The 72089-nt window shown below is 45.4% G+C and overlaps 2 protein-coding genes and 1 pseudogene across 4 annotated transcripts in view; 2 read left to right on the top strand and 1 right to left on the bottom strand.

Moving 5' to 3' along the window:
* The first annotated feature begins 36153 nt into the window (after positions 1-36153).
* Positions 36154-36986, top strand: LOC101597154 (annotated as a pseudogene).
* A 9192-nt stretch (positions 36987-46178) lies between these two features.
* Positions 46179-56946, top strand: S1pr3 (sphingosine-1-phosphate receptor 3). 2 transcript variants are annotated; one of them, XM_045131781.1, is made up of 2 exons: positions 46179-46197; positions 55159-56946. In XM_045131781.1, exon 2 carries the CDS (start codon positions 55291-55293, stop codon positions 56422-56424), a length of 1134 nt encoding a protein of 377 aa, XP_044987716.1. In that variant the 5' UTR covers positions 46179-46197; positions 55159-55290; the 3' UTR covers positions 56425-56946. The 2 variants fall into 2 exon arrangements, with proteins under 2 accessions (XP_044987716.1, XP_004668421.1); XM_004668364.2 differs by lacking the exon at positions 46179-46197 and adding an exon at positions 46651-46744.
* Positions 56947-65994: 9048 nt separating this feature from the next.
* Shc3 (SHC adaptor protein 3) overlaps positions 65995-72089 on the bottom strand; it is a 144408-nt gene continuing 138313 nt past the window's right edge. For both annotated transcript variants that reach the window (XM_045131780.1, XM_004668365.2), the window contains exon 12: positions 65995-67056. In XM_045131780.1, the coding sequence (XP_044987715.1) occupies positions 66928-67056 (129 nt within the window). In that variant the 3' untranslated portion in view covers positions 65995-66927. The remainder of the gene's footprint in view (positions 67057-72089) is intronic.

The raw sequence follows: 72089 nt of genomic DNA, 5'->3' as shown, positions 1-72089 counted from the left end.
CACCTTAACAATCCTACTTACTTGGGGGGCAGCTGTGCCCCAGGGCAGGGGAGTCTGACATTGCTCTCCACAGTGACGTCACACTGTCCAAGTTCACCATCCGGTGCACACAATCGCTCTAAGCATGACAACAAAAATCTGTGGTAGGCTGATCTTTGATTTTGATATTTTGATGTTTATTTCCTATAAAAGCATAGAAACTAAACTAAATCTGTTTGATAACAGATTGTGAACATAAATAGAAGCTCCCATGGCCAAATAAAAGCTGCTAATAAACAATAATATGTTCCCCCCCCCAAACACTTGTTATTACCCTTCCATCACTTGCATAAAAATATTACTCACCATGATCTTCAGCAAGGCTGGTGCTTAATAAAGGGGATGGAATGAAAGTATGGTGGTTTAAATGTAAAATGTCCCCCAAGCCTCAAGTGTTTGTGATTAAACCTCCTACTTTGACCCCAGCTGGGGGAGCCTTCAGGAGGTGGATCCTGGCTGGAGGAAGTGTGTCACCAGGGACCTTGAAGTTTATTAGTCCAGTTCGCTGGGTGTTTAGCTCGTTCAGATTACTTCCTTTCTGCTGCAGTGACAAGATGTGATACTCTGGCTGTCTGCTCTGCCATGATTTTCCTGTTATAGTGAAGCTTCCCTTTGAAACTGTAAGCCAGAAATAAATACTCTCCTTCCATAAGATGCTTCTGTCAAGTATGTTGTCTCAGCAACAAGAAGATGGCTTCTATACCCACCATAATAGACTCAAAACTACAAACTGAAATAAACTGCTTCTGGTAGCTATTTTTGTCCCTGCAGTGAGAACGTAACTGCTGGACAAAATTGGTACCAGCAGTGCCTTCCTCAATCCCTCTCCACCTTATTTTGAAAACAGGGTCTTCTCACTCTGAACCTAGCACTCACCCATTGGGCTAGACTAGCTAACCAGGGATCTTCCTGTCTCTGTCTCCTGAGAATATAGATATATGCCACCACATCCAGCATGTTTTACATGGGTATTGAGGATCTGAACTTGAGTTCTCAGACATGTGTGGCAGTCACTTTACTCACTGAACCATCTCCTCAGTCCCTCAGCTTGTTTTGTGTGTGTGTGTGTGTGTGTGTGTGTGTGTGTGTGTGTGTGTGTGTTTCAAGGTAGTGTCTCACTCTAGTTCAGGCTGACCTGGAATTCACTATCTAGTCTCAGGGTGGCCTCGAACTCACAGTGATTCTCCTACCTCTGCCTCCTGAGTGCTAGGATTAAAGGTGCGTGCCACCATGCCCGCCTTTTTTTGTTTTTTCAAAAATACTTTATTTATTTATTTGAGAGACAGAGAAAGAGGCAGGGAGGGGAGAGAAAGAGAGAGAGAATGGGCATGCCAGGGCCTCCACCACTGCAAACAGACTCCAGATGCAATGTGCCACTTTGTGCATCAGGCTTACGTGGGTTCTGGGGAATTGAACTTGGATCCTTAAGCTGCACAGGCAAATGCTTTAACTGCTAAGCAAGCTCTCCAGTTCCTCAGTTTGGTTTTTAATAAAAGCTCCCTGGGTGTATAGGGGCAAGCCCAGGTGTGTCTGCAGCTCCCAAAATCCCCAAACTCCTTCAGATCTTTCCCACATGTTCTGGGAAGTTGATTGGAAAATGACATCATTCCAAGATTCATGGACTCTGTTCTGGGCTTGGAATTTGGGGATTTTTAACAAAGGATTAAAGCCTTATTTCCTTTGAAATGAAATGTGCAACTAATTCAGGCATTGGTCAGCAGAGGTTAGTGAAGGGGTGGGAGGTCAAGAGTGAATGTTTCTCCTTACTGTGAAATCCTTCTGGAGAAGAGGCCACAAAGCCCACTCCAGAGGTCCAAAGAGGATGGTGAATGTTTCCATGATATATATGGGGTGTGTGTACCCGCATGTATGTGTGTGCATGACTGTGGGAGAACGTTTCCATGGTACGTATGAGGGTGCGTGTACCTACCTGCATGTGAGCGCATGTGTATGACTATGTTCATCAGTATGCCCATGTGCATATAGTCCCATGATGGACTGGGGGCAGATAAGAGGAGTCCACACACTTTCCTGTCAAGATTTTTTCTTCTCTTTGTCTGCAGGAATTATTCTATTCTTCCAATGTCTAAGCTATAGAAGTATGTTAATTGATTTCTGACTTTGACAAATGTCAATCTTAATTTGCCAAAAATGATGCTTGAGGTTTCAAGTGGCTGAGGAGATGGTTCAGTGGGTAAAGTGCAGGGTTTGCAAATGTGAGGACCTGAGTGCAGATCCCCAGCACCCACATGAAAGCCAGGCACGGTGACATGTGCCGGCGACCCCAGTGCCAGGGAGGTGGAGGCTGGAGAGTCTTTGGCACTTGCTGGCTAAATAGTCCAGCTGAATTGGTGAGTTCTAGATTCAGTGAGAGATTCTTTCTCCAAAACTAAGTTAAAGATGTCAACCTCTGGCCTTCGCATTCTCCCACACAAATGTGTCTACACACACATGACATGCATACATACTCACACATACCACACACACATACACAAGCCAATTTTTAATTAAAAAACAAATCAAGCTGGGCATGGTGGCACATGCTTTTAATCCCAGCACTTGAGAGGCAGAGGAAGGAGGATTGCCATGAATTCAAGGCCAGCCTGAGACTACATTGTGAGTTCCAGGTCAGCCTGAGCGACAGTGAGACCCTACCCCAAAAAAAAAAAAAAAAAAAAAATCAAGAAGGTGTTCGTGCTCCGAAAGCAGTTGATACAGGACAACCTCTGAGGCTACCTCTCATGAGGCAGGGTTTGGGCACAGGAAGATAGACGCCCACAGAAAATACTAGCATCTCGATGCCAGTGAAGCTTCCTTGGTTTATGGAGAAGACTTTATGTGATACTGACACCTCCAGTGCTGTTCTTAGACTGTGCTGGAACCAGGCACAGAACGCTCGCCATCTGGGAGATGAGAGATGTCATTTCTGTCAACAGGACAGTCAGTCACCAGGACAACCAGGACATTCAAAAGAACTCTTGGGGGTTACTGCTCAGCATCTGGGATTTGACCCTGGAGACCCAGGCACAGTTTACTTTGAGACTTGGTTAATTAACTATACATGCTAAGGAAAGTTCAAAGGTGGGAGAGACTGGTCCTGTAACCATGATCCTGTGCTGGAGCCCTGGCTAGAAAGAAGCTCTCACAGAAAGAGACATGAGCTCCTTCCCTCAGCCATTGGACAGTCACCTGTTCTTATTGTAAAATCGGCATGTTTAACAGTCTTGCAAGAGTCAGAGCTGAAGCTGACCTCCAAAGATGTGAAAGGGTTTGCCATCAAAGGAGTGGACCTAGAGACAATGAACTCGATAGACCAAAGTGTGTAGGAATGTTACATTCTCACAAAACCTGAGTCTTCTCACTTTCAAAATAAGGGATTCCCGGGCACAGTGGCACATGTCCATACTTCTAACAACTCAGGAGGCAGAGGTGAGAGGATTGCTTGAGTCCAGGAGTTATGGGCTATAGTGCGCTATGCTGATGGTGTGTGCACACTAAGTTTGGCATCGATATGAGGACCTCCTAGGAGCAGGGACCACAGGTTGCCTATCGCTAAGCCTCCATTTTCTTTGGCCCGGTTGTATTATATAATGCTTACTCCTCACTGTCTTAGAGCTTTGTAAAAACATCTGGAACAACAGTAAACACAGCACCTAAGGTGTTTGATTTCAAGTACCTGTGTGAATGGGAAAGGTACTTCCAGAAGCCAAAAGGTGTCGGATGAAAATCCCAGCATGAAGGCTGGCATGACTCCCTATGGCTTGTGAGCTAAGGAGGACCCAAACTCACTCAAACATAAAACCTGTTGCCACTGCTGTTGAGAGCATGCCAGGACTGGATGGAAAATTCTTATTGCTAAAGACTCTGTACACTTTGGATGCAGGACATGAAAAAATCAGGCTGAAACTGTCTTGAAAGCTTCCTCCCTGTTGGCTGACTTTGGTAGTACAGGAAAGGTGCTATACAGATTCTGGGGTAAAAATTGTCACTGATAGTCCCACCGTTATGGACCCTGAGTCTACACTTCCAACATGTCAGGAAACATGTGCACAACTACTATGGGTGTAGCCAACTACCTTGTGGTTGTGTTATAAAGCCTGTGCCACAAAATGGAACTCATGTTTAGACCATTGTTGTTTTGTTAAACAGAAATGATGTGCCTATAAAATTGCCTTCTAAACATTTGTGTTTATGCCCCTAGGTTATTGATGCTGTCTTGAAGGAAAACTTGCTTTTTTGAAGTGGGTGGTAATTACAATTGGCAAAATTGCTGAGAGTAAGTAAACTGTTACTATGGCATAGTGGCCCAAGGCTCACCATAAATGGAAAAAAGTTAAGAAAATAATTGTCATCCTGGTGTCTCTGGCGGCCCACTGCTGGCGATGATCGTGCCCTGTGGGACGTGGAGCGCATTTCAGAGCATGCAGCCATAGTTTTCCAAAATGACAAACACAAAGGGCAAGAGGAGAGGCACCCAGTACATGTTCTCTAGGCCTTTCAGAAACATGGAGTTGTGCCATTGGCCACATATATGCGAATCTACAAGAAGGGTGATATTGTAGACATCAAGGAATGGGTACTGTCCAAAAAGGAATGCTTCATAAATGTCACCATGGAAAGACTGGAAGGGTCTAGTGTCACTCAGCACACTGTTGGCATTGTTGTGAACAAGCAAGTCAAGGGCAAGATTCTTGCCAAGAGAATTAATGTGCATGTCGAACACATTAAACACTCTAAGAGCCGAGACAGCTTCCTGAAATGAGTGAAGGAAAATGATCAGAAGAGGAAGGAAGCCAAAGAGAAGGGAACCTGCGTGCAGCTGAAGCGGCAGCCCACTCCAGCTTTGTGAGGACTAATGGAAAAGAGCCAGAGCTGCTGGAGCCTATCCCCTATGAATTCATGGCTTAATAGATGTCCTAAATAAATCAGACCTAGATTGTAAAAACAAAGAAAGAAAGGAAGAAAGAAAGAAAGAGAGAGAGAGAGAGAGAGAGAGAGAGAGAGAGAGAGAGAGAGAAGGAAATAATTGACATCCCTATCGCCCCCTAGAGGAGGAGGGAGGAGAAGAAGATTCAGGAAGCTCAAGAAACTCAGGAAAGTCATGAAACCTAAGAGACTGGTAAGGACCCTCCTAAAGTTACATAAGTTACAAAATCTAGGGAATTCTAGGGACTCGGTTTTCACGAGTCACCACCTGTGCTGAGATGGGCTTTGGTGACATAGCTGTCTTTGAGTCACTCGTGCTCTTGTAAGTAACCACGATAAGCTCCTTCATCCACTAAGCCGGACTAAGCCTGGGTGGAACCATTTCTTTGATCTGTCAGCCATGCCCTATCTGGGGTCAATAGACATCTATTTATGTCTCCCCAGGAAATTTCACACAACAAGGAGTTTGCTGTGCTCTGGGCATTTTATATAATGTGGAAAAAAATTGTGGTAAATAAGTCAAACCTGGGATTCAGTTCAATATTTTCACCATGAAGACAATGATACTGCTCAGGCTTCATGGCTACCAGAGGTCCAATCAAGCACTCATGAAGATAATAGGTTTTAGGGTGATTAACATAAATCAGTGATCCAGGTGGTGTGCATGCCTGTAATCCCAACACTCAAGAAACAGAGGAAAGAAGATCAGGTGTTCAAGATCATCCTTGGCTGATCTTTCCAAGTTTGAAGCCAGCCTGAGCTACCTGAGACTACAAAGCTACTAGAAAAAAATAGAGAAAGTGATTCTTGACTTTTATCTGGGCAGTTAGTTGGGTGGGTCTTATCTAATCAAGTAGAAGGATTTAGGGGTTTGCCTCTGGGTGTCCTGCTCGATCCATTGGTCTCTGTGGCTTTTTATATCAACACCATGTACCTTGATTACTGTAGTGTAGGAAGAGAAACGTTGGCTCAGTGGATAAAGCGTTTGCCACATAAGCATGAGGGCTTGAGTTCAGATCCCAACACCCATGTAAGTACTGGGTGGGCATGACACCCCTCTGTGATCTCAGATATCAGGACATGGATACAAAGGATCCTTGGGCTAGCTAGGCTAGCTGAATTGGTGTACTCCGGTTCAAAATGGTTCTGTCTCAATCAATAAAGTGGAGAGTGCTCGAGGAGGAAATCCAACATCAACCTCTGGTCTCCACACACAGGCACACATACAGACACATGCACATATGTATACAACCATGCTTTCATGCAGATATACATACCATACTCATTTACATACAACTCAGCACTTCTATACAGCAAAGGAAATAGCAGAATCAGGACACTGCCTTCACAATGGGAGAAGATATTTGTGAATCAGACACCTGATTTAAGGGTCATACCCAGATACTTCAGAAACCAAAACAACTCAAAGGCAAGAATACAAATGCCCCAGCTTAAAAAAAAAAAGAGTATCTGTTTCTTAAGAAAGGCTTAGGAATGGCACAGAGGTCTATAAAAAAGGTGATAATAACACTTGTCCTCAGGGATATGCAAATCAAAGGTACCATGAGAAAGCACCCTGGCTGAGCTAGGGTTTCTATTATCAGAAAGTCAAATTCGCATATGAAGAAAGCAGAAGCCCAGCACTGCACACAGGATGTGAATGTAAATGAGCACAGCCACTGTGGGAAACAGCGGGCGTGTTCTTGGAAAGCTTCACAGGACCCAGACGTGAGCACAGATCCATAGGAAACAACAGCAGCACTCAAGGAGTCATGGACCCCCATGTTCATCATGGCTTTACTTCATACAGCCATGCTCCAACATGTGGAAGCAACTTGAGTGTCCCTTAACAGATGGTTGAACAAGGGAAACATGGACTTTATATAGATTGGAATACTAGCTGGCCTTTAAAAAGAATGAAATTCTGTCCTTTGCATAAACATGTCTGAACCAGGAGGATGTGAGGTTAAGTAAAATAAGGCAGGGGGAAAGGACAAGTATTGCATGAGTTCACTGATACGTGTGACCTCAAAAGGCTGACTCACTAGAGCTGAGAGGTAGGCACTTAGAATGGAGGTAGCCAGGGCAGGGCCTGGGGGTTGGGGGCAGGGAGAGGGAGAGAGAATAAGTACGAGGATTACATTAAATATCAATTTTATTATTAGCAGTAGTAATAGTAGTAGTTATTTATTTGAGAGAGAGAAAAAGGGACGAACGGACAGAAAGAATGGGTGTGCCAGGGCCTCCAGCCACAGCAAACGAACTCCAGATGCATGTACCACCTTGTGCAGCGGGCTTACGTGGGTCCTGGGGAATCAAACCTGGGTCCTTTGGCTTTGCAGGCAAATGCCTTAACCACTAAGCCATCCCTCCAGCCCTAAATATTAACTTTTTAATGAAATCTCTGCCAAGAATCACCAATGACCTTGGTCTGAGAATCCTTTCTTTTGGCATGTGGTATGTGTGTGCCTGTGTGTGTGTCCAGAGGTTGATGTTGGATGCTTTCCTCATTATTCTCCACAGTATTCTTTTAGAAAAGATCTCTCACTGAAACAAGGGCTAACTAATTCAGCTTGACTAATCTAGCCAGTGAGCCCTGGGGATTCCCTGTCTCCACTTCCTCAGGACTTGGATCACAAGGACTTGAATTCACATGGAATCTGGGAATCCAAATTCAGATCCTCTTGCTTGGGTCTGAAGGATGGTCCCCTCCTAAGCCATCCTTCCAACCTTCTGGGGATCATTCTTGAGAAGGAGCCAGACTAAGACCTGCCCAGGCTTCATGATGTAACATACTCTTCACTGACAGTTTCTTCTGATTTCATCCTTCTGATGTCAAAGTGCTCAAAACCTAAGCTTTAAAAGCCATTAGCCAAGCATGATGGTGTATGCCTTTAATTCTAACACTTGGGAGGCAGAGGTAGGAGAGTGCTGTGAGTTTGAGGCCACCCTGGAACTACATGGTAAATTACAGGTCAGCCTGGGCTAGAACAAGACCCTACCTTTAAAAAAAGCAAAAATGAAAGAGGAGGAGAAGAAGGAAGGGAAGGAGGAGGAGAAGGAACCATCAGAGAACAGTCTGACTTCATTATAATGTATGACATTAATAAGGCATTGTCCTAATGGGACAGAGGACAGACAGACTCTCACCCTCCTTATGGTTTCCATTCAGAGTCCATCTGTCCCTGGGGTCAACATGGGCCTTGCCCACCCTTAGCCCTGCATGCCTGGGCCTTCTTGGCAGAGAGCATGACCAGCTGACCTTATCACTATGGCTGACCACATTCTGCCTTGTCAGACCTTCTTCTGTAAAGTCTTTCATCTCAGCTCAGCATTCTGTCCCTCTGTCCCCATACAGATACACTTTCCTGGGAGCCACTCTGGATCCCGTCATCAAATCCCACCTGGCCAGGAAATCCCATGGCAGACTCCCCACCTATCTCTTGCCTTGTGGTTCAGTATTCCATCCTCCTAAAGCCCACGTCATCTTCTACTGTGGGCACTCTGCCCCTCACCCTGCAGCCAGATGGCCCTCCATTGTCTCATACCATCGTCCCTTTTCCCTGTGACTGGCAGGCCCTGCAGCAAGTCTATGTCTGCCATTTGTCCTTTGTGAATTGCAGCACCCAGGGAAGGGGTGCTCAGAAATCTGCAAGGAGGAGCTTCCTCAGGGGGCCTTCTGGCCAACAGCTGTCACTTTGAAGCCATCATTAGGACCTCGCAGAGGGAAATCTTCCTTAGATATTTGTGGTATAGATGTATCTGCAGTAGGAAATGTTCCTCTGGTTCCGAACGCTTTAGAGCCCCCAGCAGCTCCATCTCCCAGAGTGCAGCGAGCAGGCTGTCCACCCTCCCCCATTCCTTGTGGCCCTACGGCAGCACCCTGAGCTGTGCAGCTGGCTTCCTCCCGGCTGTTCCCCAGTGACCAGCCCTGCCCTGCAGTGACTATTCAAGCTCCCCTTTCACTCTTGCTGTATTTTGAAGGGCAAAAACACTTTCCAAATGTGCATCTGTGTTGTCTATCTTGCACCTTCCCTATGATCTGTGTCTCCAGCCTGGCGAGGTAAGAACCTCAACACAGAAAGTGAGGAAAGTCTGCTTTGAGAATAATCACCATCATTCCATGGGGCTGCAAAGAACCAAAGCAGGAAAAAAAAAAAAGGTTGCAAAGACAGTTGAATTAAAAAAAAAAACAAAAAACAAAAAACCCTTTACCTATAAACCATCTCCCCAGCCATTATATGTTGGTCAGAGAGGACTGCAAGCTGAATTTATATGTATTCATGGGTAGTTGTATTATGCATGAATGTTGAATGCATGTAGTGTATGTGTGTAGTCATCTGCTCGTTTCAGGGCTTCTGGTGGAAATGCAGACTCTGGGAAAGGGTGAACCTAGAGGGTCTCCATATGACACACAGAAATTTAAGACAGAGATGGGGTGGAGGAAGAAAGAAGCTAAGGCTCAGCCCTTGGGGCTGTAAGGTTTGATGACCCAGTGGTGGGGAGAGTCTAGCTAACAGGTCTTGAAGTTGCAGCAGTGGGGCTAGGGGACATGAGGGGATGCTGCCCCAAGTCCAGGAGGAGAACATGCTCACGGAAGGACAGTGGTGGGCTGGAGAGATGGCTTAGCAATTAAGCGCTTGCCTGTGAAGCCTAAGGACCCTGGTTCGAGGCTCGGTTCCCCAGGTCCCACGTTAGCCAGATGCACAAGGGGGCGCACGCGTCTGGAGTTCGTTTGCAGAGGCTGGAAGCCCTGGGGCGCCCATTCTCTCTCTCCCTCTATCTGTCTTTCTCTCTATCTGTCGCTCTCAAATAAATAAATAAATAAAAAAGAAGGACAGTGGTCTGCAGAATAGAACACTCTGATAGAATGCTGGAGTTCAAGACATGACCTTGGTAAGTCCCACAAAGAGTGTGAGGGGACATGATGGGGAAGTTGTCTTTTGGCTCCTGGTTTCAGAAGTTCCAGCTAACCATGAGTCTGTGATGACGCAACACATTGTGTTGGGGACATGGACTGGAGCAAAGCTGCTCACTTCATGGCCACGAAGTTAAAGACAGGAAGATGAAGAAGGATCTGAGACCCTACCTTTGAGGGTGCACCCCTGGTGACCTGAAGACCTCTTGCCTCCTGAAGCTTCCATAACCAAGTTGTGGACCAAGCCTTTAACATGAAACTTTGGGGATACTGCAAACAAAAAAGTGACAAGAATGTAGGCATATGGACAGGCATGGGTGGCAACTGTTCACCCTTAGGGGACCATAACACAAGCCCATTTACTACTGCATTTTCCAGAGACATGGGAAATGCTTTGTTTTACTGTGGTGCAGATCATGACAGTTAGTGGGAAAGAAAGAGTTCCCATCTTAAATTTCCTTCAGATATAGTAGAAAAAAAAGATGTTGACCATTTGAGAAACCAGCATGGAAAGAAGCATAAATGTTTAAAAAAAAAAATCACTGTGTCAGACACAACTGCTTGGCAAGGAGCCCCAGGGGAGATGGTCAAAGTCAGCATGGCCCAGCTGCAGAGAACTGTCACGTCGTTTTGAGAGGCCTGCTCCACAGATGCACACTCACAGCATGCACACACACAGGTACACAGAAAATAAGTGTGCATGTGCACATACAAAGAACACATGCACATAAGCATGCGCGCACACACATGAATACTCACACATTCACCCACATGGCATATGTATACATATACCCAAGCATGCATACCTCTGTGCACACTCACATGAAACACACATGTACTCACTGCTTTCTTCTCAGGGTCCTGTTGATTAAGGACCACAGAATTTCAGAATGTGCTGTGTGTGTGCGCGCATGCACGTGTGTGCGTGCATATGCTTGTGGGTACACATATATGGTGTATGCATGCCACAGGACAATTTTAGGTGTCATTCCTTAGGAGCCATCCAATGTTTTTGAGACAGGATCTGTCCCTAGCCTGGAGTTCATCAATTAAACTAGGCTCTCTGGCCAATGAGCCCATGGGTCCACCTGGCTCCACCTCGCCAGTGCTGGCATTATGCTGCCACCATGCATAGCATTTTTACATGGCTTCTGGGGATTGAACTTGGGTCCTCACGCTTGTGTAGCAAGTACCTTGCCAGCTCAGTTATCTTACTGGCATCCAGAAAGTGTCTTTTCCCTAGTCCAGGTTTTGGCACTGTAGCAGTTACCTTCAGGTTTCTGGGTCAAAACACCCATCAGAAGCAGCTCATGGAATTAAAGGGCTTCTTTCAGCTTACAACGTTAAGAGGGAAATTTCATCATGGCAGGGGAAGCATGGCAGGCCCGAGCAGGAAGCCTGGCTCACATCTCCACAGAAGCAGGAGTCTATGTTCCAGGCTTGGAGCTGGACTATATTAATCCTGAAGCCTACCCCTAGTGACACACCTTCTTCCAAAGGCCCCACATTTTCCCCTAGTTGCCACCAGCTGAGGACCTCATATTCAAAACACATGAGCCTATAGAGACATGTCATTCAAACCACTACAGGCATCCACTTAGCTCCGTGGATTTCTCAGTCCTGGCCCCCAGCATAGACCACCCTCTTACTCCATTTTACTGAGTGATCAGTCATCAACGGTTAAACAGTTGAACTTGGTAAATGAGAATGTCAACCGTGAAAGGCTAAAAATGAAGCAAGTTCCTTCTTCTGGCTCTACATCTGGTCACCTTGGAGCTCTGCACCCCAAGTCATCCAAGCTGATCCTTCAGGCCCAGCTGTGGCATGGGGACTTCCCAGGTAATTCCTCCAGGCTCCTGAGCACCAGGCTCCAGTATGAGGGTGAGGCCTTTGGTGGACCCAAAGTAGTCTCCATACTGTAAATGTTAGCTGCCACTCTTGTGAATTTTAACTCCGAGTTTGTAAATATAAACACCATTTCAAGTAAATAATTGGAAAACGCACACATTTTCACACTTGCTCTGAGTGTCCCCCAAAGACCAGGAGTACATCATTGCCACTTGGGCCTGGGAAGTGAATATGACTTATGTTCCACTCTCTGGGAGTCCAGGAACACTTTATGACCCATGCTGGGACTACCAAGAAACTTTAGGGCACCTTGTTCAAGGGCAACAGACTCAAGCCCCCTCAGCGATGGGACTCAGAGTCTCCAGACAGATGCAAAACCCTGCATTGATCTCTGTGATCAGCAGAGAGCATATGGAGCAAACTAGAGATATCAGGGAAGGCTTCCTATAGGAAGTTCATCTAGAAGCACATATGGAATGAAATGAAATGAAGAGGAAGGCCAGACAGGTGAGGTTGCATGTGCTTGTGTTCCCAGTACTAGGGCAGGGGAGGCAGGAGGATCAGGAATTGATGGTCATTCTTGGCTACATAGTGAAGCTGAGGCCAAACTGGGCCACATGAGACCTTTTCTCTAAACAGGGCTGTAGAGATGGCTCAGTGGTTAAGGTGCTTGCCTGCAAAGCCTAATGACCCAGGTTTGATTCCCTAATACCCACATAAAGTCAGATGCACAAAGTGTCACATGTGTCTGGAGTTTACTTTCAGTGGCTAAAGACCCTGGCATGCCCATATCCATATCCCCTCTCTCTCTCTCTCTCTCTCTCTCTCTCTCTCTCTCTCTCTCTCTCTCTTTATCTCTCCCTCCCTCCCTCTCTCCCTCCCTTCTTCTTTATAGTTTCAAATAAATAAATACAAACATTTTTAAGAAACAAGATAACACAACAACAACAACAAAAAGAGGTAATCCAATACTTATGGTGACAGCAAATAGCATGTGCAAATGCCCTGTGGCAGGAGACCACATGGTCAGGTTTCCAAAGGTGCAGAAAACAGCCAACAGAGTATGGGGATGTGCCAAGGCAAGAGATAGGCTGGACTTGAGTACAGTAACCATGAAGGGCATGAAAGAGTACAGACTTTTTCCCACTGCAGGAAACTACAAGATTTTTTTTGCCTGCATTGTGAAGCAAGAAATAGTAGGAGCTGAATTATATATCAGACAGACCATTATAGAGATTAAACAATCCATCATGGGCCACAGGAAAATCCAGAGTCACTTACAAAGCAAAGTGTGGGAGCTGAGGACATGAGGAAAGACATGAGGTGGCCAAGGAAGGAACAGCCACCATGAATGCGTGGCCACAGAGGCACTACTGACAGAGAGCCACATTGAAAGCTAGGGCCAGGGGCTGGCCGCATGAGGCTGGTGTGCACACTGGGTGACATAACCACAAGGAAGGGGAGGGAAGTGAGGGGTGCAGGCAGAGGCTGTGGGCCAGTGTCAGGCCAGGGTTTGTGCCATCTCGATGCTGGCAATAAGAACATCTCCTCTGTGGGGAAAGCCCTGTGAACTCTCTGGCTGAATGTACCACGCTAACCGCTTATCTTCTTTCCACCCCCCAAAGCCACTAGAATGTCAATAAACTGACAGAGATATAAGACCAAAATGGACAAAAAATTTTAAAAGGGTAATGAAATGACATCAGGGAAAGATATAACTCAGTTCACATTAAGGAGAACAGTGGGTAGAGGGCTGGGATGACCTTGACCATGCAGAGAAGGTGCTGAAAATGAGATTACTGGCTAGTCCTGGGCCCACAGAGCCTCAGAGCTCTGGAATTGGGACAGGAGATTATCCTGGAGGACCAAACAGGGCAGGGAGCCAGTGGCCCCTTCCATCCTCCCAAATCACAGCCAGGCTGATGCCTCAGAGTAAGAACATTGGAATATTCCATTGCCAAAGAGCATGGTTGGATGATCAAACTAAAGTCTGCAACCACTGATACAGTAGTTTCCCCAGCAGCAAGGCCCGCTGTATTCACTAGCTTTCTACCACTGTACCAACAAACCTGAGATGGTGAATTTACTAAGAGGAAAGGATTACTTTGGCTCCCAGGTATTAAAGGTTTTAGTCAACTGGATCCATGTAGATCCCACTGCAAGGAGTATGTAGTTCAGCATAGCTGTTTGCCTCATGAGAAGTAAAAGAGAAGAAGAGCAGCTATGTCCCCAAGGTCACCTTTAAGGGCTCAACCCAAATGACCCAAAGATCTCCCACCAGGTCCCTTATCTAAAAGGGTCCACTAATTACTGATAGAAACAAACAGGAGGCAAAATATGTTATGGGTTTGGGGGGCTTTACAGAACTAAACTACAGTACAATGAATTAACTGATGGCCAAAGATGACTAGAGCCTGGCCAAGGCCTCCAGCTGGCAAGAGATCATCAGAAACAAATGCCTGGGGAAGAGAGGTTGCAGGACAAGAAATAAAATGCAAAAGCTCAGAACCAAAGGAAACAGTACATCAATACAACATGAACAAGAGCCGAAAAAAAAAAAAAGCCAGGTATGATAACACATACTTGTAATCCCAGAATTTAAGATGTTGAGGCAGGAGAATCAGGAGTTCTAGATCAGCTTGGGATACACAAGGAGCTCTAGGCCAGTCTGGACTACATGAGATAGTGTATTAAAAAGGGAAAAAAGCTGGGGGCTGGAGAGATGGCTTAGGGGTCAAGGTGCTTGCCTGCAAAGCCAAAGGACTTTGGTTCAATTCCCCAGTACCCACATATGCATCTGGAGTTCATTTGGAGAGGCTGGAAGACCTGGTGCACCCATTTTCTCCCCCACCCTCTCTCTCTCTCAAATAAACAAATTTTCAAAAAGGGAAAAACCTACAATAAAAAAGAATAATAGGGACTGGAGAGATGGCTTAGCTGTTAAGGCATTTACCTGCAAAGCCAAAGGACCCAGGTTCAATTGCCCAGGACCCACATTAGCCAGATGCACAAGGGGCACACACATCTGGAGTTTGTTTACAGTGGCTGGAGGCCCTGGCATGCCCATTTATTCTCTCTTTCACTCTTTTTCTCTTTCTCTGTTAAAGAAATAAATAAAATATTTTTTAAAAAGAATAATAAGTAAAAAAACATCAGAGGAACATATACTTCTTTTAATAGCTAAAATTTAACATATACATTGGATGGAATTCTTTGTTTTTAATTTGGACTTTTGAAACAGGATCTCACCTGCAGTCCAGGCTGGTTTTGCTTCATTATGTAGCCCAAGCTTGCCTTAGACTTCTAGAAAGTCTCCTATCTCAGCATCCCAAGTGCTGGGATTCCACATATGAGCCACCATGCCTAGCTAGGATTCTAAGATAAGGTTCCTCTATCCCACCCCTGGGGAAAAAAAAGAATCTCCCAGAATTCCTGAGAGGAAGCTCATCAATTTTCAGACTGAAAAGACTTTCAGAGACCCTGGACAAATGACTAATAAGACTCCACAGTAGTCGTGAAAACACTGCAGAGGGAGAGGGTAAAGAAGGTAGTTTAGAAGCTGCCAGCAAGAGGAAGGATGAGGCCTAGGACCTGTGCCAAGAAATGAGCATTTCTTCTCCATGTGGGATGAAGCAGTCTTTACAAATGTGAGGAAAGTGACTTTCACTGTGGAAGTTGACACCCAGCCAAACTATCAACTAAACCTGAAGGTATTATAAAAATATTCTTGGGGGCTGGAGAGATGTCTTAGCAGTTAAGACACATGTCTGCGAAGCTGAAGGACCCAGGTTTGATTCTCCAGCTCCTTCATATGCCAGATGCACATGGTGGCACATGTGTCTGGAGTTTGTTTGCAGTGGCTAGATGCCCTGGCATGTCCATTCTTACTCTATCTCTATCTCTCCCTCTCTCTGTCTTTAATAAATAACCTTTTTAATCTAAAAATAATTCTTAGGCTGGAGAGATGGTTTAGTGGTTAAGGTGCTTGTCTGAGAAGCCTAAGGACCCATGTTCTACTGTCCAGATCCCACATAAGCCAGATGTACAAAGGTGAGGCCAGTGAAAGGTTGCACATGCCCACTAAGTGGCATAAGTATCTGGAGCTCAATTGCTCTGAAGCCCTGGAGCACCGGTTCTCTCTCTCTTTATTTCTCTCTCTCTCTCTCTTTTTCTAAAAAAAAAAAATTCTTAAATCATGCAAGCATCAACAGAATTCACCTTTAAGTCCCTTTTCTGTGAATCACTTTCATCAGCAGGGATCATGGGCCCAAGGAGCCCAGGAGGCCTGGCCTGGAAAGAAATTCTGGGACGTGAGGCTGTGCAGGACGTGTGTGGATTGCTGTCTCTACTCTTCCTCCTCCTCTGACATCACTGGAAAGCTTGAAGTGTTCACTTCCTGACTGGGCTATTCCCACTGGGTCTGTGGGGCCACAGTGACACACCACATCAAATACTGCTATCTCCTGGGAGTGGGTAAGTGTGGTTGATTGGAATAGGACCATGAAGAGAGAGATGTGATGGAGAGGAGGGGCGTGTGCTGGGTAGAGAGGGGGTTCCAGAGGAAGGTCTCTTACCCTGAGAATGCATTAGACTGAGGCATGTGAAATGACCCCCCCCCCATGCCATTTGTAACCATTAAAATGGTCATTTTTGTGAACCAGGGGAGATGGTTCAGTCAGTAAAGAACTTGCTTCACGAGCATGAGGACCTGAGTTCAGGTCCCCAAGATGCATGTAAATTCCAGGCGGATGTGGTAGGCCCCTGTAATTCCAGATCTTGAGAGGCAGAGATAGGGGATCCCCACAGCAAGCCACAAAGTTCTGCTTTCACTGAGAGACCCTGTTTCAATAAGTAAGGTGGGGAGCAATCAAAGAAGGTGCCTGACATCAGCCTCTGGTCTCCACATGCGCAGAGAGCACATGCACATGCACACACTTTGTACCCTCACAATGCAGGCATGCTCACTCACATCATACACATGCAAAAAGAAAAATGAAAAAAAAAACCCTCAAGAGTCATTTTGCATGGCTCTTGTTAATGAGAAAGCTGCTAGAAACATAGAAGCTCTTCTGCATAAGCGCTCCCACTCTTCCTTATGCCAAGCACACCAACCCACCCTTCCCTCCTCCCCCTTCCTGCTGGCAGACAGAGAGGTGGGTGCTGCTGCTCAGCTCACTTTCTCCTTTTTACTCAGTCTATGTCCTGAGTCCATGAAAAGGTGCTGCCCACATTCAGGGTGGGTCTTCTCTCCTCAATTAGCTTAATCTGGCAACTCCCTCACACAGTCCAGAGTTTTGCTTCCATGGTGATCCTAAATCCCGTCCAGTTGACAACCATCTCAATGGAGCAGATTCCATTCAACAAAAGTGGGGAGGAGGAAGAAGAGCATACTAGGGTTTCCTGGACAACAGAGCGCTAAACGATCACTAAGGAAATAGGAGGAAAAACCTTAATAGCAGTATGCTTTCACATTTCGAAGCTTAGGCTAGCCAAGATCATATGGGTGGATAACCCCTGGGAAAATGAACACACCAGCAGGGACCGAGCAGTCATAACAAGGTGGAGTCAAAGGGCAGGAAAACAGATGCAATGACAGGCCGGAACCCACGCTTGGGTTCTCTGAAGCAGAAAGTGGCCATGCACCCATTTTGGAGCCCATTTTTCTGGGCACAGTGCCCTGCAGCCCTGTGGCTCTCTTCTCGCTTCCTGAGTGACCTTGGGCTCTGGTTTACTATCTCAAGTTGTCTTAGTTCGATGGACCCTATTGCACTGTCTGCAAAGAGGATATTCAGGGTTTAAGAAAACTTCCTCTCTGAGGACACAAGTGCCAGGAACAGCAACATTCTTTGAAACCACGTCCATGGGATTTCCACGTGCAGTTTCTACGGCCCAGCTGCCTCAGGAGAGGCCGTCTTCCTCACTGGGGTGCACTCCACTAGCTGAACACAGAACGTCAGAACACAGCGTTCCTTCAGATTGCCGATGGAACAGGGGGTCATCAGTTGTGAAATCTTTTGTCAGCAAAAGAAGGATTTTCCGATTTTCAATTATGAAATGTTAACTTTTTGAAATAATTCCAGATTCACAGGAATTTTCAAGGATGAACAGTGCACTGGCTGCTTTTCTTGTTTCTGTGACAAGCCACCTGACAAGAAGCAGCTGGGGGTAAAGGGTTTAATTTGATTCCCAGTTAGAGGTATAGTCCAAAATGGTAGGACAGTCATGGAAACAGCAGCTGGAGGCAGCTTGTGCATTGTGTCTGCAGTCACAAAACACAGAGTGGTAAATGTTGGTCCTCTATTCATTTTCTCCTTTATATTCAGTCCAGAACCCCTACCCTTGGAATGGTGCCACCTCAATTAACCCAATCTACAAACTACCTCCGACATACCCAGGGGTTGTTTCCATATAGATCCTGCCAAGCTGACAATTGAGATTAACCATCAAACAGTGCCCAAGTGCCCTTCATGTGCTACTAAATTTCAGTACATCAAAACCAGGAGAGGTGTTATACAGTATGTGTGTGTAGTGCTGAGTTACTTATCACATGCATAGATCCGAGGCTCCACTATTTCAACTAAAACACAGACTGCTTGTATCCACACATCCACACAGGTTTCTCTCAAGTCATCCTGATGTTCTCACAATATCATCACCATCTGTCCTTAGTCCTACCACTGCTAGCCACTCTGCTCTCCGCCTCCATCCTTTATTAAAAGGGATCCCAGCACTGAGGAGGCAGGTAGGAAGACCACCATGAGTTCAAGCCCAACCTGGGACTGTGAAGTGAATTCCAGGTCAGCCTGCGCTAGAATGAGACTCTTTACACTTGGCCTGACATCCTAGCACTCCATGCAGGTTGCCACATGTAACAACATGGACTCATAAGCCACCACAGTCCACGTACCACCATGCACTTACAGATTCACCATGGGGAAGGGCTTGGCTGTTTTAGGTTGGGGGACACTTGGAGTTAAGCTTCTATGATCCAGGATGGCAGGTCTCCTGTGCGCATTCCAGAGATTCCACTGGCAGGAGTTCAACTTTACCTCCAGGAGTGAAATGACTGGGTTGTTTGATACCACACATAAAATTATTTGGTTTTGTTTTGCATGCATATTGTATGTGTGGTGTGCATGTATAGGTATGCATGTTTGTGTACATTTGAGCATGTGGGTGTGCATGTTTGTATGTGTGTGTGCGTGCACGTGCACACGCACATGCACACTCTTGGAAGTCAGAAACCAACATCAGGTTTCTTTCTCAGTAACTTTCCACCTTATTCTTTGAGATATGGCTTCTCATTTGAATTCATAACTCACGAATTTGGCTGGCCAGTAAGCCCTAGGGGTCCTACTTTCCCCTCTCTCCAGTGTGGGATTACAGGCACGCACCACCACACCCAGCTTTACTGAGCCATCTCTCCAGCCCCTGCAAACACAATTGTCTTAGGAAATTGCTTAACTGTTTTCCAGAGAGACTGCACTATCTTCAGCTCCCACCACAGAGAACTCCTTTCTGTGTGTCCTCACCGGGAGCTGGAGTGGTTCTGTTTTCTGTTTGAGCTGTCCTCATGGGCCTGTGGGGACAGCGCCCTGAGCCTTATTTGCACTTCTAGCATGGCAGTCATGCCTTTTTTGCACATGTGAGCCTCCACATCATCCCATATTGTATGTGAGTCTTTTGAATTTTTTTTAAGTGTTGAGCTTTGTCAGATCAATGGATGCAAGTATTTTCTTCAGGCTGTAGCTTGTCTGCTCAGCCTCCCCAAATGGCCTTTTTCCACTGAGCAAAACACTTCTATGCTTTGAGGCCCTGTTTACTGACATGTTCCTCATGTGGATCACACCTCGCTGTCATGTCTAACTACTTAACTCAGGACTAGGTTCAAGGGATACTTTTATGTTACTTTGTAAAAGTTCTATAGCTTTAAGGCTCAGCAGTTAGTCAAAGGCGCTGGTTTGCAAGACTGTCAGACTAATTTCAATTCCACAGTACCCACATAAATCCAGACACAAGTGGCACATTCATCTGTAACCCAATGTGCCTGTGGCCATAGGAGGTAGAGCCAGGAGAATCTGGAAGTTCACAGGCCAGCTTGACTGGCACACGTGGAGCTACAAAACAATGAGAACCTGTCTTAATAAAAGAAGGTAGAAGGAGAGAAAAACACCCCAAGGCTGTTCTTAGACCTCCACAAGCACAATGGTACACACCACACACACTCATACTTATCATACCCATACATGCAAACATACATAAAAACAATAAAATAAAGTGCTTTCAAAAGTTGTATAGCTTTACAGTTAACTTTAAATCATGGTCTCCTTTGCCTTAGCTTCTGCATAAGATATAAAGTTTAGATTGAGAAACATTTCTCTTTCCAATAGGATATCCAACTGCTTTACCATCCTTGATTAATAAGATGATCATTCTTTTATTCAATTGATTTTACAGTGCAAGAAAGACTACAAACCAATATCCTTCATAAAGACACAAAGGAGTAATAAGACAAATGTTAACCAATAGAATTAAGCAATTCGTACTATTCAGCGTACAGCTAAACTATGTTGGGTTTATTCTAGGGACACAAGAACAGTAAACAAAACATCAAACACAATAATCTGCAAAATTTGTCAAAAGTCTGCCCTGTTGGGCTAGGGAAAGAGTTCAATGGATATAGTGCTTGCCATGCAAATATGATTATCCAAATTCAGATCCCCAGAACCCATGTAAAAAGCAAGACACTAGCTCTGATCACTTGGGAACTTCTAGCTGTGGGTGACCTTTTCCCTTGACTGGGCCTAGGCTGGTTCGGCCCTGGCCCAGGCCCAGCCAGAAGGGCCCCCTAGCCCTTACTCTACATGGGCTCCTTTATTCCCTCCAGCTGTCCACGTGGCAAGAACCTTCAACTTTTTTTTATTATTATTAATTAGTTTTGTATTCAGCAAATACAGGCAGTTTGATACCATTATTAGGTTCATCTGTGACCTACCCCTCCCCATGGCCCCTCCTTGTTGAGGTATATGGGTCGTGCATTGTGGGGTTAGCCCACAGTTATGGGTAAGATAAATGTCTCTGCATAACATGACCCAACATGTGGCTCTGACATTCTTTCCTCCCCCTCTTCCGCAAAATTTCCCTGAGCCATGTTGGGTTCACTTTGGTCTGCTTCAATGATGAGGTGTTGGGGGCCTCTGAGGCTCTGGTTCTCTGATTTGGTTGGAGTTGATTTTTCTCTGGGTTGTTCTCCTTCCCCCTTGTGCTGGTATTCGGTTCATCAGGAAAACAACACCCTTGCTTGTTTTGCCAATTTTTCTTAGTTTCAGCCGGGGCCCTTTTGAGGTATGATGGGTGGCTCTCTCCTTAGGTTCTATATCTATCTGAAAAAGAGAAGCAGATTCTCCAACAGAGAGTAAGTTAGCACCAGGACAAATGATATAGCCCTTACTTTTTTTTATAGAGAATTTAATAGGTGTAGGCCCTCTTGTAGCCTATGATTGTTGGTAGCTTGATAATGGAGAGTGGGCTTATGTTCGGATATGGTTCTGACTTGTTTCCCAGCTCCAGCTATGGGTCCCGTACCACTGAGGAGATCAGTTGGCCAAATCAAGAGCAGTTGGTTCCCCACCATGGCTGTGTGCCACTATTGTACTTGTGTGGGCATTGCAACAGGTTATTTGCTACTAACCACATTAGACAATGAGTTGCTTGGACAGATATTGGTCATTTTCCCCCAAACGTCCATGTAGCACCTTCTGGCACTAGACACACTGACTGTTTGGGGACTGACTCTCTTCCAGCTTCCAGCCATGCCATTCCATTTTACATGTCAACCACATAAGGTGTCTACAGCAGTAGGGTCTTACCACTAACCTTTGGTGGGTCATCAAGTACTCTGACAGAAATTTGTCTGTCTTTTAGGAAACCTTGTAGGTCTCTCTGATCAAAAGCTCATTGTGGATGATGGCCACATGCTGGTACTTAGAGTTACAGGTCAGTGCCCACTGAGAAAAGGAGGGAAAAGATAACTAATATACAAGAGTTAGAGAGAAAAGAGAGAGAAGAAGAGGGAGGGAGGGAAGATGTAGAAGATTAAGGTTAGTCTTCATCATACCTTCTCTGGTGTCTTGTGGTTCAGGTGTTCCCTGTAAGGGCCTGGTGAAAGAACCTTCAACCTTCTTTTCTCTTTTCTTTCCACGCTTTTGTCTCCAGCACTCCACATGGGATCTCTAGTGACATGGGTGCCTTTCCTTGGCTCTGTACTTCCGTCAATAAATATAATAATATAATTTTAAAAAAGCAAGACACTATAGTGGATGTCTATAATCCCAATGCACTTCCAGTCAGATGGGAGATAGAGACAGTAGAATTTCCTAACGCTTGTGGGCCAGGTAGCCTGGCATCACAAAGCTGAACAAGAGATCCTGCCTCACACAAGGTAGAGGATGACGATGATACCAGAAGTCATCTTCCACATGCACATCATAGCACACATGTCCAAACATGCACATCTGTCCACATGCCACCCCTCATACACACACACCTGTCCTGTGTGTGGTTATTTTTGGATTCTATTTATTTATTTACTTACTTAGTTACTTATTTTGTGGTGCTGGGATGGCACCCACGGCCTTGTACAGGCACATCCTGAGCACTGGGAACCTCTGTTCCAAGACTCTGCATGTCCCTCCCTTGGCTGGCATCAGTCTTCATGAGTGTGGCGATGTACAGAGTGCTGAGAGCTGGAGCACTGGGTCCCCTCGGCTCACTCGCATCCTGGATTGTTTTGGTTCTTCTCGTCCTTTTGCTGCCCCCAATAGGCTTTAGAATAACCTTATCTTGTTCTAGAGAAAGCCTTGCTGATATTTTGACAGGAATTGTGTTACACCTGTATATCCATTTGAAAAAAAAAAAAAAAAAACCTTTAAAGGTTGTCTTTCAATCATGACATGTTTTGTTTAGTTAGATCTTTGATATTTTTTTTTCTTTACAGCACTCTGCACATAAAGTCCCATACATTTTTTCCTATGCATGTTTTGTCATGTGTATACTGTAAGACTTCTTTTAAATTTAATTTTTTCTACATTTTATTTTCTTTTATTAACAACTTACATGATTATAAACAATATCCCATGGTAATGCCCTCCCTCCCCACCCATTTTGCCCTTTGAAATTCCTCTCTCCATCATATCCCCTCCCCCTCTCAATCAGTCTCTCTTTTATTTTGATGTCATGATCTTTTCCTCTGATTATGAGGGTCTTGTGTAGGTAGTGTCAGGCACTAGCATGTCGTAAGGAGTCCTACCCTTCCTTTGGCTCTTACATTCTTTCTGCCATCTCTTTCCCAATGGACCCTGAACCTTGGAAGGTGCGATAGAGATATTGCACTGCTGAGCATTCCTGTCACTTCTTCCCAGCACCATGGTGCCTTCTGAGTCATCCCAAGGTCACTGCCATTTGAAAAGAGAAGGTTCTCTACCAAAAGTGAGAGTAGCGTTAATATATGGGTATGCTTACTGGGAAGTTTGATGAGCACAGTATATACATTTAGCCAGACATCAGCAGATGCTATACCCCTGGGCTCATGACTACCCCTGTTTTAGGTTTTCAGTATCAGGGATGTATTCCCTCCCATGGAGCAGGCCTCCAGTCCAGTTAGAGGGCAGTTGGTTTCCACCATGACAGTTATGCCACTACTGCACCTGTTGGCTCATTTGGCCTGGCTGGCAAAATATAAGGCTTGCAGTGTCTACTATTGAATGTCTTCACTGGTGATTTCTCTCTCTCCCATTGAACTGCATGCAGAATAGCTTCTTCTATCTTTCTGTCAGCTGCTCTACATGGAGGAGGTTATCAGCTCAGTTCCAGCAGGGTTTTTCAGTGGCCTCACAGCCCAAGTATGTGGAGTCTTCAGCAATAGGTTCTGACCATCTATTCCTGGTGGGAAACCAAAGGCCTCAGAAATGGCCTGTAATGTTTTGGGGGAATTAGGGATCTCCCTGGCCAATAATTCATTGGAAGGTATACAATCCCCAGCACTGAAAATTTTCTAGTAACAATCTATAGCTCCTGAAAGTTCCATTGTCCAAAAAAGTAGGTTTCCATATGATTTATTTATATCCTCTTAGAGTTTTATTAGCCCTCCCTCCACCATTCCTTTACTCAATCTCTTCCCCTAACCTCACTTGGGCCTTTTCACCCCCATTAGTCTATTATTCTACTTAAGTATAAAAAATACCATCCTATTAAATACCCCCCTCCTTCCCTTTTTCTTCACTTTATATCCCTTTTCTAGCTTACTGGCCTTTGCTACTGAATTTTCTTTCTACATACACAGAAGTCCAGTCATCTATAGCTAGGATCCACATATGAGAGAGAACATAACAGGTTTGTCTTTCTGGGCCTGGGTTACCTCACTTAGTATAATCCTTTCCAGATCCATCTATTTTCCTGCAAATTTCATTTTCCTTTACTGTTGAGTAGAACTCCATTTTATAAATGTGCCATATCTTCATTATCCACTCATCAATTGAGGGACATCTAGGCTGGTTCCATTTTCTAGCTATTGTGAATTGAGTGGCAGTAAACATGGTTGAGCAAATATCTCTAAGGTAATGAGATGAGTCCTTGGGATATATACCTAGGAGTACTATAGATGGGTCATATGGTGGATCTACTTTTAGCTGTCTTAGGAATCTCCACAGTGGCTGGAGCAGATTGCATTTCCACCAACAGTGTAGATGGGTTCCTCTTTTTCTGCAGCCTCACCAGCATTTATGGTCATTTGTTTTTATGATGGTAGCCAATCTGACAGGAGTGAAATGGAATCTCAATGTAGTTTTAATCTGCATTTCCCTGATGACTGGGATGTGGAACATTTTTTAGATGCTTATATGCCATCTGCATTTATACTTTTGAGAACTCTCTATTTAGTTCCATAGCCCATTTTTAATTGGGTTGTTTGATTTCTTATTATTATCTTATAATTTTTTGAGTTCTTTGTATATCCTAGATATTAATCCTCTATCAGATGTATAGCTGGCAAAGATTATTTTTCCATTCTGTAGGTTGACTTTGCTTTATTCACAGTGTCCTTTGACATACAAAATCTTTGTAATTTCATGAGATCCCAGTGGTTAATCTGTGGTTTTATTGCCTGAGCAATTGGGGTTATATTCAGAAAGTCTGCCAAGACGAATATGTTGAAGGGTTCCCCTACTTTTTCCTCTAGCAGTTTCAGAGTTTCAGGTCTGATGTTAAGGTCTTTAATCCATTTGGACTTAATTCTTGTGCATGGACAGAGATAAGGATTTCTTTTCATCCTCCTACAGATACATATATGGTTTTCCCAGCACCATTTGCTTAAGAGGTCATCTTTTCTCTAATGAATCCTTTTGGCATCTTGGTCGAATACCAGGAGGCTACAGCTACTCGGACTTACATCTGGATCCTCTATTCTTTTCCATTGATCTACATATCTGCTTTTGTGCCAGTACCATGCTGTTTTTGTTACCGGCTCTGTAGTATAGGTTAAAATCAGGTATAGAGATACCACCAGACTTACTTTTGTTGCTCAAAATTGCTTTAGATATTCAAGATTTTTTGTGATTCCAAATGAACTTATGGATTCTTTTTTTTTTTTTATTTCCTTGAAACATGCCATTGGAATTTTGATGGGGATTGAATTAAATGTGTAGATTGCTTTTGGTAAAATTGCCATTTTCACAATATTGATTCTTTCAATCTAAGAACAAGGGATGTTTTTCCATTTCCTGGTGCCTTCTTCAATTTCTCACTTGAGTGCTTTAAAGTTCTCATTGTAGAGATCCTTTACTTCCTTAGTTAGGTTTATTCCAAAGTACTTTTTTGGATGCAATTGTGAATGGGAGTGATTTTCTGATTTCATTCTTTGTGTGTTTATTGTTAGCGTATAGGAAGGCTACTGATTTCTGTGTGTTTATTTTGTATCCTGCTACATGGCTGTAGGTATTTATCAGCTCTAACAGTTTTCTGGTATAGTCCTTAAGGTCCTTTATGTATGGAATCATGTCATCTGCGAATAATGATAACTTGATCTCTTCCTTTCTAATTTGTATCTCTTTTATGTGTGTCTCTTGCCTTATTGCTATGGCTAAGACTTCTAGTAGTATTTTAAATAAAAGTGGAGGCAGTGGACTCACTTGTCTTGTCCCTGATTTTAGTGGGAAAGCTTCAAGTTTTTCTCCATTTAGTATTATGTTGGCTATATGTTTGTCATAAATAGCCTGCCTTTGTTATGTTGAGATATGTTCTTACTATTCCCAGTCTCTGTAGGACTTTTATAATGGAGGAATTTTGGATTTTGTCAAATGCTTTTTCTGCATGTAATGAGATGATCATGTGTTTTTGTCATTAAGCCCATTTATATATTTATCAATTTGCATATATTGAACCATCCCTGTATCTCTGGGATAAAGCCTACTTGGTCAGGATGAATAATCTTTCTGATATATTCTTGTATTCTGTTTGCCAACATTTGGTTGAGAATTTTTGCATCTATGTTCATGAGGGAGATTGGTCTGTAATTTTCTTTTCTTGTTCTATCTTTGCCTGGTTTTGGTATTAGGGTGAAGATGGCTTCATAGAAGGAATTTAATAGGATTCCTTCTTTTTCCATTTTCTGGAAAAGCTTAAGAAGTAATGGTGTTAGTTCTTCCCTGAATGTCTGGTAAAATTCACAAGTGAATCCATCTGTGCCTTGACTTTTTTTAGTTGGGAGATTTTTGAGTCTAGTTACGTGATTAATCTCATCTTGATTTAATTTAGGTAGGCCATATAAATCAAGGAAATCATTCATTTCTTTCAGACTTTCATACTTGGTGGACTATATGTTTTTATAGTATGTCCCTATGATTTTTTTGAAATTCTCTGTTATCTGGGGTGATGCTGCCTTTTTCATCTCTAATTTTATTTATCAGTGCCCATTCTCTCTTTCTTTTGGTCAGATTTGCTAAGGGTTTATCTATCTTGCTTATCCTTTTAAAGACCCATCTCTTTGTTTCATTGATTCTTTGGATTTTTTGTTGTTGTTGTTGTTTCTAGTTCATTGATTTCTGACCTAAACTTTATTATTTCTTCCTATCTACTGATTTTTGGCTTGCCTTGTTCTTCTTTGCCAAGGCTTTAAGGTGAAGCATGAGGTAATTTACTTGAGACTTTCTAATTTCTCAATATAGGCACTTAAAGCTACAAATGTCCCTCTTAGGACTGCCTTCATTTTGTCCCAAAGGTTTTGGTATGTTGTGTTCTCATTATCATTTGACTCTTTGAATTTTTTGGTTTCCTTCTTTATTTCTTCATTGACACATTCATCATTTAGCAGTGTATTGTTTAGTTTCCATGATTTTATGTATGCTCTATAGCTTTTCTTGCTATTGATTTGTAGTCTGATTCCATTGTTATCAGACAGAATGCAAGGAATTATTTCAATTTTCCTGTATTTGTTAAGATTTGCTTTGTGTACTAACATATGGTCTATTTAAGAGAATGTCCCATGTGCTGCTGAAAAGAATGTGTATTCTGCAGCATTTGGATGAAATGTCCTCTATATGTTAAGTCCATTTGTTCTATGACCTCATTTAATCCAGGTGCATCCCTGTTTAGTTTTAGCTGGGATGACCTGTCAATAGATGAGATGGGGTGTTGAAGTCACCCACTATAACTGGGCTTGGTGTTATCTGTGACCTTAGTTCTAATAGCATTTGTTTGATTAAGTTAGGAGCCCCCATGTTAGGTGCATATATGTTTATGATTGTAATGTCCTCCTGTTGGAGTATGCCTTTAATCAATACAAAGTGACCTTCCTTATCTTTCCTAACTAATGTTGGACTAAAGTCTACCTTGTCAGATATTAGGATAGCAACCCCGGCTTGTTTTGTAGGCCCATTTGCTTGAAACACCATTTTCCAAACTTTCACCCTAAGATAATGACCATCCTTTGTAGAAAGGTGAGCATCTTGGAGGCAATAAATAGGATTCTGCTATTTAACCCACTTTGCAAACCTATGTCTTTTGGTTGGGGCAATAAGGCCATATAGATTAAGAGATATTATTGAAAAGTATGTATTTATTTTTGCCATTTTTTTTTTTGTAGTTCTTCTGGTTTTACCTTTGGTCTCTTGTATTAACTAGTATTTGAGTATGGTTTTTCTTTTTCTAGACTCCTTATGTGTGTGCTTTTGTTTCTCTTCAGCATGCAGGATTCTTTCAAGTATTTTCTGTAGAGCTGGTTTTGTCTTCAAATATTCCTTTAGCCTGCTTTTGTTGTAGAATGTTCTTATTTCTCTGTCTATTTGAGTGGATAGCTTTGCAGGATTAAGTAACCTTGGTTGACAGTTGTTATCTTTCAGAACTTAGAATACATCACTCCAAGCCCTTCTGGCTTTTAAAGTTTGTGTTGAGTAATCTGCTATGATCCTGATGAGCTTACCTTTGTAGGTAACTTGATTTTTCTCTCTAACTGCTTTCAATATGTTTTCTTTGGTTTGCATGTTTGAAGTTTAATTATAATATGGCTAGGAGAGTTTCTTTCCAGGTTTTGTCTGGTTGTTGTTCTAAAGGATTCCTGTATCTGCATTGGCACCTTTTTCCCATATTGGGGGAAGTTTTCTTCTATGATTTTATTGAAAATGTCTACTATGCCTTTGGAGTGAAATTCTTGTCGTTCTACTAAACCCTGAATTCTTATGTTTGATCTTTTCATAGTGTCCCAAATATCTTGAAATTCCCCTTCATACTTTCCTATTAGTTTGTCTTTCTCTTTGTTGGACTGTATTAGATATGCCACCTGGTCTTCTAGCTTAGATATTCTGTCCTCTCCTTCATCCATTCTACTGGTAAGATTTTCTTCAGTTTTTTTATTTCATTGACTGTGTTCTTCATTGCTAGTAATTCTGACTGGTTTTTCTTTATTATTTCTATTTCCTTATTTATGTTTTATATTGACCTCTTTGTTTCATTAAATTGGTTTTCTGTATCTTCTTTGATTCCTTTGATTGCCTCTTTCTTTCCTATGATTTCTTCTTTGACTTCTTTGAGCATATTTGTAATCATTCTTTTGAAATCTTTCTCAGGCATTTCCTCTAACTCATTCTCTTTTTTTAAATATTTTTTTAATTAATTAATTATTTATTTATTTGAGAGCGACAGAGAGAAAAAGACAGATAGAGGGACAGAGAGAGTACCTAGTGATCTGGTACTCCACTGGTCACTGCGGTCCTCCCTTCACATTTCTTAAGTTTGCGAGGAGCTCCAGTGTAAGTGGAAAATTCCCTCACCCGGCTTTTCCTGTGGCTAAAGCAAGCCTTGCAGCTGTGGCCCCACTGACAGGCTGCCACCACAGACCTGGTGCCACTGTTGCTGGAGCCACTTCTGCCTACCTCTGTGGGCTCTAGATGCTCTGGATCTCTCCTACTTCTCTGTTGCCATTTGCAATTTCTTATACACATCACTTTTTAGTAGAAGTGTGCATTTTGTTGAGGTTTTTTCTCCCCTTTTTCTCCCCTATGTAGCTTTGGCATGGTTCCTATGCTGCCATCTTAACCAGAAGTCTACTGTAAGACGTTTGAAGTGATTATAACAGGTTTATATTTTTAATCTCAGCTTCTATGTGCTCATTTTGTATGTTAATCACTTATCCTGATACCTTATTTATTACTCCGGAGAGTATCTTGTTTGTTTCATCTTTTATTTTTTGTAGAGGCTTTGACATTGTCTATGTAGACCATAACCTCACACCATTTCCAAACAGGGGCACCTTTATTTCTTCTTTTCTGATCAAGATGTCTTTCATTTTATTTTCTCTCCCTCTCTCTCTCTCTCTCTCTCTCTCTCTCTGTGTGTGTGTGTGTGTGTGTGTGTGTGTGTGTGTGTGTGTGTATGAGTGCATGTGGGATGGTGTTGCGTATATAATGGCATGCATGTGGAGGTCAGAGGACAACCTCTAGGTGTTGATTCTCTCCTTCTACTCCTTCTGCTTTGTCCGAGGCATGTTTTTTCTTGCTTTTTCACTGGTACAAGGGGTTTGGGACTCTCCTGACTCTGCTTCCCATTGCCATAGGTGCTTTGGCCTTACAGACACATGCACCATTGACCAACCAGCTTCACATGGGTAGTAGGGACACAAACTCTTGTCAGCTGATAGCATAGCAAGTGCTCTTAATCCCTAAGCCATCTCTCCAGCCTTCTCTCTATTCTTTTTTGTTGTTGTTGTTCATTTTTTATTTATTTATTTGAGAGCGACAGACACAGAGAAAAAGACAGATAGAGGGAGAGAGAGAGAATGGGTGCGCCAGGGCTTCCAGCCACTGCAAACGAACTCCAGACGTGTGCGCCCCCTTGTGCATCTGGCTAACGTGGGACCTGGGGAACCGAGCCTTGAACCGGGGTCCTTAGGCTTCACAGGCGAGGGCTTAACCGCTAAGCCATCTCTCCAGCCCCCTCTCTCTATTCTTATCAGGATGGCTAGAACTCCAAATACAGTGGCAGCAGCATCATTGTCTTTTTCCAAATTTAAGAGACATATATTCAGACTTCCATATAATACAACATCATCTGTTTTTGCTAAGATGCTTCTAAGCTGGGGAATATACATTCTATGTCTAGTTTCCTGATGGCTGTAGCATAAGTAGATAGTGGAATTTGTTAAGGGGTTTCACTGAATAAATTGACAGAAGTCTGTGATTTCCTTTATGTGCTTATTAGTTTTGTATGCTATATTTTTGATTATTTGAATGTTAAACCCATGTTCCATCCCTAGAATAAACCCAACTTTGTCATGGTACATAGACACTTTTCTACATTACTGCATTGGATTTGCTAAAATTTCTTTAGTGGTGTTTGTGTCTTTATTTAGAGGTGCCAGTCAGTGTTGTTTGTATTTATGTGCTTTTGAAAGAATGATAATACTTGATGTGGAAAAAAATGCATCAGGAAGAATTTTTGTTTCTCCTATTTTCTGGAAGATTTATAGGATTGATATAATTTATGTTTGGTACAATTTTCTAAATGAAGTACACTGGGCCTCCTTCTTACTTTTTGGAGCTTTTATAATTTATTACATTATAAGTTCAAATAAAGTCATTCCACTTGTCTACTTCCTATTAGAAAAAAATGCAGTAGTGCTTGCTTTTTGATGAATTGGTTTATTTCATCTAGGTAATAAAAGGTGTGAAGCAGAGCAGTACATGCATCTTCAGTCTCCCCTCAGGTCTATAGGCTGTGTGGTGAGCAGTGAGCAAGCTGTGCAGTGATAGCAGCAGTCTGTACATTCCTCCAGGCTGTGCAGTGAGTGTGACATTCTTTTACATCCCTCCAGGCTGTGCAGTGAGAGTAGCATTCTTTAACTTCCCTCCTTGACCAAGCAGCTACCAGGTTCTCAGCCTCTCCAGCCTGCAATCATGATTGGATTACCAAGTCTGAATCTTAGAAGCTGAACTAATAAATCCCCTTTGTAATATATATTCACTCTATCAGTTCTGTTCCTTCAGAGTACTCTGACCAATACAGCATTGTAACATATTTTCAAGTGGCCAGGGTCAAACTTCTACTCACCAGCTGTGTGACTCTGTGAAAATCAATGATAACGGTCTTTATGTCTCATTTTCTCAGCAGAAGAACTTGGCATAAATCCCACAGGATTCTTTTGAGGAGGAGCCCCTGTGTATTTAAACTTGTGGATGTATTTGGTTTACATCCGCACCAGGCAGACTTTCTCTGCCACTTGCTGGATTGCCTCATCAGACCATCTTTTCTGCTTTCAATCCATGGCCTTTGATGTTGGAGACATGAGGAAGTTGGCAATTGCTACTTACATTCAACTCCACCCTCTTAGCCAGCAAGCAAGCCATTTGGTTGCCCCTCCTCCCCCCAAAAAGCCAAACAATGCAGAAACCTTCCAGACATTTGTTCAGAAACCCAAAGGCACAGAGAATGCACTAAAGTAGCAAACAAATTGCAGAAGAGCTGTGAGGTGAGATAGCATGCTGGGCCTTTTTCAGTATGGCCTCCTGTGAAGTTTGGAGATGCTGCAGCTAGCCAGCTCCACCAGTCTGTTTTGGGTGAATATGCATGAACCTGGTGTTCAACAGGGCTCTTCAGCTTTTGGCCCTCAAATACAAACAAGCCCTGAGGCTACCTTCCTGTCACAACAGGAGAGCTTGAATCAAGGCCACCCCACCAGCAGTGACTCTTAACCCTGCTTTCAAAAGGGACAGCAGCCCACCTCCTCCCTTGCTGAGTTTGGTTCCCTTTCTGTTACTGCCTTGTAAATGCCAACATTCTGCCCACTGCAAGCCCCAGCATGGGAAGAAACTGTTGTTTATTTTTCCTCTAGTTCTAACGTGCTGTGATCAGCAAAGTCAAGGGCCTGGTGTCCTTCAAGGGTGAGGAACAGGTGACATGGCTCCGTTAGCAGTGACAACATCTCTGGGCACATGTCACCAGGCTGCTGCTTGCTCCCTCTTGGATCACATTTGCTCCTGATTCTCTCAGGTGACAGAAGTAACAAGGTCCCAGCAGTATCACTGGGAGGGGCTGTCCCTAGCAGGATAGTGAGGAACAGGAATATGGTTGTGGGACAGTCAGTGGCCCTCCCACTTGTGGTTCACATGGGCTCTGAGTTCCCTTTTCCAAGCTGTGTTTTCTCATTTGGAAACTACAGCCATATCTGAAGCAGTCTTGTGTGCACCACACTCAGTGCTGGGGACACAGCAAGTGTAATCGTGTCCCACTCTGCAGAAGGGTCCGCTGGATTGTGACCCTCCTCAACATCAACCAAGACAGTGCTTCGCACAGTGGTCTGCAGATCCTCACTGAGAAGGAAGGAGCTGACTTCACCCTACTCAATGTCTCCTTTAAAGATATTTTCCCACTTGACCCACCATTTGTCAACTTTTTGTCCTCTCTTGAGGGTGTGTTCTGGGTGGAGGTGACATATGCATGGAGCTTCTCACCAAGCAGACATGGCCTGTACCCAAGACCTAGGTGGGCAGATGGTGGCTCTACTGGAAGTGAAGGGCAGGGGACCTCTGTTAAGGCAGCCACTTGCTGACAAAGGGCAGAAAGTGTCTCGGGAAGCTGTATTCTGGCTTGCCTGCTGTGTCTCTGCCATGCCCAGGGCTGGAGCAGTACCTACTACTCCATAGAGTCAGAAGTCATACAGGTCAGTGCCACCCTGGTGAAGGGGAAGGTGTGAGTGCAGGTTGGAGCCAACAAATCTCCGTGTGGTCTGACAAGAGCACCGCAGTCCTCTTATCCTTAGTGTAGATCCATGAAAAAAAAATGGCGGGTTCATACCTCCAAAGGAAGATGGCTAACCCCAGAGTATCTTCCCTTCACCTTCCCCAGGTTCTGCTGGATCATTCCCTTTGAATGCTGCATTTGCATCTCATGCTGCCTCTGGTTCTCTCCCTCATTTTTCCTGGATGGGATAGCTCTGCCTATTGCAGGATTGTGATGGATGGCTATTCTAAACCCCAAGGAAAACAAAACAAAGAGCAACCCACCAGAACTGTTCAAGTACTCAAGACTGATTATAGACAAACCCACCACATTGCCGGAACCCTTGCTAACAGGCATTCTTATAAAGAAACTCTCTCAAGCCTCCTTATATTGCTGGAAACACATCTGTGCTCCAAGCTAGAGCCTTCTTAATGTTAGGAGGACAAAATGGAGTCACTGAGGACAGCAGGAAGGCAACAGATACCAGGGAGTGGATCATCCACATTTCTCAAGGAACCACCCAGGCATTATCCCTTCCCACTGTCCCAAGTTGAGATATCCTGCCCCCTTATCTCTCAGGATACTAGCTTACTGTTCTGGTGGCACATCCTGGCTATCTTAGATCTCCCCTAAAGAAAACCTTTTTTACTTCCCCCTTCTTCACCTTCCCCCAACTGAAGAGCTCTACAAAGCCCACTATCTGTAACCCAGGTTGCCTGCTCCACTCTTGAGACTCAGTCCTGGCAGATCGTGTTTTCCCTGAATAAACGTTCCATCTTTTCCTCAGAGTGGTCTCTGTGGTCTTGGTCACTCCCAAACCTTACACTTTCCTATGCTATGGATTTTAAATTTATTTTCTAGTTCATTAGCACCTTTTCTTTGGTTATAATGTAGAATGAATGTGTATGGGGAAATATATCTTTTGGGAAACAATTGTGCTTTGTTAATTTGAAAAAAAACAAGGAATAAATAAACAAAACAAATTCTGGTGAAGATGTGGGAAGAGAAGTTTATGTACACTGTTGGTATCAGAGTCTGGGGTTGGGAGAGAGCACCCACTGAAATTTTGAGGTTCTTCTGACCTGGGACAATAAATAGAAGCACAGACATATGGATAGTGATAGAAATAGAGGCAATTTTTAAGAACAGGACCAAGACTAGAAAGCCAGGTGCCATGAGAGCCCTGACCCTTTCGGTCACTCATGAAGCACACGCCTCTCCTGTATTTGGAAACTGTGGACTTTGCTCGCACATGCTCTGTTGTTACCTGTGGTCCAGGTAAGGGTTTCCAGTCCTCTGTAATGGGCTTTTCCACCATGTCACCCTTACTGCTCCTCTCGCCACATCCCTACTCTTGAACCACACAGTCTCTGTGGAAGACAGCACAAAGATTACTCACCCAACTAAAACTAGGTCTTCTAATAATATGACTCAGCTGTTCTATTTCTGGGGATATATTCAGAGGTGCCTGCATGACCATATTGCTGTGACAGTACCACAATACCTAAGACACAGAAGCAGACTAGATGCCCATCAGCAGATGAGTGATCATGTGAGATTCATTTACACTCTAGTGTTTTATCCACTCATAATCCTACCATTTGCAGTAAGTGGATGGAGCTGGAGGACAAATAAGCCCGACACAAAAAGGCAAGGACCTCCTGTTCACTCTCACATGTGGAAGCTAAGAAACAGTAACTTGGCATGCGTGGTGGAACACACCTTTAATGCCAGCACTTGGGAGGCAGAGGTAGGAGGATTGCCATAAGTTCAAGACCACCTTGAGACTACATAGTGAATTCCAGGTTAGCCTGAACTAGAGAACGACCCTACCTCGAAACTCCCCCCAAAAAAGAAAAGTAAAGAAACAGTAACTTCCAAGTAGAGTGAGAGTGGTGGTAACTATGGCAGAGTATGAGAGGAAGGGTGGGAACATTGCCTGCATGTATGGAAACTGCACACTGAACCCCAATAATGTACACAATTAATGTGTTGGATAACAGTAAAGAGAGAGAAGCTCACCCATTTTCCACTTACTAATTATCAGACATTCATTTTCTGTGCTGCTGTGCTGCTCGGTGTACTTTCACAGTGTAGGTAAGTGAATGATTGTGGATAAATTGTGGATAAGCCAAAAATAGATTACTCAAGTTTTTTTAAAGGTTTTTTTAAAAATTTATTTGCAAACAGAGACAGACACAGAGAAAAAGAGAGAATGGGAACTCTAGGGCCTCTAGCTACTGCAAATAAACCCCAGATGCATATACCACTTTGTGCATCCAGCTTTATGTGGGTACTGGAGAATCAAACCCAGATAGTTAGGTTTTACAGGCAAGTGCCTTGACCAGTGAACCATCTCATCAGACTAATCACTAATTCTTTTTTTTTTTTTTTTTTGAGGTAGGGTTTCACTCTATCCCAGGATGACCTGGAATTCACTATGTAGTCTCAGGGTGGCCTCAAACTCATGACTATCCTCCTACTTCTGCCTCCCGAGTGCTGGGATTAAAGGTGTGCACCACCACACCCAGCTTCTAATCACTAAAAATTTTAAGGTTTTGCTTTTAATTTAAATATGTTGCATCAGGATCTTGTGGATAGGAAGGTCATAGACTCCAGAGAGAACCTCCCACTGGTCTTTGACAAAGAAGAGTGGCTCTACTCATCACAAAGACTCCTAAATAACTACGTTTATCCCCTTTAATCCATGCTGCTTTCACTTTTGGCTGGAGATTCTGCTCTTGTTTTTACAGACAGCAATACTAACAGGAGAACCAAGCTCCATCAATATAACAGGCAAAGATAGCCAACCGCCTAGCATGAGACAAGTCAACTCTATCACATCTTTCAGGGCCTAAGAGACATTCCAGAGGAAGTAGCAATTTAAACATGAGTGCTGCTCTGACTGCTAGCCTGACAACCTGCTCTAGGGAGGTGGTGATAGACATGAGGACACTCAAGACTCACTAAAGCATCAATGCAGAGATTGCAGAGAGTTTAACACTAAAATAGACTTAAAATACACCCACCAAGGTTCAGGAAACATTGTATAAGAAGGGGGCAGGGTGGATGGAATCGGGGACCGACTGCGGCCGGCTGGCTGCCCTGCACCGGGAGGTTAAATTGATTACCAGCCTAGTTCAGCATTTTACCGGAAGAACATATTCCTAAGGGAATATGAGCAAAACAGGAAGATATCATTGACTGAAATTGTATTTGAACCTGTCCCCTGAACAACGACAGGAGTTTGGAAGCTGAATCAATGTTATTAGATGAATTAGAATCCAAACCAGAGCTCCTGGTTCAGTTTGTTCAGAATACCCCCATCCTGTTGGGACAGGGGCTAGTAGAATCAGAGGCTAAAGACATTACTTGCTTATCCCTCCTTCCAGTGACCGAGGCTTCAGAATGCAGTAGGCTAATGTTACCAGATGATACTTCAAATCATACTACCTCCTCCAAAGAGGTCCCTTCCCCAACTGTTTTGAGAAGCCTTCAGGTGAATGTGGGCCCAGACGGAGAGGAGACAAGGGCCCAGGCTGTACAGAAGACCCCAGAGTTTTTGTCTACTCCAGAATCTCCTAGCTTGTTACAAGATCTACAGCCAAGTGACAGCACTTCTTTTATTCTTCTTAATCTGACGTGAGCAGGTCTGGGATCTTCAACTGAGCACTTAGTATTTGTTTAGGATGAGACGGAGGATTCAGGGAATGATTTCCTCTCAGTGAGAGTGCAGACAGTAGCATTCCATGGCTCCTCCGTGTTCGGGAGTTGGCCCATGACAGTTTAATTGCTGCTACTCATGCACAACTGGCAAAGAATGCAAAAACCGACAGCAATGGAGAAAATGTTCACCTTGGTTCTGGTGATGGGCAACCCAAAGATCCTGGGCCCCTTCCTCAAGTGGAAAAAAAGCTCAAGTGCACAGTTGAGGGCTGTGACCGGACATTTGTATGGCCAGCTCACTTCAAGTACCACCTCAAAACTCATTGAAATGACCACTCTTTCATCTGCCCTGCAGAAGGTTGTGGGAAAAGCTTCTATGTGTTGTAGAGGCTGAAGGTGCACATGAGAACACACAATGGGGAAAAGCCTTTTATGTGCCCTGAGTCCAACTGTGGTAAGCAGTTCACTACAGCTGGAAACTTAAAGAACCATCGGCGCACCCACACAGGTGTGTGCAAGTCTGCATTCCCTTATGCAAACTCCTTGGTTCAGTGTTTGCTTATGTATAGGTTCACATGGAAAGGTTCACATGAAACTAGAAATGAAGGTATGAGGTCCTTGCTAGAATCCTGAAGAGAATTTTTGTTGTTGTTGTTGTTGTTGTTTGCTTTATTTGGTGCCTCATGGGATTTGCAATTCATTAGTAGTGACATTTATTGACCTTTATCTATGTGTGAGGAATGGACAATGTGGATTTCTGCATGCAGGAACCTAACTTGCTGACTTGTAGGAAGAGATACAAGAGCTTAGGTAACAATGATGTGAGGACATATGGACAAAATCAGTCTTTCCAAATCTCTCTGAACAATATTTAATTGGATTTTACTCAATAGCATTTACTAAAACATACAAACCATACAGAACACTGAATTGGAGTAGGTAAGGGGAAGGTGTAAAAGATAAGATATAGTATACTTTTTAAAATTAAATGTAAGTACATCATGTCTGCAAAATTTCATTTGAATTTCCTGACATTGTAATTGGTTAATGACAATTTTCATTATGGGAATTATCTCTGAATAATAAGATAAATAAACTAGCATCTTGATAAACATTTGAACTTAAAAAAAAAAGAAGGGGGCAGAATGATTGTAAGTGTCCCTGAGTGTGAAGGGAATATCCTGAGGCATTGTCTGCCCCCTACACACACGAACAGTGACTGATTGATGCATCATGATCCCACAGTGGACACCAATAACCCCACTGGGAAACGTCCTTTGTAGAATGGGGATAAGAGAGAAGAGATATGGGTATCTTATATCTCACTGGAATATGACCAATATGCAATATGTTCATATAGTAAAGTTCATATTTTTTTTTTAAAAGACATATTGCATGACATAGGTTCTCTTGAGGTGAGTGACTTTTCTTTAACTTCTGGACAGTTCAAGGGCATTTCATCCTATTTTATAGTCTGTGAAAGGAAAAAGTGATCAGCTGTTGAAGAAGTGGTCAATTCCCATTCTGCCAAGGGAAAGGGCAGAGGTCGGATATTTTCTCTAGATATGAGCTGTGATTGGTTGAATCTATCATGTAGTTATTAAGTCTTAATATAAGTCAGGTGTGGTGGCCCTCCCTGGTAATTCAGGCCCTTGGTGGTGCAGGTTGATGCAAGAGGTTCACTGTGAGCATAAAGAGTGAGAAGCTGTCTCAAATAATCTTAATGTGATTTTCACCAGTAAGAGTTTGGGCCTGGAGTGCTATGTACTTCTCCCTTAGACATGCCATTCAACTTGCACACAAGGGTAACAAACGCTGCCTGGCCAGCATGCAGCCTCAGAAAGAAAAAAGGAGAGAGCAGCCAAGCAAACAGAAAGCCATCCAGGAGATCTTGGCTGCTGTCCCCTACTGTGTCCCTATCATGCTGGCAGGAGACAGAAGGGACCATCAAGAGTATAAGGCAGAGCCGGGCATGGTGGCACACGCCTTTAATCCCAGCACTCGGGAGGCAGAGGTAGGAGGATCGCAGTGAGTTCAAGGCCACCCTGAGACTACATAGTCAATTCCAGGTCAGCCTGGGCTAGAGTGAGACCCTACCTCAAAAATCAAAAAGAAAAAAAAAGAGTATAAGGCAGGGTGACAGTCTAGGTTGTGACCTCTCTCTTGTGAAGATTACCTTCCTCTGACACAATATTCCAGATGCCTCCTCCATCTGTGATCTGTGGAGCTTGCTCTTTTCTCTCTTATTTTCTCCTCCTTCTCCTCATCTTCTTCTATGGTGTGTTGAGTGTGCATGATGTGCATGTGCATGTACAAGTGTGTGACTTTGCTACACATATGCCACAGGTTGCATGTTGAAGCCAGAGGACAACTTCAGATGTTGCTCCCACTTCCCCCCTTGTTTAAAGCGGGATTTCTCACTGTTCCCCATTGCGTTCACCACCACCCCGCACCACCAAACTGGGCTGAAAGCTTCTGGAACATTCTTTTTCTGCTTTCCTTCCTGTGGTAGGCCCAGTGGGATTATAGCTCCCCATCACAGCATCCTGCTTTTCAGGTGCTCACACTTGCACAGAAAATGCTTTATTCACCAAGCCATCTCCCCAGTTCCTCTCCTCTTTCCTTCTTTCTTCACTTTTTCCTCCCTTCTTTCCTTCCTTTCCTTCTCTCTTTTTCTTTCCTTCATTCCTTCCTCCCCCTCTCTCTCTTCCTGCTGCTGACCACCAGGAACCCAGGAAGAGCCTTCAGCTGAGGAAGGGGGTATTCAGAAGAGGCCACCATCTTTCAGTATTGTCCTGGTGTTCATGTCCCCCCAAAGCCATTGAGGCCGAGGTGTTCAGTGTAGAGACCTGTTGGGTGCTGGAGTGGGGACAAAGACAGCACAACAAACAACAGGGAAGGCTCTGTCACAAAAACTGCACTATGAACTGTCCAGCGAAAACACTTGTGCCTTGTGTGCTGTGGGTCACTTGTGTATGTTGTCACTGTTGTAAGATGACTTAAAATTTAGTTTTCTTTAAATATAGGAAATATGTGCACAGGATAAAACATGGAATATAGTAAAAAGACATCCTACACGCACTACCTAATACCCCCCCAATACATGATCTTGAACTCTACAGTGCAGAGAAGTTTCGCACCTTTTGTTAAAGTTTAGCACCTTTGATGAAATGCACTTCTGACCAGACACTCGCCATTCATAGGGTACAGTGTGATGGTTTGTAGTGTATTCACAGAGTGGCACAACATGATCACAGTTGATATGATTCTTTTCATCAGCCCTCAAAGAACGCTATATCCATCAGTCGCTCTGCAGTCCCTCTTAGCTTACTCACTTCCCATACCTAGGCCTCATGTCTATATTCTGTCCCTCGATAGCTGCTAATTTCCTGTATGTGTACATATATTAGCCCTCCATATCCAATGGTCCTCCTACATCTGCGGAGTCAGGCAATGTTAGATTGGAAATATCAGAAAACAATTGAACCTTTGTTATTGTGTGCTTCTTTCTGGTCATTGGTCCCTAAACAGTGCAGTCTATCAACTATTTTTTTTTAATTTATTTATTTGAGAGCGACAGACACAGAGAGAAAGACAGATAGAGGTAGAGAGAGAGAATGGGCACGCCAGGGCTTCCAGCCTCTGCAAACGAACTCCAGACACGTGCGCCCCCTTGTGCATCTGGCTAACGTGGGACCTGGGGAACCGAGCCTCGAACCGGGGTCCTTAGGCTTCACAGGCAAGCGCTTAGCTGCTAAGCCATCTCTCCAGCCCTATCAACTATTTTCACAGCACTGATATTCATCTGGGCACTGGAAGCCATCTAGTGATTTGAAGCCTATGGGAGGATGAACAGTGCAGTCTATCAACTATTTCCACAACACCAACATTGTTCTGGGCACTGGAAGCCATCTAATTATTTGAAGCCTGTGGGAGGATGAATGTAGGTGATGTGCAAACACTGCATCATTTTATACAAGAGACTTTAACATTTGCAGATTTTGGAATCTAACAGGGTCCTGGGGCCATTCCCCTGGTGATTCTCAAGGATTTCCCTAAATGCAATCAGGCTCTGTGGTAGCTTTACATATACATTAACACAAGTAGAATTGCATCTTACTTTCTATTTTTACTTGATATACCATGAGTGCATGCAGATCCTTCTCATGGATTAAGATAACCTGAGAGGCAGAATACTGGAGATGAAATGGTCTAAGTGGGTTTGGGGAGGGGATAGAGGAGATAGGGATGGGAGGAAGGTTAATCAAGATTCAAGATGTTATGCATAAGCCATATGGAAATCTACTTCTTCACTAGCTAATAATACATATGTTTTAAAAGAGAGAAGTTGTATGTGTGTTGGCAGAAGTATCCTGTAGAGGTGGGTAATGTTGTGCCCAGAGCCATAGATTGTTATTAGAAAAATTTCAGTGCTGAGAGTGGGGTACCTCCCAGCAAATATTTGGCCAGGGAGGCTCCCAATGACCACTAAACATTACAGGCTATTGCCAAGGCTCTTGGTTGCCCACCAGAATTAAATGGTCAGACCTTATTGCTAAAGACTTCACATGCTTGGGCTGCAGATCACTGAGAAATCAAACTGGATCTAAGCCAGTGCCTCCTCCCTGTTGACTATCTGCCAGGAGGCTGGACCATGCTACGCAGCAGGCGGCCTTTGGGAGGAAAAGAGGTATCAATGATCTTATTCACAGTGGACCCCGAAAGCTTTACAGCTGGCCAGACAGACTAAATGCGCCAACTGCTGCAATAGTGGCATGTCTGTTTGGGGAGAAACTGACTACTCACTGATTGGATTTGAGGCCCATCTCATGAGAAAGAATTCCTGCCTGGTACTGAAAATATAATCAAAAGCCTATGGTTGGGGAAGTCATAAGCCTTAGGTGATTTAGCACTGTTGTCTGACTAAACGGGTATGTTATGCCCCACCAATCTTCCCTCTAAATATTTATGTTTATTGCCATATATTAATGCTACTGTCACTTTTGGTTAGAGAAGCTTCTGTTTGTAGATGGCAGTGACTACTAGGGTGCCTCAAAACTCCCCAAAGTGCTGAGATGTGACAGTGTATTGTTCAGCATTAAGTGAGACATCTCTATCATACCCTCCAAGGCTCAGGGACCATTGCAGAAGAGGTGGCAGAAAGAACATAAGAGCCAAAGGAAAGAAAGGAGTGCTTACACTGCTGTCTTCCAGGCACAAAGTGGCCATGCTATTCAGGACCTCACAGCGGCTGACACTACCTACACAAGGCCTGCATAATAGGTCAAAAAATCATGACAGCAAAATAGAAGAGAGACTAGTTTGAAAAAAGAAGGGATTCACTGGAGGGGGATTTGGTGGGAGGGGATTATGATCATGGTATATTGTCTATTTTTATGGAAGTTGTCAATAAAAAGTTTAAAAAAACATTCCAGAAGACCCTCATAAGCCAGCCCAGAGGTATGTACCTGTTTCTAATCAATTAATCTGAAAGCCTGATATAAAAGCATGAAAAACGAGAGGGCAAGGGTCCTCACAGGTCTTCTGGTCAGGGTCTGAGGAGTTGTTGGCAATGACAAATGCATCATTCCAACAACAGCAGTTCATTTCTCCAGGGCTCACAGAGTCCTACCATTCAGTGTCATGTGACCCTGACTACTCAGGGTTAGTGAGAGCCACACAGATGGGACTGTCTCCACCTTAGACAATGATCCACAGTTCTGCTAGGCAGCCACTAACCAGGGCTTCCCACTTCCTCCCTTGGGTTTTATAACTTGCCAGAACAACTCATGAAACTTGGTTTTCTTTGTGTGTGTGCACACACCTGAACATGTGTATCAGTGTGTGTGCAGATGTGCATGTACTTAGGTACTCATGAGGAGACTAGAAGGAAACTTCTGGTGTCATTCCTTAGGTACCACTTGAGGGTCTGTCACTGGCCTGGAGTTTGCATGTAGGTAAGACTGGCTGGTTAGAGAGCCCCAAAGATCCACCAGTCTCCATTTCCCCGGGGCTGGGATTACAAGCATGTGTCATCATCCTTGGCTTTTCTTTCTCTCTTCCTCCCTTTCTTTCTTTCTTTTTTTCTTTGTATTTTTTTTTTTTTTTTTTTTGGAGGTAGTGTCTCATTCTACTCCAGGCTGACCTGGAATTCACTATATAGTCTCAGAGTGGCCTCAAACTCATAGCAATCCTCTCATGGCAATCTTCCTACTTCTGCTTCCCAAGTGCTATGATTACAGGCATGTGCCACCACACATGGTTCAGCTTTTTTTAATGTGGGTTTTGGGGATCAAATTCAGGTCTTCATGCTTACATGGAAACTTCACCATCTGAGCTAGTTCCTCAGCCCCCAGGACACTTTTGACTTGCCCCTCTACCCTCTCCAGACAGCTTTACACTCCCACCTACCTGAAAGCTATCTTAACTCTGAGTGGGTGGTCTCCTGGAGCCCACAGGACATAGTTGATGCCATCACTGGCTGCTGGTGACAGCTCTTTCCCCAGCTCCTCTCTGGAGGTTATGGACTGAGGTCAAGCTCTGTGCCTTGAACCCCATGGTTGTTTTTTCTGGCTATCTGTCCCCAAGCTAATATGAATAAAGCCTCAGACACCAGTCATGTTTTTAGTGTCCACAAGAATGAACATCAAGGATTTGGAAGCTATCTTTGTGTGGTGTGATGTGTTTATATGTCTGGAAAGTATGTGGTGTGTGGCATATTTGTGATTTGTGTGTGGGGGGGGAGAAAATGTGTTGGATCCTTCAAGGAAGCTACATAGAAATGTTCTTAGGTATAAAAATAAATAAATTCCTGTATCTCCTGGTGGTTGCTGGCTGTGCTCCTGATGACAACAGGGGACAGAGTAGGAGTGCGGGAAGGGGACACGGTGGCATAGTCACTCAGCATTGGCAGACATCTATAATACGTAGTAAACTCTCTTCAAGGATCGTAGCCGCCTGTAAAATATTTCCTTGGAGTCTATGACATATAGGATCAAGCTCCCTTCTGCAAGTCCATGGCCAGGTCAGTGTTTCAAAGCTGTTTCTCCCCAAAGGCTATGAGGGACAAGCCCACAGAAAGGAAGTGGCTTGAGGTTGTCTGTCAGGTTGCAGACATCATGACTAAATGAGTCCCCAGCATTGCCCAGGGTGGCCTCCTTTCTCCCGTGGTGGCTCTGTCTGTGAACAGCTCTGCTCACTCTCTGGAGGTGCAGTACCAACAGTCAGGGATTTCCAAGAACAGCAGCTCATTAGGAGATATACATGTATGCATGCATGCACGAACACTCCTGCATGAACACACAACACACACACACACATACACACACACACTGCTACAAGGGATTGACTCACACAACTACAGAGGCAGAGACATCCAGAACAACTAGTGCCCAGCTCCGCTGTGAAGCCATCTGCTATAGAACTGCAGGAGGACCCCGTGGTCTGAAGAAAGCCGGCAAAGCTTCTGTGACTAGGGAAGCCTGTCCTTCATCTTTAAAAGGGGCTGGTCATGCCTGCAGTGGATTGAAACGCCTCCCACACTAAAATACCACGTGCTACACTCAGTCTATATGTTCAAATGTTTGTTTCACCCAAAACACTGTCACAGACATGCTCAGAATGATTCTTGACCAATATCTGGGCACCCCACAGTCCAGTCTGGTAGACACATAAAAGAACCATCTCACCTGCCAAGTGTCTCCAAAGCAAACACTTATCCTTTTTGGGTTAGCACTGTGTGATTAGTTGGTCTCCCACACTTTCGTGTAATGGTTTCCCACTCACTGACACACTTGCCTGACATAATTGCTTCATGGCCAGTTGTAGAATGAGGGCTTCCCTAGTTTAATCCTGGGCTTCCAAACTGGCCTTCTACCATAAAAATCCATTCTCCTGTGAAACCAGAACACACAAGAGGAGATATTAGGTCAACGGAATTGTTAGGAGAGCTAGTTCTCCTGAGGGACACAGTGACAGAAGTCTATCTCGAGGGGCTCTACTGGCCCTGAGCCCTGTTGTCAAGGTTGAGTGTCTGAGCTTTAAAGCCCAGAGACTGGGCTGGAATATGGCTTAGTGGGTAAAGTGCTGGCTGTACAAGCGTGAAGACCGGAGCTCGGATCCCTAGCACCCATGTAAAAGTCAGGCATGATGGCATGTACCTGTAGTCCCAGTTCTGAAGAAGGGGAGTCAGGGAATCCCTGGGGCTCACTGGCTAGTTGGTCTAGTTGAATCAGTGAGCTCCAGGTTCAGGGAGAGACTCTGTCTCATGAATAAAGTGGAGAGTGACTGGGGAAGAATCCTGATATTGACCTCTGGTCTCCTCACACAGATGTGCACTACATACAAACACATCCAAACAAAACGAAGAAAAGGCTAGCAGACCGGGTGGGAGGAGAGCCCAGAACTGCAGTACAGTTGATCCTGACTGGGAACCCTTAGGGAAAGAGAAACCTAGTTGAAAGACGGATTTGGGGGACACTTCAGTGATGAATAGAATCCCTAGTCTCTCTTAGGGAGACCCGCAATTAGCAGTAAAGAGACTGCTTGGTTTGGAGATGTCATCTCCAGGACTCAGGAATGGAGCTGAAAGTACTGGTGAAAACAGGCAACCCACCTGGCCTGTATCACGACAGTGGGAAGCAGCTGACTGGCCAGTCTATTGGCAGATTAGACAGAGAGGCCACCGTGTTCTCCTGTCACTTTGGCCACAGGAAGTGGAGCAGAAATGCCCTTTGACCTCTGTTGCTTTGACTGGATGATGTAGGACTCAAACTCCTGTTTGTGCTGCAGGACAGAAATGGCTCCTCCGAGCTGTGCCCAGGACACTGAGCGACTTTGGAAGGCTAGACCAGTAGGATGAAGTGGAAACCTCAGTGGCAGCCCCACCCTGCCGCTGAGCAGACAGGCTAGCAGAGCCTGGCAGCCTGGCCTGAGGGCTTGTATTCCTCACAGCAAAGAAGGCCAAGGCCAGCCAGAGGGCCCACAGCTCCCTCTCTTGCCTTCCAGTGCCAGAGGAGCCCCAAACAAGCTCTCTGGGCCCCAAGCTGACCCTCTGGAAGCAGGAGGGGAAATGGGAAAAGGTGGGGGTGTGGGCACTCTTTCACCCTCCCAGGGCTTCCCCTCCTCATCCTCTTTTCTCTCCCCTTCCCCAAGCTTGGCTAAAGACTCGCTTTTCCTTGCTAATGTTTGGGCAGCTCCTCCCAGGGTGTTTTTTTTCCTGGTTGAATGCTTCATGGGCTAGCTCCTTTACCCATCACTGAGGGCAAACCCTTGCCCAGGGCCCACAGCAGGCTGGGCACTCCCAGCCCAAGGCCGCCTAGGCACGTGAAGCCCGGCTGGGCTGGGCTGGGCTGGGCTGGGAGCGCGCGGGGCGTCCGGTCCCCGGAGCTGCGATTGCCCCGCGAGGGGACGACGCAGGCGGGCGAGGGGAGAGGAGAGAGGAAAGGAAGAGGGAGGAGAAGAAAGAAGGAAGAAGGTGTACCGAAAACGCCGCATACAGGGCGCCGGACACCAGCCCACCGACTCAATCCGGCGGCGAGGTCGGTGTGAGACAGAAATGGCCCCATGGCGACAGTTGAGGTTAATGTCTGGCAGTGCCATCAGCTGGCAGTCGCCAGTCGGCCCAAACCTTAGCCGCCAGCTCTTCAGCCCCCGCCCCGGCCCAGTCCCCGGTACCCGCGGCCGCTGGGGCCCCGGCGCCCCTGGGCGGCACGTGGGACCCACGGGATGGATGCCGGGGTCTGAGGGGGCCCCAGGGACCGAGGATCCATCGGGGCTGGAGGGAGTCCGGGTCCCTGGGAGGGTCGGGGAGGTTGGCGGGGACGTGGCCGGGTCGCGGGGAGGGAGCTGCGGCCGCGGGAGGCGGGCGGACAGGGGGCCCCGCCCCCGGCGGGCCGCGGCAAAAGTTCGCTCTCCACTCGCCCGGGATCAGACTGAACGCGCTGTCCCGGGGGCGGGCGAGCGAGGCCCGGTGGGGGCGCCGGTCGAGGGGAGCCGGGAGCCTGGAGCCAGCGAGGAGGCTGCGCTGACCGAGGACCCGCGGGATGCTGATGCTGCCGGTGCCCACGAGCTCGGCGGGCGGATGCGGTGAGCCCGGGGTCCGGGGTGAGGTGGGCTGGGGACCCACGGGGCCGCTTTTCCGACAAAATTCAACCAAAACGAGAGGCGCCCCTTCGTAAAGGGAGGGGTCCGTGGAGAAGTCCGCCCGCCAGTTTCCTGGGACACTTAAAAAAGTCAGACCCCGGGGGCGGAGGACTGAGGTGTTTCTCGTTGGGGTGCTGGGGGATAGTTCTTTCGGGTTTCATTAGCTACAACATTCCAGATTTCTTAGCATTTCTCAAACAAGGCAGTTTAGGGGGGTCAGTGCAGGAGCTGGAAAACTCAAGTCTCCCCAGAGCGACAATGGGACTCCCAGGGAGAACGGGATCATAACCCAGATAAAAACCAAGGCTGGAGCAGCCTTTAACTACACTCTCCGCGAAGGGCCCGTCTCTGTGGCCTTGGGCACTCCCGGTGGCATAATTTTTGTTTCTTTTTTTCTCCAAAATATTTAGATGTAAGAGAAGAGACTTCTTGTTGGTTTTTTAAAGGGAACGTTGTTTTACTCATTCCAGTAAAGAAAGGGAGCTCATGGACAGAGTCGCTACCCTACACTCAGGTCCCTCCGTGGCTAGAGATCTGGGACTCCCAGAGTTTCTTTAAAACCTACACATCGTAAGTCTCGAGTGTTACATATAATTACACATTCAAAATTTATCTTTTGTATGTTCTTTGCCACACAGATGAAAACCACGAAGGCAGAGAGAAGTAAACCGTAATTCCTAGAAGGTAGAGTGTTAGGCTCCCTTCTGTGGCTGTGGTGGGGCTGGCTTTCTAGCGGTGGCCGTGCATGTGGGTTTTGCAGGCACTATGCAAGTTCCCTATCTGTAGTTTCTTAATCATTACAGACACTTATTAGCAGAGGGAGCTTTGTTGGCACAGAAGATCCACACATTGAGTTTTCTCAGCTGCTAATGTTCATATCAGGCTTACCAAGTGTCACTCTTGTGCCCTGTCACCAGAGATCCAACTTTTAAGAGCCTCCCCATAAGGTGTGGAGAGAATGATGTCATAAGCACATATCCTCTTGGAAAGGCCATTTCCCCCTTACATTTGTGAGTTATTTTATATATATGATTCTAGATTTTCTGCCCTATATGGAAATTAGAAACTTGTACTTCCTGTAAAGCCTACATATTGGTTGATGACCTGACTCCTCATGATTCAAGGACATTTTCTTCTTCCTGAGAAATTATGACACGTATGTTCCATCTTCCTCAACACCTACAGTTTAATGGATATATTTTTATTACAAAAATAATTTAAATTTGGGTGTGTCACGGTCTTAAAAACTAGGGCCTCCCTTGTGGTTGGTGAACTTCTTTATTCCAAACCTTGGAGGTCATCCTAAAGCAAGCTGTTTACCATAGCTGAGATGTGATGCTGGGAGTTACTGGAGCCTTTCTCTCTCTGAAATCTGCCTTCACAAATTCTCTCATCATTCTGGACCCATTGCACACCATTCCTGTACCATGTGTTTCCTCTGGTGCTAGTTGCCTCAAGGGGCATTCCCTTTGGGAGACAATAATATGATGTTTGGGGGAAAATATACTGAGTGGAATTCTATGTAGTTTCAGTTAATAACAGGTGTTTGTTTGTTTTTGTTTTTGAGACAGTCTCACATTGCAGCCCAGGCTGGCCTCATGGCTAATAATACACTTAAGTTTAAATATTGTTACAACCGTGGGCCATAAAGTTGACTTTTCTTCTTTTATCTTCCTTTTAATTCTATTTGTGAAGAACTTAAATATGTCTGTGAGACCAGGCAGCAGCCAGTTGGGTCAAATCAGTGAAGGGGTTGTTCAGTGGTGAGCATGGCATGCTAGGTGGTTTTCCCCACCAGCAAGCTGTGCTGAGGCTTTCTGGCCCAATGAGGGTCCTGCAAGCTGTGCTGGGGCCCTCTTGCATTAGATGGGTCCTGCAAGCTGTGCTGGGGATCTCTGGCACAATGAGGGTCCTTCAGCAGTTGACTGGCCCTTGGCATTAAAGGTTTTATTTCAGTTTCCTGGCTTCCAAAGTTTTCTGAGCATTCCACAAAGCCCCCAGAATGGCATGCCTACATTTTGCCTGCATAGTACTACAAGCAGCTGGGGCTGTGAAGCCCTCTGGAGAAGCTCTTAGCACCTCCTACTTCAAAGACCTTGGATGGGTGACAGCATGAAAAAGAGCTTGTCCCTGATAGAATGAGCTAGAACACATGGCCCAGATATCCATCCCAGCCACGCTGTGCCACTAAGGGCACATGACCCTTCTGGGCCTCAGTTTCACCTGGGTACATTCAGAAGTCACATGCTGCGATGGGGACAGTATGATAGTGACATGCTAAATGTGACATTGAGGAACCACAGGTGGACAGGTGGGCAGGACAGTTCTTGTTTGCACATACCTCTAGCTTGCTCATGGAACCTGTTTCCACATGCCTGTATTCATTTTCTGAAAATGTTGGTAGTAAGTCCATCCCTGCCCTTACAGAAAGCAAGGAGAGTTGAAAGTTAAAACAAACTGCCTGGAAATCAAAGTTGCCGGGGGGGTGGGGGTGGGGTACAAAAAAACCCCATCATATTCAGCTGACTTCCCACTGACAAATTTGGATGCTCACGAGGACAGTTACATGGGCTACCTACAGCTCTGAGGGCACATCTGCTGTATCTAGGATTCCTTGAGCTGTGAGTGTCTTATCTTCTAAGCTTTGTTTGCTAACAATGTGAAGAAGCCAGCAAACCCAGGGAGTCCCCTTCCCCATGCAGCAGAGTTTAGACCCATCTTCCAAAGAAGTTGGCAAAGATAGTGAGCTTTTACGGGGTGTGGGGGGGTGTGGAATCTGTAACCATTGTATTTCATGGGTGCTTCCCTAATGAGCCTGGATCAAAGAGTCCAGTGCATGAGGCTGTGTGAGCCAAGCCTCATTTTGCCAATAATTGTCTCTGGAGGGAAAGTGAGGTCACCCAAGACAACTAGAGCAAGGGAAACGACTCATTAGCCAAGTAATTTTGCTGGAGCCATGAAATAGCCTGTTCATTAATTTCCCTTTTAAGTTATTTTAAATGAAAAAAAAAAGTTAAGAAAGGAAAATTCTTGCTTTCCAAGAAATTTTGCCTTTTGGCAAATATTGTGGGTTTTTATTCCATTTGGAGGATGAAGTTGTTGATTTCTCTCAAAGACGTGCGTCTTTAAAATAGTGCCCTACATCATCTGACCAAGAGAAAGCTCTTACTGTTTCTTTGTGCTTCACTTTAAGAGAAAGGGGGGAGTCATGAGGGAGGGAGGTGGAGGGGTAGACTTTATAGAAAAGATTGTTTTCCCTCCTTTTCCTTCTTTTTATAGTTTGTTTACTTTTCAATCTGGCATATGTGGAGAAAGTGAGCTGCTGGTGTAAAAAGCACATCTGGAATCCATCCGGCCCCCTCTCCCAGGCTCACATCCCCCAGGGGATGCTGTATTTGGAGTGGGGGGAGGTAAGCATCCCTAACACGGGTAGGGGCTAACTTAGGGTCGTCTGCCTTAGGACCATCTGGACAAGTCATCTCATTCCTTCTTGGCAAAAAGAAAACATAGTGGCATTAAAATGCTTTGAGCTAGGCTGGGTGATTGCGGACTCATGAGGCAGTCACAATCCTTTTGGTTTAAGTGAGGATCCAAGAGTATAGTTGTGAAGGAGCCAATAAAATCCTTCAGGTTTTGGAGGAGCCCAAGTAGGGACAGAAGACTGAGGAGTTGGCCAGGGTTGTCAGGGTGCTGGCTAGTGAAGGATTCACAAGACCCTCAAGTCCAGCCAAGGATGGACTGAGGAATCTGTCCTGGTTAGAACACTGCTAACTGAAGAGAGAGTAGGGGGCTCGCTACCCTGCCACTCATCCCAACTTCCCTATCTGGTGGAATCCACTCCAGCTTTTGAAATACACACAACATTACTCTGCACGTAACCCTATTTCTCACCATCGCCCTTCCCTTTTAAGTGTGCAGTGGAAATTAATCAGCAGTGAAACGTACAAGGTCACCACTGGCTCCAGACCCTCATTCCCTCCAAACAGTGCAGTGTAAATCATTCAGCTCCATGGGTCTTTCCCACAGGGCGGTATCCACACGCGCCCCCTCCCGAACACCCGCCTTGCAGGGTGGGCTAGATGACGACTCCTCAGGACTTTCTTTGAGGATCCAGCGTTCCTGTGTCACAGTCCCAGCCCACCTTAGGCACCAGCATAGCACCTCAGACACTAAGGGAGGCCTGTAAGATGCAGGCACATGTTCACTGAGAGAATGTGTCAGCCAATCCCTGCAGCATTGCTCAGGGATAAGCAACTTGGCCATAGAAGAAATTACCCATGTTCAAGAGTCAGAACCAACAAAGAGTAATATGCCACCATATGGTGTGTGGTGTGCCAGAGCAAGAAGGGCTTGGCCGCATCCACAGACATGGTTCCCAGGAACAGACAGCAGCGCCCTGTGGGCTGTACCTATGCAAAGGACAGACAAACTTACCTCTCCTGGAGTGAGAAACCTGGACAGTGGTCACACTCAAATGTGGAAGTGATCAGGAGAGTTGGTCACACTGAGGTATGCAGGTGACCAAAAGAGGTAGTCATACTCAGATGTTAGTGACCAGGAGAGGCAGTCACACTCAAGTGTTAGGGACCAGGAGGGGTGGTTAGTTACTAGGACAAGCTCTTGGTGGCCTGTGCTGATCTGGGTGCTGGTCTCATGGCTATTCATAGATTATCTGTGATGGGACAGGTTGGCCTCCTAGTACACAAGTGCCCACAACATCCAGAACTCTTGCATTGACCCAGTGACAACTTTGAGATGCACCACCTGGCCCTAAGCAGGGCTTGCTCATGGCGGAGACTCAGAAAATGGAGAAGGTGTAGTTTTCTTCCGGCAAACTGACGTCTGTGGTTGGCATCTATACACAGTAGAGTAAGGGCCTGGGAGATAGCTCAGTTGGTAAATTCCCTGTTTTTCAAGCTTAAAGACCCAAGTTAGATCCTGCAAACCCATTTCAAAAATCCAGGTGTGGTATGCCCACCTGTAATCCAGTGCTGTTAGAGATGGAAATAGGTGGAACCCTGAGGCTTGCTGACCAGCCAGTCTAACCTAATGGGTAAGCTCTGGGCCAATGAGAGACCCTGTCTCAAAGAGCTGGGTGGTGCCAAAGAACAATACCTGAGGTTATCTCGGCCTCCAAATGCATGTGCATGTGCCCCTCATATGTAAACACATACACACATGCATACATTATAAAAGTGATGTGCAGGCATATCTAGGATCAGTCCAGTCTGGTGTTGTTTAACCCAGCAGTCAATTCCCAGCATGAGGCCAGCTTTGTAAATATTACTGGAGCCGAGAAAATCGACTATAGATTCCAAGGAGCCAAATATCTTCCAGCTGTAAATGTGGAGAATCATATTTGACCAAAGATGTTCTGTGAAACACACTCCTCACATGGTAGTCCAGGCATGGATAGGAAAGTCGCTTCACCCACAGGATGCTTGGTCTTGATGAGTCTCTGGTGTGTCTTATGTTATTTTTATCATTGCTATTTAATTGCTGGGCACTTGCTTTTTACTGTTCAAGTGTTTTTTTTGTTTTTTTTCACTCTGCTCCGCCTTATATAGAGGAAAAAGAGACAGCTGTGAGCTTGTAGGCCCTTGTATCTCTTGACCCTCTTTTCTTCCTCCCGAGAGCAAGTCTATATCTGGCCATTTTAAAGGGATTCACTTCCCTTCTGCTTACACTTTAGGCAAAATTTAAACATTTGAGGGAGTAGTAAATATGTGAAGCAAGTGGTATAACAGAAAGTTAGAACAGGAGACCCTAACCCTGACAGGTCACAAGAACAGTCCGAAGTTCCCATGCTTCTTATCTAGGACAAGGAGGAAGGGGATGAGCTGTGAATGGATTTCCACATGAGCTGGGAGAGAAGGCTTCAGATATGGCATAAGATAGTCAGTTTCTGGGATAGAATCTCTGGCTGCAGAGTAGGTACTCTAGGGACATTTTGAGACAAACCTGGGCCCAGTGATACCAAAGGGAGCACATAGTGCAACCAGGCATGGAGGAGGGAGAGGTGTGGGACAGTCCCTCTGTTGGGAGGACCTAGTGGATCCTCTCAGCAGGTGATGAGGGCTTTTACCCAACCGCTGTGGGAGGGGACATGGCCCTGGGCATTTCCTACTTCTGCCCTAAAAGATGTCTCTTGACTTAGGCTTGAAATTGGGCAGCAAGGCCTTGGATACAGGAATGGTCCAGTCCATGCCACAGAGAGAGGATAACCAGATAAGCAACAGGAGAGGGCACAAGTATCTCTGAGCACCTGTCAACACACTGGGGAAGACCATTCGGGTTAAAGGCACAAAGGGAAAATAGGGAAAATTACTCAGGCTTTGAGCGTGGGAGGACTGGCCTGGGGGTATTAGCAAAACAACCTCAATGCTTGTGGTCAGAAGAAACAACGTGATAAGACAGTGAAAGTTGCGAATCCATGCACCAGGCCTTCAGTGGGCAACTGCTTCCATGAGTTCGGGCTTGTCTTCCTTCCTAAGCTCGGCACAGGCAGTGGCTGTATGGACCATGCTCAGCCTCAGGCTGTTCTTCCTGTCCTGGAGGTGTGGCCAGGCTGCAGGGCTCCCTGCCAGGTGGGCCAAAGGCCCATTCAGACCCAGGGGGAACCGCTGAAGGAAGTCTGGGTGCTTCCCATGATGTCACTGAGAACGCATCTGGGAAGTCTCAGAAGGCCAGCAGCTGTCATTCCAGCTGCATCCCAGTGTTCTTCTTTCTTTCTTTTTAAATTTATCTACTTGCTTGCAAGAAGAACCCAAGGAAGTGTGTGTATGGGTGCACCAGGGCCTCTTGCCCCTGCAAATAAACTCCAGACACATGTGCCACTTTGTGTATCTGTAGGTACTGGGGAATCGAACCCCCGGCTTGCAGGCTTTGCAAGTAGGTGCCTTTTAACTGCTGAATCATCTCCCCAGCTCCTGGTTTTCTTATTTCTTCTTCTTTGTGTGTGTGTGTATGTGTGGTGTACATGCATGTTTGTGTGCTCCTAAGTGTGTGGGTACATTTGTGTGCTATAATAGGTGTGCACTGTGTGCATAAAAGCAGGGCCCAGGAGTTGATACTGGGTGAACTCCAGTCACTCTCCACCTTCTTTTTTAATATTTTATTTATTTATTTGAGGGAAACAGAAAGAAAGAGGCAGACAGAGAGGGGAGAAATATGAGTGCACCAGGGCTTCTCAATACCACAAACAAACTTCAGATTCATGCGGCCATCTGTGCATCTGGCTTTACATAGGAACTGGGGAATAGAACCCAGGCCATCAGGCTTTGCCAAGCAAGCACCCTTAACTGCCGAGCAATCTCTTCAGCCCTCCACCTTATTTTTCAGGAAAGAATCTCTCAATGAATCTGGAGCTCACTTGTTAGGCTAGACTAGCTAGCCAGCAGGCCCTGGGAATCCTCCTCTCTCCCTTTCCCCACAACAGAATTATAGGCACTCAACTTTTCTGTGGGTTGTTGGGGATCTGAACTCATGTCCTTATGCTTGTGCAGCAAGCACTTTACCAACTGACCAGCCCCCAGTTTTTTTTTTTAAATATTTACTTGAGAGAGAAAGAAAGAGAGAGACTGTAGGAACACCGAGGCCTCCTGCTGCTACAAATGAACTCCAGATGCATACACCACCTTGTGCATTTTGCTTTACGTGGGTACTGGGGAATTGAATCTGGGCCTTCAGGCTTTGCAAGCAAGAGCCTGTAACCACTGAGTGATCTCCCAGCCCCTAGGTCTTCTTTTTGTTTCTTGTTCTTTCTTTTTTTTTTTTAAAAAAAAAAAATTTATTTACTTAAGAGACAGAAAGAGGCAGATTGAGAGAGAATGGGCACACCAGGGTCTCCATCCACTGCAAACGAACTCTAGATGCATGCACCCCTTGTGTATCTGGCTTATGTGTGTCCTGGAGAATCAAACCAGGATCCTTTGGCTTTGCAGGCAAATGCCTTAACCACTAAGCCATCTGTCCAGCCCTTGTTCTTTCTTTTAGTCCTGAGAAAATTAAGCTTCATCCTAGGTGTTGGGGAGAATGGTGTACCCAGCTCCCGCATTATAGCTGAGGACTAACTTGTTAGTATTTATTGCTGCTGGGAGACTTCCAAGTAGAAGCTCTGTTTGGGTCTATGAGCCTGAGTTACAGTACTCAGAGTGAATTTCCCTCCCAATATAGTTCCAACCCTCTAATAGCAAAAGTTTTCCCTGGTCTCCCTCCGCCTTAGAAACTTGACCTGGCTGAGTTAAGCCTCCCTCTCGGCACACCAGACAACTGAGTGCATTAGGGTTTTCTACACCGCGGGTCATTAAATGGTGATCACTTAACCCATAGCTACCTCCCCTTTCATATTCTGACAGAGCCTGTTTGCTGCGCTCTGGCTGGAGCATGGCCTATAGGCCACAGCCACTGTGCTGGTTGTCCCCTGAGATGAACGTTCCCGGGGCGCCCTCTCGTGGGCTGTGGAGGTAATCGTCTGTCTGTGCGAAGTCATGGCAGCCACCCTCGCACCTGGCCACCAGCCCACGTTGGGGAATGAGACCCTGCAGGCGCATTATGGCTATGTAGGGAAGCTGAAGGGCAGGCTGCGGGACCCCCCTGAGGGCAGCATGCTCACCACCGTCCTCTTCTTGGTCATCTGCAGTTTCATCATCTTGGAAAACCTGATGGTTTTGATTGCCATCTGGAAAAACAATAAATTTCACAACCGCATGTACTTTTTCATTGGTAACTTGGCTCTCTGTGACCTGCTGGCCGGCATAGTGTACAAGGTCAACATTCTCATGTCGGGAAGAAAGACGTTCAGCCTGTCTCTCACAGTCTGGTTCATCAGGGAGGGCAGTATGTTTGTGGCCCTTGGAGCATCCACCTGCAGCTTACTGGCCATCGCCATGGAGCGGCACTTGACCATGATCAAGATGAGGCCCTATGATGCCAACAAGAAACACCGTGTTTTCCTCCTGATCGGTATGTGCTGGGTCATCGCGTTTTCATTGGGTGCCCTGCCCATCCTGGGCTGGAACTGCCTGGAGAATTTCCCTGACTGCTCTACAATCTTGCCCCTCTACTCCAAGAAGTACATCGCCTTCTGTATCAGCATCTTCATCGCCATCCTGGTCACCATCGTCATCCTGTATGCACGCATCTATTTCCTAGTCAAGTCCAGCAGCCGCAGGGTGGCCAACCACAACTCGGAGCGGTCCATGGCTCTGCTAAGGACAGTGGTGATTGTGGTGAGCGTGTTCATTGCCTGCTGGTCCCCCCTCTTCATCCTCTTCCTCATTGATGTGGCCTGCAAGGTGAAGGAGTGTTCCATTCTCTTCAAGAGCCAGTGGTTCATCATGCTGGCTGTACTCAACTCCGCCATGAACCCTGTCATCTACACGCTGGCCAGCAAGGAGATGCGGCGGGCTTTCTTCCGGCTGGTCTGTGGCTGTCTGGTCAGGGGCAAGGAGGCCCGTGCCTCACCTATGCAGCCTGCTCTGGACCCGAGTAGAAGTAAATCAAGCACTAGTAACAACAGCATCCACTCCCCAAAGCTCAAGGAAGACCTGCCCCACGTGGCCACTCCTTCCTGTATCCCCGGCCCAAACAGGACAGTTCAGAATGGGATTCTCTGCAAGTGAACATCTCCACGGGTCAGCAATGGAGCCACCCTTGTTTATTCAGTGCACTGCTTCCATGTGGGTCCTTAAAGACCTCAGGAGAGCTACGTAATGTCCAGATAGTGAGGACATCTGAGGAGGAGATCCAAGGATTCGCCCAGCTTTGCAGTGTGGACAATGTGCCTTGTCTGTTTTGGGCTCCAGCCTTCTGAATGTACTAAGCTGCTGACGTCCTCATCACTGAATCCTGGGTACTACTTTCCCTTGTCAGCTGAGAGGGAAGGTGATGACCCTCGATGCGCAGTGTGCCTCTGGATGGCAGTTGGATAACTTCACACTACACTGACTACGCATAGAATGGGTGCTCGTATATGTATCTGTCCATTTCTGGGGCTTACAGGATCTGTACGTATAAGCTCACATGAAGTCTCTGTCCTCCAGCTCTGGGAACCACACCAGGTACAAGGACATGGTGTGACTGGGTAGATATATTTGATGTGACATCTCATCTTATTCACACACAGAAAAAAAACAAAAAAACAACTTGTCTGAGGCCAGCCCAGATGTATGAACCTTACTTCCCCCTCCCCCAGCTGCCAGTTGTGGATCCCTTCCTTTCTGTGTCTCCTACATAAGTTTTAGCACATCTGAAAGCCAAGTCATGTGATTATATAGGTGTTTTTGCAAATCACAGGAAATCCAGCCAAGAACTCCCAGGATCCTAGGAGACCACCAAAGAGAGGGTTCACAGGGAAAGAAGCAAGGGGTCCTCCACCCTACTTCATCATTCCAAGACACTGGGGTCACATACTTTTTCACGTACGGAGTCTCCAAAGGTGAGGTTCACAAGCCAGCAGTTTGGCCTTGTGTCCGGTTTGATTCTGTAGAGCAAAATGCACAGTGACAGTTGTCCCCCACGGTCACCACCAAAGAGCTGGGGGTATCAGCAAAGTTTCTCGGCTCTCAGAGCAGACATTGACCAGGACTGTTGAGTGAGAGTACTATAATTATAAGGCCAGGAAATAGAGTCTGGCCATGTACGCGTTCTGTAATAACTCCCTCACAATGCTGTAATTTATTTTTCAACACTCATTTGGAACTTTATTCCTTCATTTACCTTAAAGAAGACACAAGGCAAGCACACCAACAAGTGTGTGTACACACACACACACACACACAATAAAAATAAATAAGAAGACATCTCTGAACAGCTGCTTCCGAAGGATTTCACGTGCAGGACACAGAAAGAAAGCGAACACGTGTGTGGGGCTGCCGAGCACTCCCTGCCTCGGTGCTGGCTTCTTTGTAAAACATAGAACCAGGGTGACTTTCAGAATGGTTTTCACTCCGGTGAATAGCATGTCAAAGTCCTCTGAAGTTAACTATGATCAGAGAGAACCTGGACTTACTAATACCCAAGAGAACATCTTAACACATCAGTGCTTCTCTATAAGAACTTATTCCTGGTGACTGCTTCATGCAAGCTGCTCCGACTGTGGGTCCCAGGTAGCCATATTCTGAAAAAAGGTTTCCTGAGCTTTGTTCCTATAATACCAGGTTTTGGAAAGGAGATGCTCCAGTGGGGTATTTATCTGCTACCTTCCTTCTCCACATCACTGAAAAGCAGCTTATTCTCTTGTCACATAGAATGAGACAACCCAAGACATTTCTGGGGAAGGAAAACATTAAGGGGGTAGGTTAAAAGGAGGGGACAGTGAGCTCATCTGGGAACCAAGGTGGCAGCGAAAGGCCCTTAGAACTCGGTCTGTTACCACTTGGTGCTGCTTCGGGAGCCTTGAATCTCCATCACTCATGCTAATAACACTTTACCCCACAACCCTGTCTCAAGGTACCTGCATGGTTACGTTTTCATTCATTAGACCTTCCAGAGGGACACATCAGTGCTCCCACTAGGAGACAGCCACGTATGGCATGGTACAGGCGCCTTGGAGGTAGCCCCAAATGTTTAAGTAATTGGAATTGAAAATATACTAAAACATAAGTAAGCATGCTCATTTGACATATATGATAACAATCATCTTAGATGCCCAAATGCACTTTGCCAACTAGCTAGTTAGCTGGAGATATTTAGAGGTTGGATGGGTCATTTAACACCGGTGGCATAATCTGACACCACTGAGTCTATGCATGCTGTCTTGGCACAGTCAGTAACCTGTGCTATTTCCAGTATATGTTCATTAAAATAAATAAAACAAAAAACTTTCATATAAACCCATTGTTGGGAGTTCATATTGTTGTTTCCACAGAGCCCCTCACTGTGTGGCATGGTGGTCTTGCTTGTCCCTGACCCCTGGGTTTTTGCAGAAATAAGATATACTGAGCATCCCTAAATGTGCCTTTATCTCTCCTTGCTCCTGTAGACAGTGTTGGAATGAAGATTTGGCATACTGGACCCTCTACACCAGTTTTGACAGTCCAGCTATTCTGAGTCAGGGTAGGAGCTACTCAATAGTGAGGAAAATGCAAGAGTATGGCAATGAAAGCAAAAAGTAGTTCAACAAGATGGGATACCCAGCTCTCCTGAATTTGCTGGTGTTTATGCAGGAGGAGTGAACAGTTAGAGCGAGCCCTTTGCACACGCTGTCTTATAAATATTGTTAGCTTATAACATGTGGAAAGAGAAGTTGATGTTTGGCATATATAGTGGCACTTGTTACAATCAGTACAACCCATGAGTGCAGGCTTTTGGCCTGTGTGTCTCCTCTTACCCTGTCCAAGACTCAGTAGGTCCAAGGCCACAGAGTTAACGTGAACTCTTCTAGAACTGCTTCTACAGAAAACACTGGCTTTTAGAGAACAGTTTTCAACTGCCTTCTCTTTTCTGAGGCAATGCAGAATAAAACCCATCATCCAAATACGAGACTTTCCACGAGAGCCTTTATTACCAGCAGACTTACATCTAGAGCCATGGAAAACAATTAACTACTTAAAAATTGCTGTTCCTTTTAACCTTTAAGCCATAGTTATTCTGAACTGTGAAAGAGCCTTTCACGGAAATATAACACCATGTATTTTATAGAAAATATCTACTTACATTGTCAGTTCCATGCAAAACCTCAACACCCAAATGAATTTTTAGTATCTAAGTCAAATATCCAAAGGGGTTGCTACGTAATCAGAAATGCACGAATGACTATTCTGATAGAAAAGGCACATTTTCCAATGACCAATCATTACAGGAAGTGCAGCATTACCTAAATTAGGCACATGACCTTCCGTTACCTGGGTCATGGTAGGGATGCCTCGTGACACTGTGCACCACCTCCAGTTGGCCAGAAGCACAGAGATACCAGGTCCATGGTGAAGAGCACGTAACTGAACCACATCACTTCCAGAAGGAGCAACACAGAGTCCCCGGAGGTGATGGCATCCCTGGAGGTGATGGAATCCAAGCCAATTAGTTACCTGCACCTGCTATTTTTTTTTTTTTTTGGATTTCCAAAATGTTAGCCAAATAACTTGGGTTTTATCATTTTCCATAGAAAAACATTAGAAAACTTGAAGTTGGCTTTGTATTTCTACTCCTTGAGAACGTCTAAGATGCCAAGTCCATGCTCGTATCAAAGTAGAAAGGGGTGGATCGTCAATACATCCAGACAGACCATGGTTACATAGTCTTTGTGTCACAAAAGTTAATGGAAACAAAGTTGTCAAATGTTCATTTATCAATATGTATAATTTGACATCCAAATGCTTTTTTTAAAAAAACTAATAAATATCTTGTTACACATTAATTTTACATGGCACTGTCTTCTACACCTGGAATTTAAACACCAAATGTTTAATTCTGGATACAAGGAAACATTCACATACTTTATTTCACAATACTCTGGAACAAGTTATATTCAAAAGTCAAATGAACAGAGAACATTCTGCTGCCACTCACGCAAAGGAACTCAGTGTTCAGAAATGGGTTTGTCCATTGCTGCTGCTTGTTTGCAGTGTTAGTGACTTTGGTTGTGGGGAAAGTGTCTTGAATGTGAATCCAGCTCCTCAGCAGCTCAAGCTGCAGGTTCACTTCCCCCCTCCCCCACACACACATGCGCAGTTTTCTATCTACAAGGGAGACCAAACTGTAGTTATTAATTTCTGGTGATTCCTCTCTTCCATTCTTGAGGTTTCAGGAAGTCACTTATCCAGGGCATCTGAGCCAACAGAGAGAGAAAAGGGAGGCTGGAACTCACTCTCCTGCTGGCTTGAGCCTCCCACACCTTCCTGCCTCTGATGCTCCACAGCGACACCTGCTGAGCGAAGCCTTCAATCGCCCCAGCGCCCTCTAGGTAAGCCAGCACTTTGTAAGGCTTGCCAAATTTATGTGTGCTGGAAATGAGGCTCATACTAGATTATAAACTGGGGCAGATCTGCCCCATGTCAATCTCTTTATCACATGATCCTTGAGCAGGGTCTGCTACATTGTGAGAATGCACACTTGTGGCCAGAAAGGCTGGGGAGCAAAGCCAAGGGGTTGTGCTCTCTGTGTGCAGTCCACCCAGGGAACACGTCTGAGCCCCAAAAAGCTGGGGCCACCACAGACAGCCTCCTCTAGTGCGCAGAGGTGCCTTGGGAGGCACATGCTACTGGATAAAGATAAATCTGGGCGATTTGTTTCCTCCTTGTTTTTTTTTTTCCCCTCTCTTACCTCTGCCTTTTCCTTGTTCTATTTCTTCTGCCAGCTGCTGTCCCTTCTTTTTGCAAGAAGAGGATGACAAAGGCTCATGTAACCCAGGTTGTTCCCAAACTCATTATGTAGTCTAGCCTGACCTCCCTCCTACTTTTACCTGTTAAGGGCTGGAATTACATACACTGGCATACACTACTACACCTACCTTGTTCTTCCTTTGTTCCTTCTCCTTTTGTGCCATGGTCTTATCCTGCAGCACCTCAGGACCCTGCTACCCATGTGTAAGAATGCCAGGACCTGTCTGTGCTTGTATGGCTTCCAGTTGTCCCCATGAGTTAGAAAACTGCAGAAGGTTCAAGATGCACAGCACAGAGCTGATGTGTGATCTGTGTGTGGGCACACACACACACACAGTAAGTACAGGTCCATTTTAATCAATGTAGGTGTATGTGTGTGTTTATACACATGCGCAGTTCTCATGAACTTGTCCTATTATAAAGCCACAATTTTGCTGGCTGCTAAAAAATGTGCCAGTTTTAAAACTGTGCATTGGTGCTTGCAAACTTATAAATATGTATAAACCCTCATAAATTAATCACATCTGGCAGATGGCACTTTATCTACCAGCAATAGTGGCATGGAGTTAGAAGGAGTTATTAATGCTCCACTTTTAAATCCACAGCACAGACCTGACATCTATGGCACAGGGTGGTGTGGAAACTATCATAAAATAGAGAAGGAACCACCAATGAGAGGCAAGGAAGGGCTGGAGACTCATCAGTCGATGGGTCTCAAAGTCAAGATTCCCAAACGGCTGCATCTGCATCACCTTGTACCATGTCAGAAATGCAAACATGCTACCCTCACTCCAGTCCCACTGAGTCAGAAGCTTCAGGGACAGAGCCCTGAAACCTGTGTGTGGACTGACCAGCCAGGAGGCTTTGATGTCTCTTTCCTGCTACAAATGGTTCATTTGAGCACTCTGCCCTGTCCCCTCTGCTGGCTCCCTCAGTTGTATGTTTGGCTCTCGCCCAGGGCTCTGCAGTGGGTGGATACCCCATTTTTCTAAATGGTGGAAACTTACCTGACAGATAATGCTACCTTGCCTATCACTGTGCGCCCTCTCGACTCCTGAGATCATTTCCCAAGTAAACGTCATGCTCTCGTCCTCTCAGGGCGGGCCTCAGGAAGACCTGGTGCTGACAGGTACCAAAAGCCCTGCCCCTCCCATCAGAGTGGTCCAGGACTTGATGCACTTGGAGGTGCACATAAAGATAAGCATGAGGGGAGAAGTACCCCTGGTTGCTTTCCTGGGGCTGAGCTTCATAGACAAGCGGTACAGGCTCTTAGAAAGTCTTTCATTTTTTCCTAGACTCAGCCACTGACCTCAGCTGCCTGTCGGCGGGTCACATGGCTCTGCTTTCCTCCTCTGAAAGACACAGGCCCCTCCAGGTGGACTATCTTGCAAACCATCCTTATGTTAGCCAGTATGCAGCCAAGAGTTCTGGATCTGCAACATGTCTCAGGAGTGGGGTTCATCTGCTTAATTTTTCTTCGAAACCACTTTCAAAGTTCCACAAGTACTACATTAGACTGAAACCCAGTGTGAATCTTTGTCTGGATGAAATGATCTATTTTTCAATCTTTTTGCAATCCTCCTACCACTTCCAATCTGGCTGTCACCATCCACAGACGGCATGCCACCTTGGGCCTGGGTGGGAGAACTGATGTATGCTTTTGTGAATGAAGCATCCCAGGAAGTGATTTTTCATGCATTTCAAATATTTACCAACCCCCAAGTCTCTCTGAGGGATGAGAACCAGAACCAACCCTGTGGTGTGGAGCATGCTGTGGCTCAGAGAATCAACTGGCCAACCCAAGACCACATGGTTCTGGCTGACTGGAGCTGAGACTGGGCAGAGGTGGCCATCTGCTGCTGCCACCATCCCAGGGAAGCCACTGGCCGGGCTTCTGCTCAGCTCACCCCAACAGAGAGGAAAGATATGGCACCCAAAGCAGGAGCCAGGAGAACCGAGCACCTGTTCCAGAACCCACTCGGTAAGGGAGTTTCCTCTGTAAGTGATGCCACCGCAGGGAAGCTTCCCTTCGGGCGCTGGGTGCATCTGTAGGACCTTGGGAGAGGTATAGAGCCTGCATGTGGTAATTGTGACCTTAAGTCCTCAGGCTCTTATTTTATGAGTCATTTATTTATTTTATTGTGTGTAGTAGGCACACGTATGTGGGGGGACCCATACACATATGTATGTCTGTGGAGGCCAGAGGTTGACAATAAGTATATTCTTCAATTGCAATCCTTTTTATTTATTGAGGCAAGGCCTCTTATTTGAGACTACAGCTTACTGACTCAGCTAGTCTAGCTGGCCAATTTGTCTTAAGCATCTCATTCCTGTCAGGCCTGGTGGCGCACACCTTTAATCCCAGCACTCAGGAGGCAGAGGTAGGAGGATTGAAGTGCATTCAAGGCCACCCTGAGACTACATAGTGAATTTCAGGTTAGCCTGGGTTTCAGCGAGACCCTACCTCAAAAAAAAAAAAAAAAAAAAAGATCTCATTTCTGTCTCCCAAATGCTGGAATTACAGGTGAGCTGCTGTCGCAACCACCCAGAATTTATGTAGGTGGTGGAGATCTGAACTTGTAGCAAGTGCTATATTAACCAAGACATCTCCAAATCCCTGTTTTCTTTTCTTTTCTTTCCTTTCTTTCTTTCTTTCTTTCTTTCTTTCTTTCTTTCTTTCTTTCTTTCTTTCTTTCTTTCTTTCTCTTGCTGACAGGGTTTTAATGTAGTCAAGGCTGGCCTTGAATCTCTGATCCTCCTGCCTCCAACTTCTGAGTGCTGGGATTACAGGCATGTGCTACTATGCCTGATTTTATGCGGTGCTGGGATCCAGCCCAGCTTTTTATGAATGCTAGACCAGCACTCTACCAGCTGAGCTCCATCTGCAGCCACACCTTCAGGTACTTTGAGGTTTACCCTTCCCTCACTTTTTTCTTCTTTCAAATCTAGGCTTATCACTGCCTGACATCAGTCAAAATGACCCGTGACTCCTGCCACCAGGAGGTCATCATAGATGGCATATGTGACCCATGTGGGTTTCAGTTCATTCATCCACCATCTGATTGCCCTGCAACACAGAAATTGCTCATGAACCTGAGCAAGTGCCTGGCACTGGAGCTTCTCAAATACAGAAAGGCCACCCTAGGTTGTGTAAGTGCAGGATGAGGATTGAGTCATTCGGCTGGGCGGTTTGTCAGATTGCCCACCACACGCTCCTGCGGGCCTGGCTGGGGGAGAAGCAAAGCCAGCTTAGACCATAATGAGCACCCTCACCTGGGCAAAGGGGCAATTCAAAGCCCTGCTAATTCTGTTAAGAGGAGACGTGGGAGGGATTGGGCAGGGGTCTGTAGGCCCACTGCTTAAGAGTAGAGAGGGGTCATTATAAGACAGCTGAACCCCACCTTGAGCTCCCAAAAGAAGCAGAGTTCTGGGTGGAGTGGCAAGGTGCCCATGAGAGAGTGCCCAAGACCCTGGCATACTCCATAAGCCCGGCACTCAGCTACCGTGCCCTAAGGATGGGAGCTCCTGAATGCACAGTATTCTGGGCTGCTCTGCCTCCAGCTGGTACTCTGAAGCCCTGCTCCACCCACCAGAGGTAGAGCAGCCCAGGCTAGAGGAGGCCCTGAGCACAAAGCACAGGCTGGCACACAGCTGAGCATGGGAAATGCTACAGAAGCAGGGCAGCACCACTGTTGGCTGATCCCGTGACCTGAAGCAAGCCTCAGTTTCTCTGTGTGAGTGAGGCTCAAGGGAGTGCCCCACCACACAGGCTTGGAGAAAGGGGATGGACTCACATGTTAAATCAGACCAGATCAGAAAGCTGCTGCCATCCACCACCTTGGTGGTGTGCTCTGTGGCCAGAAAGGAGGCCTATGAATGCCTATGTTTTACACATCCAGTGTAACCAATCCTGTAACCCGAGATCAAAGTTATATCTATTTTCCCTCTGTGCATGTGTGTGTGTGTATGTGCGCGCGTGCACGTGTTTGTGTGCGTGCAGGGCAGAGGTTGACACAAAATGTCTTACTCAATTGTCCTCCATGGTGTTTTATGAGACGGGATCTCTTACTAAACCCAGAGGTCACTGATTCGGCTAGCCTAAGTGCTGGGATTCTACGACACATGCTGTCATGTCCAGCATTTATGTGGGTGCTGGAGATTCAAACTCAAGCCCTCACGCTTGCACACCAAGTGCTTTACTGACTGAGCCATGTCCCTGGTCCAGCTCTCCAAACTTTTACATCTCCACTTACTTCCTTAAAAAGACCTGACATATCAGTTTCAACCCTAAGCAAGTGCAGAGAGCCTGTCTGTCTACTGCCAGGGGTGCCATGTGCCACAGAGCCTCATGGGGACTAGGGTCAAGGTTGCAGTCCTATGACAGGAGCAACAGATCACCTGCATGTGTCTAAAAAGACAACGCATGGTGTCACACACCTTTAATCCCAGCACTCAGGAGGAAGAGGTAGAAGGATCGCCATGAGTTCAAGGCCACCCTGAGACTACACAGTAAATTACAGGTCAGCCCTGGGCTACAGCGAGACCCTACCTCGAAAAACAACAACAACAAAAAGACAACACCCATCATATTTTTTGAAAGTTACAAATGTTGCCAACTTCCAAATAGCAAATCACCCATCATGAACTCAGAGAGGGTCGGGACAAAGAGTGCCATGGGGCATGCACCCTTGCCATGGAAGATGCGAAGGGGAAGCAAGGTGGTGACCATCCGTCACTCCGGAGGCAGGACCTCTGATTCTGAAACACCAGGACCTCATACTGAGCATGCAGGAGACCCAGGAGTGATGGCCAGTGAGCGTGTGCCTGGGGCTGGATTCTGGCAAGAGCTGGCACCTGGGCTACATGGGCCTGTTTTTGTTGTTTTTTTTTTTTTTTTTGGTTGACACAACATGAGAGGTGTGTGGAAGGTGCCTTCCTTAGCAGCACAGCAGCCCATGATGAACACATTGGCTAGAAGGATGAGCAGTCCAGGAGCACACCTCTGCCACCCTGCACAGGTGCTCATTTCATCTCTCCACTGATGACAACAAGGGAAGCCTTTGTCAAGCAAACTCTTGATTGATGAGCTTTATGTTGTGCCAGATTTGGCCTCAAATGACCCCACATAATTGGGGTCAGGTGTGACAGGTCCCCATGTTTAGTATGACCCACAGGAGCCAAGAGGCACCTGCTCTGTAGTGAGGCTGCAGCGGGCCTTCCCTGGTGGACGAGCACCCAGCAGCATGCGGCTCAGGGCCATGGGAGGCTGCCGAGCGAGCCAGAGAGGAGGAAGCCCAATTTGTGAGCATAGCGCATCCCAGAGCCAGGATCCATGGGTGTTTTAGAGCAGAGTAAGACATCATTTGGGCAGCATGCCCTAATTCTGTTACACTCCCATTTTATCATAGAGCTTCCTGCCTGCCTCGTTTCCCCTTGTATTGTGCTTATTAGGTAAAACTGCAGGTCACACCTTCCTGGTGAAATTTCCCAGTGGAATAGGTAAGTTGAGTTAAATTTTTGCCTGGACAACTATAGTTAAACATGTTTTTTTTTTCATTAAAAACATACAGCACACAATATTACTCTTACATCTCCCTTAAAAATATAAATATAGAGGGATAATTTTTACAGGATGTATAGGTATATACACCTTTAATATGCATATGAGAAATCTGGAACAAGTTTATGAAACTTGAAGGAAACCTTCTTTGGGGGACGTTTCAAGAAGGTGCTGAGCCCACAGACTAGTTGAGGCTAGTTGACCTCCTGACCTGGCACCAGGCATCGATGGGGGTCAAGGCCGGCTCAAGGCTTCCTGTCTGCTGGCTGCTGGAGGCAGAGCTCACTCCCAGCAGAGACGATAGGCAGACTGCTCTCCAGGTGGTGGTTAATGAGGTGGCTGATGCTGTCGAAGACCCTGTCCTTCGTCCGGATCTGTGAAGGAAACGAAGGGGGATTGAGCATGTCTCTGAGGCAGCACCAAGGGAACATGCTGTAATCCAGGGGTGTGGGGCCATCTGAATTGGCTCAGGACAAGGGGCAAGGAGAATGCATCTTCCTGGGCCTCAGGGCCCTGAATGTTCCCTAGATGCTTTCTGCCCACTCGTTGGTCACTGACAGCAGCTGGTCAACTCAGGCTGTTTCATCTCCCTGCCCCTCTGAGACGGAGCTGTAGAACATTTCAGCTCACTACCCTGCTAACTTACTCCTTCCCTCCTTGACCATGCTGGGACAGGGAACTAGCAATCCTCACTAATGAAAATTAAACATACACAGATTAGGAAGAAAAACAAAACTTCCTGTGTTCATAGACTGCTGTATGACTGCCCATGATGAAAATTTGAAATCAACAACCAACAACATCATCCTAGATCAAATAAAGTATAGTTGCAGTATACAAATGCACAAAACCCATGGCTTCCCTATTTCACTTTAAGAAGCACTGCGCCTGAGCTGAGGCAACCTTGAATTTATCTAGTACCTTCCTGCTTCCCCAATTCCCACCCTTGCTATGAGCAGGAGAAGAAGAGCTCCTCCTCCTTAGTGACCTTGAAGAACCAGAGGCCATCTCTACCTCTCTCTCCATTGCCTCAGTAGCTCTTAACACATAAACTGAATCTTATGGAATAGAACTTCCTCCACTGAAAATGTATAAAAAGCAGGAAGCTTCCCTTGTTCTGTAGATTTCTGGAATGAATCAGTCTCTGTCTCCCTCCCTCCTTCTCTCTCTTCTTCTCTGTCTCCTCTCTCCTCTCTTCTTCCTCTCTCTCTCTCTCTCTTTCTCTTTAGGACCCCACATGCAACCTGTGGTATGGTGCTACAACTCTACTAATAAAGCTTTAACTCTAAACAGGTAGAATGGGAAGATGTTAAGGCACATGCCTGCAAAGCCTAAGGACACAAGTTTGATTCCCCAGTACCCACATAAAGCCAGATGCACAAGGTGGTGCATACATCTGGAGTTTGTTTGCAGTGGCTAGATACGCTGATGCATCAGTTCTCTCTCTCTCATAAATAAATAAATATATTTAAAAATAAAATAGTTCTAAACAGGTATTTCATTCAGCTACCCTTCCCTGAACTAGCCTGTTGCTCTTCCTCTCTTCATTTATCTGCCATATACCAGCAGCAGACACATGAGCTATAAACAAACGACCATTTACAATAGCACGTCAAAACTTAAAGAAGTAGGTACTCAATGGAATACTTAGGCTCATATCTAGTAAACATGTGCAACATCTATGTGAGAATATCTACAAATATCTGATCCAAAAAAAAAAATCAATGAACTCAATCAAAACTGAAGGTAGTCTATGGGCCTGGGTAAGAAGATAACACTGTCATGTTCTCAGGTTTTCCCCGCTTGACCTCCAGATTCAAGACAATCCCAATAAAAATCTGAAAATCTTATTGTTGGAACCAGCAAACTTTTTCTGGAGTTTATATGTCTATATGGAAAGAAACACAAATCTAGAGTAGCAAAAGTGATACTGAAAGGAGAAAATGTTTGGAAGACTACCACTACTTGACCCTAAGCCTAACCATAATGTTACCAGCAATCAAGATAATGGTGTTAGTGGGAGAAAAGACACACTGCCTTTAATCCCAGCACTCAGGAGGCAGAGGTAGGAGGATCACTGTGAGTTTGAGGCCAGCCCAAGCCTACATAGTGAATTCCAGGTCAGCCTGAACTAGAGCAAGACCTTGCCTCAAAAAAAAAAAACCAAAAAAACAAACAAACAAAAAAAAAAACAAACCAGCCAAACCAAGACAAGTTGATCAATGGAACAGAATAGGAAGGCAGAGATAGAAACACACCAACACAGCCAACTGAATTTAAACAACAATCAAAGATGATTACGTGTTTTTTTGGTTTTTTTTTTTTTTTTTTTTTTGGTTTTTCAAGGCAGGGTCTCACTCAGGCTCAGGCTGACCTGGAATTCACTCTGCATTCTCAGGGTGGCCTTGAACTCACAGCGATCCTCCTACCTCTGCCTCTTGAGTGCTGAGATTAAAGGTGTGCACCACCACGCCCAGCAAGATTACATTTTTAACAGATGGTCTTGGGATAACAAGATATCCACATGAAAACCAAAACCTAGAGGGAGACCTTACATGCAAAAATTAAGTCAAAATGTATTAAATATAAAACACGAAGCTCTTAAAAGACAGCATGAGAAAAAAATCCAGACAACCTTGGTACCATTTTTTTGGTACAAAACCAGATGCAAGGGCTGGAGAGATGGCTTAGAAGTTAAGGCACTTGCCTGTGAAGTCTAAGGACCCATGTTCGACTCCCAAGATCCCACATAGGCCAGATGCACAAGGTGATGCATGCACAAGGTTGCACACATGCACAAGATGGTGCACGCATCTGGAATTTGATTATAGTGGCTGGAAGCTCTAGTGTGCCAATTCTCTCTCTCTCTAATTTTAAAAAGGCCAGTCTGTTGGGTTTGCCTCAAAAGTAAAAAACAACCAGATGTACATTTTGTGAAAGGAAGAAGTGATGATAACCTGGGTTTTGTTAGAATTTAAAGTTCCTGGGCTGGAAAGATGGCTTAGTAGTTAAGGTGTTTGCCTGCAAGGTCTAAAGACCTAAGTTCAATTCCCTAGGACCTATGCAAGGCAGATGCACAAGGTGGCACATGCATCTGAAGTATGTTTGCAGTGGCTGGAGGCCCTGGTACGCCCATTCTCTCTCTGCGTCTGCCTGCCTCTTTCTCTTTCTCTCTCTCTCTCTCAAATAAGTAAAAAATAATTTAAAAAAGTAAAATTTCTGCTCTGTGAAAAGCATCATATAGAGAGTGAAAAGACAAGCCACATGCTGGGAGAGTTCTTAGTTTAGAAATATTCCCGAGGGCTGCAGAGATGGCTTAATGATTAAGGCACTTGCCTACAAAGCCAAAGGATCCAGGTTCATTTCCCCAGTATCCAAACAAAGTCAGATGCACAAGGTGGCACATGCGTCTGGAATTCGTTTGCAGTGCCTAGAAGGCTCTGGTACACCATTGCTCTCTATCTGGCCCCCTCTCTCAAATTAAAAAATAAAGTCTTTTTAAAAAAAATTCCCAGGGCTGGAGAGATGGCTTCATGGTTAAGGTGCTTTCCTGTGAAGCCTAAGGAACCATGTTCGAGTCTCCAGTAAGCCAGATGCACAAAGGTGAGACACATGCAAGGTTGCAAATGCCTACTAGGTGGTGCAGGCATCTGGAGTTTGATTACAGTGGCTAAGGCCCTGATGTACCCATTCTCTCCTTCTGTCTCTGTCCCTGTCTCTCTCTTTCTCTCTAAAATAATTTTTAAAAAAGTGTCCTGGATAAAGAATTGTTAGCTAAAATAATGCAGTGAACTCTTTGAACTAAGCAGAGTCCTCAATGGCAGTGAAAAGCTGGCCACGGACACCTGGTATCTCAGTAGAACTCTGTTGCATGGGTTCTCCTCTTGGTGATGGTCAGAAGAGTCTGGAGGCTGAGGACCCTAGGGAGGGAATTTCCTGCTCTCTGGTGAAATTCAGAGGGAACAGGTGGTGCTCCACCGAGCTTCCAGCCTTGTTTGGACTTCACAGAGCATCCAGGCTCTTGTAGGAAATGGAGGTGGATGTCACATGAGTTCTATGGGATGCCCGTGAGCTGACAACATTTGGGTGTGTAACTAACTGTATAGAAAGCAGAGTGGTTGCTCACTATCTACAGGGAATTGGGTTTTAAGAATCTTTTTTTAAAATTTTTCTATTTATTTATTTATTTGAGAGTGACAGACAGACAGAGAGAAAGAGGCAGATAGAGAGAGAGAAAGAATGGGTATGTCAGGGCCTCCAGCCACTGCAAACAAACTCCAGACGCATGCGCCCCCTTGTGCATCTGGCTAACATGGGTCCTGGGGAATTAAGCCTTGAACCGGGGTCCTTAGGCTTCACAGGCAAGCGCTTAACCACTAGGCCATCTCTCCAGCCCGGGAATTGGTTTTAAGAGCCATTGCAGATACCAAAATCTAGAGAAACCCAAGTCTTTTACATAAAATGGCTCAGCGTCTGCATGTAACACATATACATCCTACCATAGACATTACATCATCTCCAGAGTACTGACAATGCAAAGCATGTCCTGCAAGTAGCTGGCATCATGTACTCTTGGGCAAGCAAAAGATTTCTGTGTAGTTAGCACAGACACGATTGTTCCCCAAAGATACAGTAGGTTGGATCTGTAAACATGGAGGGCTGATGGTGTGCAGATGGTTAAGATGTCTCACAGTTCCACCTAGAAAATGATGTCACAGGTAGCTATATAAAATAGCAGTCTATTATCCCAGGAATCTAAATCCTGTCCCTAAAATCCCTGCCATTATTCTGACCCAACCTATGAAAACCCAGAGACCTTGGGAGGTGAGCCATTTCCAGATGCCTCGTGAGTGGGGGCACTATTTGACCAATCACAGAGGACATCTTCATTTTGCTGCTAATGGAGGTAAGATAGGGACTATCATCCTCAATGTGCCCAAAGCTGTCTGCCGCCATAGCATCTCCGTGACCAAAGACCACACCAGATCACTCACAGAGGGAAGGGTCCCCAGAGGACATAGCTGTCTCCAAATCTTTGTGAAACTCCACAAATGCAGAACAATACTAGAAGAGGTGGAAGGAAGGACAGGCAGGAAGTGGCCGGTCTCTGCTGCGGGCCTAAATCCAGGGGGAGAGTACCAACCTGATGCTCGCCTGTCTTGAATGCCCACATGTGAAGCTCTACCAACCCCCAGGTAGAAATTGTGCTGTTAGCACCCCCTTGTGGCCATAAGAACACAATGATGGGGAACTTGACATTTCCTAGCTGGGAAACATTTTCTTCCTAAGAGCTCTGTCACAAGAACCCTACATGGATGCTGCAAATGTGCAGACATGGCAGGTGAAAGGGGCAGGCCCCAGGAGCTCCAAGGGGCTCACCAAAGCAGGACTGCAAGATGGTCCTTCC

This window comes from Jaculus jaculus, chromosome 12 (genome assembly GCF_020740685.1).
Source record: "Jaculus jaculus isolate mJacJac1 chromosome 12, mJacJac1.mat.Y.cur, whole genome shotgun sequence".
Lineage (NCBI taxonomy): Eukaryota > Metazoa > Chordata > Mammalia > Rodentia > Dipodidae > Jaculus > Jaculus jaculus.
Note: the sequence above shows the minus strand (reverse complement) of the source record. Positions and strands in the feature narration are given on the sequence as shown.

Excerpts from the sequence above, each read along its gene's own strand:
- S1pr3 (XM_045131781.1), top strand. The coding sequence starts at position 55,291 with ATGGCAGCCACCCTCGCACCTGGCCACCAGCCCACGTTGGGGAATGAG.